Consider the following 72,089-nt stretch of genomic DNA (forward strand, 5'->3'; position numbering starts at 1 on the left):
TCCTATCTTACTTATTTACTAGTTGTGGGCCTGAGGCAAATTACATAATTTCTCTGAGGTTTACTTACCTCATTGGCTAAAAAAAGGTACAATCATATTAGCATTAGATCATTTCTCTAGTTTAATCTGAGGAAAAGACTATCTAAAATTTTAAATGTCTACATAAATGTTTTAGAAATCTTTAGATGTTTTAAATAGCTTAAGAATAATTACTTCCATTTTAAACTTATTTACTAATTATTCTTCACTAGAATTCCTGAAGTAATCTTTTTTTCTTTTTTTAAGATTTTTCAAGGCAATGGGGTTAAGTGGCTTGCCCAAGGCCACACGGCTAGGTAATTATTAAGTGTCTGAGGTCTGATTTGAACCCAGGTACTCCTGACTCCAAGGCCAGTGCTCTATCCACTGTGCCACCCAGCTGCCCAGCTGGGTGGCACAGTGGATAGAGCACCGGCCCTGGACTCAGTAGGACCTGAGTTCAAATTTCACACTTAATAATTGCTTAGTTGTGTAACCCTGGTCAAGAGTTACTTAATCTCATCGCCTTAAATAAATAAAAAAATTAAAAATGTAGAACCAAATTACATGGGGCACCTGCATTGCTATTAACATATTGGCTTATATTCAGAGAAAAATTGTTGGTGGGGTGATAGGGGTGAAGGTATGGGGGGCATATGAATTTCTTAACCAAAGAAGACTTTGTAGAAATCAAACTTTGAACAAGGTTTGAAAAAAAGGGGAGATAACCAGAATAGTGAAGGGAGTTGGTCTTGTAAGTTAGTTATGAGACCGGGAAGAGGAAAAAAGGATGGATGAAAGTGTCCTTTGTGAAAACTGAAGACATGGAAGAGATGGGAGCAGTGGGTGTGACACAGAAATTCTGTTATTACTAAATTCAGGCAGGCCCTTTCCTCCTAGAGTTTTCATTTCACAATTGACGCCCACATATCTATCTATAAAGGAAACATTCCCTGGGAAAGAACATCCATTGTTTGGTATGCCAATGGATACACAAGGACTCAGAGCAAGACCACATGGGTGGTTGAAATGAATAGTATAATGATTTAGAGAATTCTATGAATCCAGGGTCCTTTGGAAAGAGTTCCTTGAGCCCTTCTAATAATACTAGGCAAAACTGGCTGGGAACAATAATAGGTAGCTTTTCCTGATTAGCATAACCGGTTTGATCACTAATTTATAATTTATTGCAATTGTTTGTTGGGTAGAGTACTTAAGGTAGCTAGATCATGTAGTGAGCAATGCTGGCCCTGGACTCAGGAAGACCTTAGTTCAAAAGCTAACCATATAACCCTGGGCAATTCTTTTAACTTGTTTGCCTCCTGAACTTGTTTCCTTAACAGTAAAATCTTAGAAGGGTTGTTTTGGGAATCAAAGATAATATTTGTAAAGTACAATTCCATGTGACCTTAGGCAAGTCAGTTGGGCATCAATTTCCTAATCTGTAAAATGGAGAATTTAAACAGATGACCTCCAAGGTTCCCTTTCCAACTCTTATGTCTATGATCTTATATGTGGATTTCCTGTATTCCTTATCTCCCAGAGGAACTCCCAGGGGCATTGGATCTTCTTTCTCCCTGCTTTGGATCTCCCTCCAGTGGCCAGTGTAGAGCTCTTAGAAGTTTTCAATAATTCAAACAAAAAAACCATCCTGCCCCCCCCCCCCCCCCCATGTTTTGGTTTTGTCTAGCTAAGTCACTTCTCTCTGACTCATGCACAGCAAATTTTATTTTCTAACTTTTTTTATGTAAGGCAATGGGGTTAAGTGACTTACCCAAGGTCACACAGCTAGGCAATTACTAAGAGTCTGGGGTTGGATTTGAACTCAGGTCCCCCTGATTCTGATGCCAGTGCTCTATCCACTGTACAAGCTAGCTGCCCCCTTGTTTTCTGACTTGATGAAAGGTGCTGTCTATCTCCAGAGAAAGAACTGATGAAATCTGCTGATTGAAGCACATTTTTTTCATTATTTTTCTTGGGATTTTTTTTAATCTGTTTTTCTTTCACAGCATGACTTAAATGGAAAAGTGTTGTACCCGGCCACACATGCATAACCTATGTCATATAGCTTTGCCTTCTCTGGGGGGGGGTGAGGATAGGGGGAAAAAGAAAATTTAGAAGTTAAAATGTGAAAAAAGACATGGCAAAATTGTTTTTACATGGAATTGGGAAGATAATTAAATTAAAATTTAAAATTGATTAAATTAAAAATTAAGTTAAGCAAATTTAAGTTAATTAAATTAAATTAAAATTATCTTCTACTCTTTTGAAATAGAAAAAAAAAACTAGGTTGGCCAGAGGAATGGCAGTCTCCTTTTTCTACATTCTGATTACTAAAAATCTGAGCTCAAAGTTTTATATGGTCAGAGAAAAAGCTTACAGTTGGATCCTTCAGTTCCAGAGGCATGTCTCATAATTTTATCAGTGCTCCACGAATCTAATGGAAAATAAAAGTGCAGTCTCTGAGGTTAATTGTCCCTAACTAACCTTCTTGGGGAGCAGAGGTCTGATAGGAAACCCCTGACACTCACCACAGACTCTTTGGTGAAACCAAGGGGAGGTTATTCTAATTCATTGCTGTGATGAGGCTGTTGATACAGAAGAAATCAGCCCCATCACGCACAGGTCTGTATACACGTCCCATTTAAACTCTGACCAATTGGTCCAGAAGATGACTTAAGAAAGCAGATTTCTCTAACTAATAGACCATTAATATCTCGAGGTGACAGGTATATGATAGCTCTCTACTTTCCTATAACAGGTCAAAGATGAAATTTGATTGGCCTGGTGAGCCAAGGAGGGTGTGGGTCAGCTTGAGAATCCAGGCATCTTACTTTTCTGCCTAGGGCTAGAATTTGACGTGCTTTTATCTTATCAAAGGAGTCGGCTCAGGTCTTATATAGGGGCAGGACCAGAGTCGGGAGAGAGCAAACCAGTTCTGCACCATGGGGAAGAAGCTGGGCCAGGACGGGGCTGCGCCCAGCTGTGAGCTGAGTAAGTAGGCGAAGCCGGGCGGGCGGGCAGCCGGGCGGGCGGGCAGCCGGGCGGGCGGGCAGCCGGGCGGGCGGGCAGCCGGGCGGGCGGGCAGCCGGGCGGGCGGGCAGCCGGGCGGGCGGGCAGCCGGGCGGGCGGGCAGCCGGGCGGGCGGGCAGCCGGGCGGGCGTGCGGGTCTGCGGCCGGGGTGGGAGAAGCCCCCCAGCTCGTCTCTCCTACTTCCTCCACTTGGCTTTGGCTTCTCTCCCCACCACTTCCATTAGGCTTTTAAGCATCCTAGTCTTTGAAAAGCCTGTGGAATCGCAGATGATTGCAAAACGCCCCTGACATCTTTTTTCTGATTTACTTTTTTCTCCTCTGCAGGGAAAAAAAAAATCCTTTTGCGGGGTGATTGGCTTTAGTTTTTATTTGGCTCCCCATCCTTCCAGCTTCCCCTCCACCCTCTGCTAACTAAGCACCTCTCTTCCAGCGGATTGTATTAGCGTTTGTGTAAGACTTCCCAAGCGAGGAGCGCTTCGATTTTCCTGGGATGGGTATGCCTCCAAGTTTAATTTCCATTCTCCGACAAATAATGCTTTTTTTTAAAGTGCTTTGAGATTTATTAGGCACCTGCTGTGTGAACAAATAATACTTTTTAAAAAACTTGGAAGAGATCGTGTTGGTTTTTCATGTATTTTTCTTTTCCCCCAAAAAGGATCCGCACCCCCAAATCAGTTCTTGCTCATTCCTCAATACTTTTGGGTTCACTTCGGCTTTTTTTCACTCAGAACTAGAAACTGAGATCAGCTATCATGACTGAGTGGGCGCGGGCGCGGTGCCAGCAGGGCCCGCATTCCTCTCCCCGCCGGGCCCGGCCGCTGCCCCCGCAGCCGGCTGTGGCGCGGGACCGCTCTTCGCCTGCGCCTCGGTCCTCCGGACGCAGCGGGGCGCTACTCCGCCTGGAGCGCGTGCTTGCTTTTTGCGCTTCGCCACGCGGCACAGATCCGGCCAATGAGAACGCGCCATTCCGCCATCGCCGACCAATCCCAACGGGGCTCGGAGGGACTGGCGTGGGCCCGGGGCGGGCGGGAGCGCGTGATGGAGGCACCGGCCCGGGACAACTAGTAAGAAACAGCTGGCCTTGCAGGTGAGCTTCCGGGGCCGGCGCCAGGTCAGGGGTCAAGGCCAGACTGAGGGGCGCCTCCTCCCCCTCGTGAAGGTGGGGGTGGGGGTGCGTTTTTCTCCCCTTTGACCCGACCCCAGCCCCGGGCGTACCCCGCGATCCCCAGCCTGGCACCGCCACCGGGCATCGGGTCTCAGCAGCCTCCTCGCGGGCTGGGGGGCAGAGGAAGCGGTCTGGTCCCCCAGGAACGATCTCCATTGTGGGGGTACCTTTACAGACTAGGAAACTGAGGCTGGATTTAACCTGCACCACCTAGGGGAGCACGAGGCACAAAAAAGACCTCGTGCCTCAGTGTCCCCATCTGCTAAAATAGGGTAAGAAGGTGCCTGATTTGTAGCAGGGATTAGTGTTGGGTTTGGGGGTTTTTCCCGGCCCATGAGGCAGAGCCAGGGATGATTAAGGAAGTTTGAAGGAAGAAGCTTCTAAAAGGAAAAAATTAGTAATGCTTCAAGAATGCCCCAGGCTGCCCCAGGACATGTTTCCTTGTCTTTGAAGGCTTCCAGTGGAAGCTGGGGGAACTTCCTGGGGAAGAGGAGGGGTTGGAGGATCTTTCAGCCCCAAGGTCAGTCCTTTGGAGAGAATCTGGTTACAGTCTGCTCCCTCCTCTTCACACTTCCCCCTAACCATGCTTAGGAATTCTGGCCTTTCCTTTAAATCTACTAAATCTCTGAGTGAGATCTTGGAGCATGTGATTTTCCTGACTTTCACTTCCCTGAGCTTAGTGTGAATGGATTGAATTTCCTCTAGCTTTGTATGGTGATGGCCTTAGGTTTCTTTTCCCATGTCCTATTTTGCGTAACTAGCCCTAAAGCATTTCTTTAAATCAGATTTATGACATGGTTCTCTACCAAAGGCGACTTTTGAATATGGGAAGAGGAAATAACAGGATTGCAGTCTCATATCTCCCGTGTTCCTGGAACTACTGCAGGGAGTTGAGGAAGGGGATATCCAGGAGCTTCTTGAGACTCAGGGAAACTTGCAGCACTTTGGATATGCTGTTAGATAGGAGAATTCTTAGGTCAGTGGATAACTTGCACCCAGTGGGTGGTATCCTGGTATCCTCTTTCCAGTTTAAAGAATGCATTGACTTGTTTTTTGATTTTCATAGGGTGGGTAGTATCTTTTTAAAAATCATAGAAATAACTGCCTTTTAATATAGTCAAATTGCTTTGCATATATTATCTCACTTGATCCCTACACACTACTCAGTGATCATCAACCATTATCATTTTCTAAATGAAGAAATAGGCTTGAGAGCATCAGGAGTTGCATTTGAATTCAAGTTTTTCTGGACTTTCATGTCTGGGTTCTACATCAGGTGAGGGAACTCCGTAGAGCTGAGAGCTGGTGGACCATAGAGATGGGTCTGTTGATCATTGGTAGTGAGGTTCTTAGCTTGAGGATAGTTAAGAGCCATGGGCTAGTTGCTTCCTTTAATCCCTAAATGAGGAACTTAGAAATTGCAAAGAAAGAAAGCATTGCTTACTTCAGCTTTATACTGCCTAGTTTCATTATTCCACTCTAGTAAGGCAGACAGATTATATTCTTATGACTAAAAGTCTGTTGATAGTATGACAAGATTGGTGAGTAGTCTTTTCTGAAATATGGGTTGAAGAAAAGGGACTAGGCCTGCAAAAGGGTATACCCTAACTCAGGTACTCCTGACTCCCAAGGCCTGTGCTCTATCCACTGTGCACCCTAGCCACCCTGGAAGTTAATTTAAGGCTGCCTTTTTCCTTCAGACCTTTAGTTTCATAAAGGCATTTAGAAAAATGGCCAACAGAAGCCAAGAAACAAGGCCTATCCCTTGCAGTAAAGGACATGAGAGAAGGAATGGAGCTGCTATGTAACTTAGCTGCCTACTGGGAGAGAAGATAATATTTGAATCCTTTGTGCTCTGCATCAAGTTAAATCTTAGCATCTGTTTGATTGTATGATTTGATATAGTAGATGGAAGTACAGGAAGAAGACCCAAGTTCAATTCAGTCTCATACACTTATTAGCAGGGTGACCTTTGTTTGCTTTAGGTTCCTCATCTGTAAATGGAAATAATAACACCTGCTTTTGCAAGGCTATTGGGTTTCAAAATATTAAGGGCTTGATTATATATGAATTTAGGCCTCAGACTTCCAACCAAAGGAATCTGATTTGAAAGTTTTTAAAAATTTTTTTTTCCCTTCAATTTTGACCCCAGTGAAATTGACAAGATTAAGGCCCTGGCCCCCTTTCTGTCTCCTACCCTGGAAACCTGGCCCAGTGTCCATTAAAGGTAGAGTGGAATAGCTAAACTACTAATATTGTAGATGAAAACTACACATACCATGGAAAGACAAGTACAAGAGGAAATGCATGCTGTTAGAGCAGGGATGAACTGGGCTTTAACCAGAAAGAATTACTATTAATTAGACTAGAAAAGGAAGGTGTCAGGAAGGTTGTGTGGTCAAGGCTGAAATAATCCAGCAAAGACAATTGTAGTTTTTACAGGTCCTGAGCCTTTTAATTTGAGTACTTCTTGCTTAGTTGTTAGGTTATCTCCATTCTTTGCACTGACCCCCTTTCCCTGATAGAGCTAGAACCTTTGTTATAGCTGCCTTCTCCAGATACATTGCAGTTCACTCTCACTGGGTCAGAGTTTCCTTGTCCAGGCTCAAGAGGGTAGACTCAGATAAGAAACCAGCCCAATTAAAGGAAGGAGGTTGTTTACTAGGTAACATAAGCAATTAATGCAACTCATTTTTTTGTGGGTCAGACTAGTAAGTTCCTTCTTTGGATTGTTTTCAGAATAATTCTTGGCTATCTCCCCAGTAAGAGCATGGAATCTCTGGTTTCATTTAGCTATTTTATAGCAAACCTATAGGAAAACAAAAGAATGATAGCAGAATTTAACATTGGGTTTGCAACTGGGCATTTCATGTAGCTTTTTAAAGCAGTATTTGCAAGTGGGGTTTTTTTTTTTTTTTTTTTTGCTAAGGCAAATGGGGTTAAGTGGCTTGCCCAAGGCCACACAGCTATGTAATTATAAGTGTCTGAGGCCGGATTTGAACCCAGGTACTCCTGATTCCAGGGCCAGTGCTTTATCCACTGTTCCACCTAGCTGCCCCTAGGATCTGTTTTCTTATAGAATTAACATTTTAAAAGAGGAATGTTGAAAACTATTCTTCAAGGTCAGATGGATCTTAGAGTCATCTTCATGGACTTAATCATAAATTACATAAGTGTAACAAACATGTCATCATGCCTTATCCTAACAACCAGCTGCCTTGGATTTTTTTTAAGGTTTCAAGAGAGATAAATGAGGAAGGAGAGAACAAAAAAACATACAAAGGAAGAACAGGATTGTCAGAGTTGTTAAATCTTGATGCTGTACTCTCTAGATTTAAAAAGAGTAAGCCAAATTTTTTAATAGGATTCTGAGGTCTACAGTGATTTGGAATGATTTTGAATACCTTAAAATTTATCATGTAAAAAAATTCCTAGGCAACTTTTGAAATACAGCCATCCAAATTAGTCCTTCACATTTTTTTTAAACTCTTTTAAGAAAGCAAGTGGACATTCTGCATTGTTTCATACCACAATTAGTTTATGAACATTTCCTTGATTTCTTTGCTATTCAAAATATACCTTTCTTGGTTCCACATGGGATCTTTGAGGATGGTCATTTTAGCATTTTAGTCACATTCTTTTTTTTTTTTTTTGCAAGGCAAATGGGGTTAAGTTACTTTATCCACTAGGCCACCTAGCCGCCCCTCCTTAGTCACATTCTTACCACAATTCCAATTTGCTTTCTGGAAAGTTTGGACCAAGTCATCCATGACTTCCTGACATAGAAATTTCATTTTCTAGGTGTGATGCTAACCATTTACTAGTTTGGAGTAATTTTTATGTGGTAATATTTTGCAGTTCTTTTGAGAACTGTTGGTTCATTTCCATTGGTGGAGCTCATCTTTTCTATTTTATGTGATAGAAGTTGAAAATAATAGCTTTTTATTTTTAGATTTTTCTAAGGGAATGGGGTTAAGTGGGTTTGCCCAAGGCCACACTACCTTGTCAGAGGTCAAATTTGAACTCAGTACTCTATCCATTGCACTGCCCCTCCAGTGCCACCTAGCCTACCCAAAATATCTGAATTTCCCCCAGTATCATGTCCCCCTTTTCTTCCCCAGTGATCCAGCTCATTTTTTTTTTAAAGAAGAAAGAGGGTGACAGGTGGCTTAGTGGATAAAGCACTATGCTTTGTGGAGTCAGGAGTACCTGGGTTCAAATCTCAGTCTCAGACACTGAATAATTACCTATCTGTGTGGCCTTGGACAAGCCACTTAACCCATTTGCCTTGCAAAAAAAAGCCAAAAAAGGGGAAAGTCAATAAAATTAATCAAGGTATTGAAAAAGTATTTGCTGGAGTCCTGTGGAATTCTTTGCAAAGTAATAAAGCCATGCTTCTTATAGTCTTTAACTTTCCAATTATAATTTTGTGATGCTTTTATATTATGGATTCTGTTTTTCATGACTGCCTATTTCATTTTTGCATTAGATCATGAACATCTTTTCATGCTTCTCGTTTATTATTTCTTACCACATCCATAGACCATAATAATTCCTCAATCCATAGATCTTCACTTTGTTTCCAATTCATTATCCAGTTTTGTTTTAAATGACAAGACTTTTGGTTATATTTTAGACATGTTACAAAATCACCTATTTTTTTTGCCTGATTGGCTATCTGATTAATTACATATTTCTCTAGTAATTTATGGTGTACTATTGCTTTTATGGCAAGTTTTATTAGGAATACCACAAAGCAGGGACAATTCTTAAATCTATTCTAAATTTTCTTCAGAATTATCATAGGCTATATGAATAAATGACAAGTAATGATGTCTTGGGTGTCTTGAACTACAGATAAGAGAAATAGGCTTCTCTCACTCCCATAATCATGATGTGCAGTCAGATGCATAAGCCAATATTTGAGCAGAAGGTGGGTGGGTTATCCTTGAAAACTTCTTAATTCTGTTCAAGGAACATTCTTCTCCTCTGGCCCTCTTTGTCTTTCTAACTTACTTGTTTTTTATCTTTTATATAATATCCCATCTCCTAAACCCTATTCCTTACCTAACATTGTAATCATTTAAAAAGAATCAGTTGGGGGAAAGGGAGGGTGGTAATATGATGTGATGACCCAGATCTTGCCTAGGAATTTCAAGTGTTGAAAAATACCTGTAGGGTCATGGGCAAGTCACATGACCTCCCTAGGCCATGTTTTCCAGTTCTGTAAAAAGAGAACTTTGTGTTAGCATCTTGTCAGTTCCACATTTATGGGGGGGGTGTCTAGTGGTGGAACCCACCTTCATAACAGGACTCAACCTCAGTGATATAAAGAGGTTCGCTTTCTCCTGTCCATTTATTAAGGATAATATTTATTGGCAGTTGCATGTTCCAATTATGATGCCTTTTTCCCTTTTCTTCCTCTTTACTTAAAACTTTCCTTTCCTTTCACCCTCCCTTCTATTTAAATACATTTTTAAAAATGCAATTTGGGTCAAATCTTAGAGTCAAATCTGAGTGAGATTTTTTTCAGTAATTTTTCCAAGCTCTTAATGCTTTTCCTGTTCTTCAATAACTTCTTTTCATTTTCTTTCCTTCATCTCTTAGATTCATAGATGCCTTTTTTGATCTAAAGTTTTTCAGGGTTTGTGTCTTGAACATTCCTATATGGTGATATAGTAGGACTCTTTGAAGGTGGGGGAAGAAACAATAGAAGAGGAGTGAACATTTATGGCTGTGTAAATTAGTTGAACTTCATACCAAGGTATTTTTATCCTCATTTTATAGTGGAAGAAATTGAGACACAGAAAAGGCTAAATGACTTGCCTAGAGGTCTCACAGGTCTTCCTGACTCCAGGCCCAGCACATTGCCTTTATGATAAGATTCTTTTTTTGTTGTTGTTACAGCTAGGTAATTATTAAGGTCAGATTTGAACTCATCCTCCAGGCCTGGTGCACCGCCTTGCTTCCCCTATAAGATTCTTTGGTCATTTTCTAGCCCCCTTCCTAACTCTATACTTTGTTAGGGTCAGGCTCATGAAGTCACTTGACCCTTCTGTTGCTTTCTTGGGATTTGAAAGTTTTTCAGGATCTTGGCTACCTCAGATAGTAAAGCTTTGTAGTCTGATCCAGGGTGGTGGCCCAGCCTTGGGCTGAGTTCAGGAGTCTGGGCTTGCCTTTGGAGTTTGTTTTATTGTAACTAAGTTTATTCCCTGTATACAAAAAGTTACAAGGTGGTTTGTTCACTCTAGATAAAAAGGAAGGGGGAAAGAGGAATTATTAAATTATTAAAACTTTAATCCAAGATTGCAAAAGGTGAATGTTAAAACAGAAAGTTTTCTCTTAATCTCATGCATTCTCACTAAAGAACTGTTTCACTAAACAAAACTATGTAATATAGAATTACTATTTCCTTGTAACCAAATTTGGGAGATTTAGGTAGCATTACTAACTTTTACTATTACATAACTATTTACTGTTTACTATTACACAACTTTCTCCAGTGTCCAAAGGAAATCATTCAATAAACTTAAATGTGCTTTTTTTTCCTGGTTTTGGATATATGATTCCATATAGTTGAAGCAGTTACTTTTAACAGACTTATTGAATTAGTTCTTGTCATTCTTAATAACTTTTTAGAATTCAGATAAGTTAATTAGGAAATCAACCCTAAAAGAATTTATTCTTAAAAGGGGGCTGAATAGCACTCCCAGAGCAGGAAATTTAGTCATAACCAGAAGGAAGTGGAGATTTTAGCTGAAATAAGAACAGATGTAAAGACCTTGCTGAAGGAGGCAATTGAAGTGGGTTGTGAATTTTTGTTCCTGCAGAATAGGACATGCAACCATTTATTTTTAGAGGGATTTGGGCTTAGGAAAAGAGAACTTTTTCAGACCTATAATTTATATGTGATGAATTTTCTTTAAGTCTTTTTCTGTAGCACTGCAATTGCATAAATCTTGCATCTTTGCAATTATTCTCTTTGCCAGGTTGTGAATTCTTAGTAGCAGAAATAATTTCAGACTACCTCATGTTTTTTAACATGGTTCATGAAGTGGAAGGTAGGGGTCACAGCTATAATATTGACAAGTACTAGTCCTCTGCTTAATTCTTAATTTTCTTCCCCCTTCCTAGAATCCTATTCCTCGAATGTACCACCATCCACCATGACATTAAGTTCTAAAGAGAAGATGTCTGCTGGTAATTTAAACCTTTTTGTTATTTATTGATGTTTGTAAATCAACTCTTTCCAAAATTTCTTTTGCATATAATAATGATCCAATTTTTTCCTCATTTAGGTAGTAAGTTAAAATGGATTTCTGACCTGAAAAGGTAGAAGGGGGAACAATGAGGGTTGCTGGCTTAGAATGGAGCTGTAAGGCTAGTGAACAATTGCTACTGTGCTTTGTCCATTCTTCCACTCACAGAATTCTGTAAAATGCCTTTTTTCTACTTTCCCCAGAAAGAAAAAACCCAAAGATGAGGCTATATGGTCATTGTGGTGACTTGGGAACCTGGTGAATGGAGGGAGATATGTCCTCCTCCACCCTCTGACTCTGCTCCCTCCCTCTAAGATAATAACTGAAGGGGGAAGGAGTATATAGATAGTAGCCTGCTTTAAACTAGCCTATCCTGAGGCCTTGAGCAGCATGTGACTAGCTAATAGTGGTGACTAAGTCATTTTGCCCTGAGTGTCAGTTCTATAGATTTTATTTTTTAAATTTCTGGGAAGCACCTGGAACCTGAGACATGATCAAGAAACATATCCACAGTAAGTTCATTTTCCTGGCTTGATTTTATTTCTGATAATGGGAATTTTCTGCTGTGGTTGTGACCTTGATGGAGAGTTGAGGAAAAATTTTTTTTTTCCATTTTTGAATACTGGAGGGAGGACATTGTGTTACTTACATTGGTCTGGATGAGTTATAGGTCTCAAGTATCTTGTATCTTAACACAGAATTTTTATGCTAATGACATTGATATGATGCAGTTCTTGTTTTTTTGGTGGTGGGGATAGGGGTTATTGTAAATTTCTCCCCAAACTGATTATTTTCATGTTTTCAAATGAGTTTAGAAGATGGTTCTGGAGACCATGGGGACACCGCCAGCCTGGGTGCAGTTAACACCATCTATAGTAATCAATCCCCTTCACAAGCACCTGCATTTCAAGAAGAGCCCTTCAGCACCTACTTTAATGAGAAAATTTCGGTTCCTGATGAAGAGGTTAGTAGAGAGGACACAGGGAAAATCCAGCATTCTGAAACCCTCGAGTCAGTTAGGACTCAGGACACAGCCTTGGATCTCCCCTTTGCACCCCACCCCAACTTTGTCTAGTTAGAGGGTAAGCGTGCCTTAAAACTCATGAGGGTCTTTTTCTTGGGCATTTATGTGAGCTATCCACAATGAAGGTGTTTCTGTAAAGGGCAGGAGTAGGGGGAGGTTCCCCCCCAAGATGCCTCACTATTTAGTTAATAGTCATTGTACCTCCTTTTGCAGTTTTTTTAATTTGGAGCAAAACTTAATGTGTTTTGTTTTTTTTTTGTTTGTTTCTTTGTTTCTTTGTTTAGCATTCTTGTTTTAGCTTCCGCAAACTCTGGGCCTTTACAGGGCCAGGCTTCCTCATGAGCATTGCTTATCTGGACCCAGGGAACATTGAATCTGATTTGCAATCTGGTGCTGTGGCTGGGTTTAAGGTAAGTCTTCCCTTTTTTTGTTGAGGGTTGTCTTGAACCAAATGGGTGTGAGGTGCAGGGACCAGAGACCTGACTTCCACATCAGGAAACCCTGGGCTTCAGTCCTAGCTCTGACTCAGGTTGACTGTGAACCACTTATTGAAGGCTAAAAGTTGCAGGGAAAGTGTGTGATTTAATCATTTAGGAGTTCCCTGAACCAGTGCCATTTCAGGCCTAATGACTAGCCCTATCCTGATGCTCTAATGTTCCAGAATCCAGAATTGTAGGGGAGCCTGAAGAAATGTATTAACAATTTTCCTATCAGATCTTTCATTTTTATCTTTATTTCTCTAAAAAAGGGTAATGGGCTATGTTAGTTGGAAAAACTAACAAGGGATTTGCTCAGCCTGTTCCAGTAGGTTAGATTAAGAATCCTGGGTCTACTGGGGGCCACCCAAATAGATCAGCTCCTGGCAAAGGATATCCAATGAAACTTTGTTCCTGAAAGAAGACCTTTTTCAGTTGCTTAATTGAGTGTATCCTCTGTTTTTCCTAGTTGCTCTGGATACTCCTCATGGCTACTCTGGTGGGGCTCTTGCTGCAGCGCCTGGCAGCCAGACTGGGTGTTGTCACTGGTCTGCATCTGGCTGAAGTGTGTCACCGGCAGTATCCCAAGGTTAGTAAGGCTTATGCTGCCTCCCTCCCTTAACTTTTGACAGGCATTCTAGGAATTTAATTTTACAATAAATGGGGTTAAGTGCCTTGCCCAAAGTCACAACTTAGGTCTGAGACCTGATTTGAACTCAGATATATATTGAACCATCAAGCTACCCCTCAGTTTCTTTACATTAAATGGACTTGTGACCTCAACAGCAATTCTATAACATAACATGCAACAAAATTAACATGTAAATTTCCTTTCTCTCACCTACCTCCCAGGGGTGCCATTGAATAGAATGAGATGAACAGCAGCTTTCCCATTGCATCTCCCTTACCCCATCTTTTTGTCCCCTGGAGCCGAAAAGAAAGAAGTGCATTTACCTCTCCAGCTGATTCTGATTGAGAGATCTGAGTATGAGTTAGCTAGAGCAAAGATGACTTATGAGCCTGTGCTCCAAAAGTTTATTGCAACTTTAAAATTTTGACAGTTTTTAATAGTTTTAAACTTCACTAAGATTTTGGGGATGAACTATATGTGCAGAAATTCCAAGACTTCTAAGAAATGTTAAGTTAATTTTAAACTTGATCTCTTCACTGTGTTAAGGTCCCTCGAATTATTCTGTGGCTGATGGTGGAGACAGCCATCATAGGCTCTGATATGCAAGAAGTCATAGGGTCAGCTATTGCCATCAATCTTCTGTCTGCTGGGAGGTGAGTTTTTTTCCTCTCAGAATCATCCCCAATATTGCCAGCCCTTCACTGAGTCTTCTCAGGGGGGGAAAAAAGCATATGAAATAAATTGAGCCCTGTGAGGAAATATAACTGAGAATCTCTTACTAGTGAGATAATTGTGAGTAGACTCAAGATAGCTTTTGAGTGCACAGAGGAGGGATTTTGGAAGCTCTCCTTGCAAAGGATATCTTGGAGTAAGAGGCTGGCACTGTGCTAAAATTTACAGTTTTGAGAATATAACTCTTCCACCCTTTCCTTCTCCCCTCATCATCATTTCTGATCTCTGACCTAGGATTCCTTTGTGGGCTGGAGTTCTTATTACCATAGCAGATACCTTCGTATTTCTCTTTCTGGACAAATATGGTAAGGAGAAGTTGGGGAGAGGGAGTAGGGAGAAAAGATCAAGTTATACTTTAATAGCAATGTATCTTATTAAATTGTTTCTCTTTCCATTTTTCTTTCCTTAGGTTTGCGGAAACTTGAAGCATTTTTTGGCTTTCTTATCACCATCATGGCCTTGACCTTTGGATATGAAGTAAGTTTCAGATTGTTTATTACCTTTTAAAAACCAGTTACTTTTTAGAAATAGGAATTAAGTGTTGAATGACAAGGTCATCAGCTATCCATGCCCTTTTTAGAGTTGCTGTCTAGTAGAATTCTTTAGCTTCCTGGGTATCTGGTTGGCCCCCAAAATTTTGCAATCCTTTGTGAGATTTCTATAAATATTGCTTTTTATAAATATAAGCTTTTTTTGTGGGTATTTTTTAATGACACCATCTACCCATGGGTTCATAACATCCTGGAGAATAAAACCATGGAAAGCAAGGCAGTGGGGTTAAGATGCTTGTCCAAGGCCACACAATTATGCCAAACAATTATTAAGTGTCTTGAGTATCCACTGCGCCACCTAGCTGCCACAAAAACTTTCAAAGTAAATATGGTTAAATTATGGAAAGAGCAAAATTGCCCCTTCTGATTGGGGCTGGTTGACCTGAGTGAACTTGACTTTTTAGTTATTGTTAGTTCTTGATTACATATAGATTTAGGTCTCAATCCCAACCCAGTAATCTGATTTAAATGGGTTTTTTTTAATGACCTTTTGCCTTCAGTTCTAACCCCAATGAGGCTGATTAGATTAAGGCCCTGGGCCCCTTTCTGTCTCTACCCATTTTCAAGGCCTGAAGGGTGTGAAGCCCACTGCCCTGAGGAGCAGAAATTGATTCACATCAGGGTTGCCCAGGGCTGGGGCACTTGTTTTGTTTTGATGCCTGACTTTGACCAGGAGGAGTAGCTGCTAACTACTCTGGTGTACAGTATGTTACAGTGAAACCTAACCAGGCTGAGGTGCTGCGGGGCATGTTCGTCCCCTCTTGTTCAGGCTGTCGAACCCCACAGATTGAGCAGGCTGTGGGCATTGTGGGTGCTGTGATAATGCCACACAACATGTATCTGCACTCAGCACTAGTCAAGGTAAGTGAGTTCTTGTGAAGCAAAGTTAAACATAAATCCTTTGATATTCAAATTTTCCAGATCCTCAAACTGGGCTTTTTAGGGCCTTTGTAAAAAGATTGTATGAGAACTGAGTGACCTGAGGGAAAAGACAAGCCCTTAGGGACACCTCATGTCTCTTGCCACCTTTCCTCCAAAAACACCTTAGCAATCACAATCCAGGGTTTCTGGTCCTCTTTTGTTAGAGTCAATGGAAGGTGCAGAATACCTTGTTGAACATCCAGAAAAGTTTCCTCCCTTTGTCGGGGGTGGGGGGGTGGGGGGGTGGTGATGGTAGAGAGGACAGGTTTGTCTGAATGGTATGGAGGAGAGATGTGAGAAGTCTGATAGAAAAGAAAGTGAGCTGGGATGCCTATTGGCCTTTCTTAATAGTCAACCAGAGACTTTTCTTTTCTTGAGCCATCACATAACAAAGAAGAAGGGAATGTTACCTTCCTGATGCACAGTAATTCCTCAAGGGTATTTTATTTCCTTTCTTCAGTCTTGGAACATAGTAGTCTTAGAGGTAGGAAGAGATAAATTCATATATAGCCTTTGGCATTCAGTCACTTCACCTCTAATGGCCTCATTTTCCTCTGTTTAAAGGGGGATAGTAACAGCACTTCCTCAGTTGTTTTGAAGATTTGAGAGTAAGCCCAGAACCTGACACTGAAGGCTCTATGAAGGCTCTGCTCCTCCCCTCCCTTCACCTGCTCTTTCCTTCCCTCCTCCAGGACCTTGTGTTAGAGAAAGTCCATATCTGTCTTCCTCCCTTTCTTTCTTTTCCTACTTTTCTTTTATCAGAGTAAAGTCTACTACTAATTAACATCATCTGTCTTTATTATTTTATTAAACACTTCCCTATTTTTATTTTAGATTTTTTGCAAGGCAATGGGGTTAAGTGGCTTGCCCAAGGCCACACAGCTAGGTAATAAGTGTCTGAGCCCGGATTTGAACCCAGGTACTCCTGACTCCACAAAGCTTAGTGCTTTATCCACTAAGCCACCTAGCCGCCCTCATTTGATTTTTCAAAGTCTTTTTTGAGTTCTGTCATAGCCTGAGCCCAATTTCTGTTTTTCTTGGAGTCTTAGATGCAGGAGCTTGTGCTTCTTCATCTTCAGACTGAGTATTTTGATCCTTCTTGGGCTCATAAGCAAAATATTTCTCAATGGATGTTTCTTTGTTCTTTTTCCTCTGCTTGCTCACTTTCCCAGCCTAAGCCTAGTTTTGGGATACTCTTGCAAGGATCTCAGTGTGTGAGGCTCTCTGGTCTGTAAATGACCATAAGTGCCCCCCTCTGCCACGGGGCTGAGGTAGGGGGCCCTAGACTGCTATCAGGATCTGAATGTGATCAGAACCCCAGAGTCCTGTTCCAGGGACAGAGCTAGTCAGTCACTCCCCTAGGTTCAGTGGGCTCATGCCCTGGGGGCTCCTGCTTACTGGCTCCACCTGCTTCTGTTTCCTGGATCTAGGCTGCAGTGGCCATGCTGCTCTCCTTGTGCTCTGAGGGCTGGGCTTTATGTGCTGGCTCTGGCAGAGGTCCCCCTGCTGATATCCCCCAAGTTGTGCCCAGTGCTCCCTGGGGCGTAGGTCAGGAAACTCCCCAGCTGCTGTGAGTGGGGCTCTGGGGCTGCCTCCAGGAGGCTGAAGCTCTGGTGGGCCCCCCCTCTGGCAGGCCCTCCAACCCCAGGGAGCAGAGCCTTTCTGTTCTTTTCCAGGTTACCTGCCTCACTGGGTCCCTCTATGGGTTCTATCTCAAATTTTAGAGTCCTTAGTTTATAAGTTTATGAGAGAGCCATCTTGGCTCCTCCCTGACACATGTTTTTCTTCTGGTGAAACTCAGGACAGGAATTTTGTCTTTGTGCCCCTAGGGTAGGTACATGTTACATTTTGGATTGTGTTGCATATGATAAATGTCTAAGGTCATTCACCTGGTGCATCACTAGACCCCTCATGTCATTGCTTAAGCTCATGGTCACCTCTGTCCTCTAGTCCAGGCAGGTGAACAGGTCCAGCAAACGGGAGGTCCGAGAAGCCAACAAGTACTTCTTTATTGAGTCCTGCATCGCCCTTTTCGTCTCCTTCATCATCAATGTCTTTGTCGTCTCAGTCTTTGCCGAGGCCTTTTTTAATCAAACGGACAGGCAAGTGGTAAGTGAGTCATAGATAATAGGTAATGGGCCAAGTGCTGAGGAAGGGTCACCTCTGGGGAGCAATTTAGGGAGAGAGCAGTAGGAAGAACCAGCATTAGTCAGGAACCATTGGAGCTAAACAGAAAGGGGAAAGAGGTGAAGAAGGCCACATAGCTAGGTAATACATTTAATATAGTGTCTGAGGCCAGATTTGCTCTGTCCACTGTATCACCTTGGTGCCCCTACCTGTATTATTTGTAATAATTTGTACAACCTGCAGTAGGGGTCTGCCCTTGTTTCTCTATTTTCATCTCTATGTTTTGAATTCCAGCATGAGATCTGTGTCAACAATAGCAGTCCTCACAGTGACCTTTTCCCTCAAAATGACACTCTGTTGAGTGTAGACCTCTACAAAGGGGTGAGTATCTGCACAATGTTATAAACAGTTATAAATACTTTTAATTACATAAAAATAGGGCAAAAAAGTGGGAAGTAGGAGGAAACATAGTGGAGATCTGTTTTCAAATCAAAGCTATGGGAAAGGAAGACTTCTTTGTGTGGGTGGGGTAAATAAGGATGACCATACAGAGAAGAAAACTCTTGGAAAGATAATTGTTATGGAAGTGGGACTGTACAGTATATAACTGCCTTTCTTACCTCTTTCTCCAGGGAGTAGTCTTGGGATGTTACTTTGGGCCTGCTGCACTCTACATCTGGGCTGTTGGCATCCTAGCTGCAGGGCAGAGCTCCACCATGACCGGAACCTATTCTGGCCAGTTTGTCATGGAGGTATATGCTATTTCTGCTGAATCAGGAGGGAGTGAGGGAGGAGGGAGGTTTTCATCTAATAACAGGCTAATAGACTTTTTATTCTCATCTCCCCCCCCAAATTCTCATCTGTTCCTGATTCAGCTGTGATTTAGCTTGGCCTGTTGTTCCTCTTCCCCAGGGATTCCTGAACCTAAAATGGTCACGGTTTGCTCGAGTGATCTTGACACGCTCTATTGCTATCATCCCAACACTGTTGATTGCAGTCTTCAAGGATGTGGAGCATCTGACAGGAATGAATGACTTCCTGAATGTATTGCAGAGTTTACAGGTGAAGAAGAGCCTTGTGCTCATCCTCCCTTAGGGCAGGCAGTACCATGGTTAGGGCACCTCTGGGCCTCAGACTATTTGCAATACCAGGGGATGATTGTGGAGGAGACCCAGTTTCCTACCTTGTCAGGCTAATCGCAACAGTGGAAAGAATGAAACTGCTACTTTTTTTTTTTTACTACCTTTTACTGCCTATGAGTAGGCAACGAACCTTCTGAACATTGTTCATCTAGCCTTCAGTTTCTCACATGCTTCATAGGTTTCTCTTTAAAAGCCATCCCTTGTACTAAAGAAAAACAAACAAAAAAGATCAGTTTATTAAATCAGTCTGACCATGTTCCATACTTAAATAAGGCCATCCTTCTCTAGGATTGATACCGATCTCACTCCTTTTCACATTCCCTGGGTTCTTTAGGGTGTCAAGCTACTTTTGCTTTTTCCCCTGAGCCTCCCAGAACCCCTGGAAGTGTTGCCACCTGCAAGAGACTTGGCCTGCTTAGAGACTGAGAAAATTATTTTGTCTTTCATTTTTAGTAAAATATAATTAAAAGATTAGTGCTAATCTAAAGAACTAAAGCAGCACTGGGAAGGGAGTCTGCCAGAGGCAGTAGATTTGATTAGTATCAAGTAGAGGAGACAAAGAGGGCCAGTAGATGGGGAGGACTTGAACTACTTTTCATCAGTGTCTTGTCACTTCTTTGGAATGATTCAGATGCTCAGGGTTCTTCTCTAAAAGAGTTCTCCTTTTTCAGCTTCCCTTTGCCCTCATCCCTGTCCTCACATTTACCAGTTTGCGTCCAGTGATGAATGATTTCGCCAATGGACTGTGAGTATTTCCTTCTGACATGCCAATATCCTTAGGAATATAGAATTTTAACCCAGTGACTTTAATGGAAGGAATCATTCTGGGACACCTTTTTGGGGGGCTAGCTCTCATGCTTCCCTCTTTCTGCACTCCAGTATTGCTATTCCTCCCCATACATGTTAGATTGGGAAGGTCCTTAGGCATCAGATTATTTTTATGTAGGATCCCGCTGTAGTAGTATGTGGCAGAGAGAACCAGGCCTGACTGGTTTTTGATTTGATTCCCAAGTTCAGGGTAAACACTCCAGGTTTGGTTGTGACTTCTGGTTTCTACATAATATTCTTTATCCAAGGAATCTCAGTATCTAGCCTAGGAAAGGAGCTTAGGTTACATGTAATTTGAAAAAAATAAATATTTAAGCTTAAAAGAATTCCTGGATAAGAACCCAGACTAATATTTCAAATAGTCTTTCAAGTGGAAGGGACTGTACTCATCATTTTCTTCAGTGGAGAGTCTCACTTGCTGTGATTAGCTCTTAGATCTTGGTTACTTGGAAAGCAATAGCACTTTGGTCTTGGGATAATGGTTACAAGTTACAGAAAGAGAACTGGCAAGTCCAGAGTAAAGTGATTTTAGTTTTTGCAAGGCAATGGGGTTAAGTGGCTTGCCCATGGCCACAGCTAGGTAAGTGTCTGAGGCCAGATTTGAACTTGGGTACTATTGACTCCAGCCCAGTGCACTATCCACTGTGCCACCTAGCTACCCCTGATTTTTCTCTTAAGATTTGTTATGTGAGATCTTGTGAGATACACCTCTTTAATCAAGTTTAGATTGAGATTGAAAGAAAAGTATTAATCCCAAGGGTAATTTGGGGGACCTTGACTTTTAGTTTAGTCATATTTTTATGACAAACACTTAGGGCATCCTCCAATCTAGGTAATTTTGACCATAACTAAAACTTGTTTCATAATATTATACATATTATATCCTTTTGTTCTCTGAGCCCTTGTCCATTGTGCAGATCCAATGACTTTAATTTTGAGTATGAAATATTTTCATAAGCTTCATTTATTTTATTGACCATGTAAATTTGATTTATAACTAAAATTTCCCCCCATTTCTCCAGTGACATTAACCACCTCTTTTTTTTTACAGCATTTGGAGAATATTAGGTGGGATCCTCGTTTTTCTTATCTGTGGCATCAATATGTACTTTGTGACTGTCTATGTTCAAGACCTGGGCGACTTGACATTTTATGTGGTGGCTGCTGTAATCTCTGTGGCCTATCTCTGTTTTGTGTTTTATCTGGTGAGTGATTTCCAAGGAGTATTTGGGGAAGGAGCCAGGGTCATGGAGGCTCCCATTGTATGTTGCTAGATGGGTTTTAAAACCCATGAGAATGACACCCAAATGCATGTTGCCCAGTCTCCTAATCCCTTAGCAAGATACACAGGATCAAAAATGTAAAGATTTTGCACGAAAATTTTATCTTGCAAGATCTCTTGTAAGTTTCCTTTCTGTTCCCATCAAAGACTAACTGCCCCCAAGGTGTTTTATGGATTATGTCTGCCTTGGGAAGCACCAGAATAACTTGCATCAAAGTAAGAATAGTTCTTATTAGACAGTTCTAAAAATCTTCTAGGGAAGAATGTCCTTGAATTGAGTCCTTGGGAAGATAAGGAGCTGCATATGTAACTATGTATGAGTTAGATATTAAATAAATGAGGCGGCTTGTCTAAATCCCACTAGCTTCATCAGAAAGCTGGACCATTCCATTTAATGGGCTAGTGGCCTGCTTTTCATCTTTTGTCTAGTTTTTAAAGGTCAGTTTTAAAAGTAACTTTTCATCCTCTCTTCTCCTCCCCCCCACCCCTGCCCCACCATTCTAAGCACCCTGCTTTGTGCAGGTCTTATTTGATTGGAGAGACCTGGCATTCAAGGCAGAGACAGATGGTCACTACTCCATTCTAGACCAGAAGTAGACTGAGGAAGCCTAGAGAAAACCAGGAGCCAGCTGTGCCTGGCTGGGGTGTATTAGAGCTAGAAATCAATAGGAAAATGAGCTGTGTGGGCAGGACTGGAGTCAGTGACTGAGTGACTGTTCTATTCTCTTTCAGGGTTGGCAGTGTTTGATTGCTTTGGGCTTGTCCTTCTTGGACTGTGGACGGACGGTAAGCGTCACTAAGGCCCTGCTACCTGAAGACACTGCTGGCGGGGGCTACAATTTCTAAGCACTGGGTTAGCCTGTATGCCCTTCCGCAGGTAGCCATCAGAGCCAGTGCGTTTCTATGGTTTACTGTGTGAACTTAGCCAAATGTATGTGCCATTGCACAAAGCTCCGGGTCCCTCTTGGTTTTATCTATAATCTACTGTGTTTTTGGGATGATTGTCCTGAAAAGATGTTTTTTTTTGACCTTTCCCTTTTGAACTGTTAGAATCTGGGTGGGGGAAGTTTAAATGTGTGCTTTAAAATACTGACTTTTGCTGCTATTATAGAAATATTAAACATTAAGCTACAGAATAGTCACCTTGAGTAGAACCAGTTCCCTTGTCCTTCCTATTGAGGTCTATGTACCCCTTACTGTGAAGCCCTCCCATTTTCTGATTTTTAATTTAAAAAAAATAGAAAACCAGTCAGAACTGCTTAAAGATGTGAAGGTTGTAAAAATGTTTCTCCTTGCTTTCTGTTCACACTTGCTGACTGTTCACACTTCTTCATAGGAAACAGGAGGATCAAACTTCTTATTCTTTCCATCACTCTTAATAGATGGGTAGGAATTAGGAAACATTTGCACATTTCTTTGTATTTATAAGCTTAAGAGGAGGATTGTGATTCTCATTTACTCTTTGGCACCTGTGGGGTGGTGGGGCAGTATTCTCAGCTGTTGCTGGTGTGGTGATGATGGATATTAGCCATGGTCTCAGCAACTTGGCAGACAAAGTAATGCTCTTTTTTTTCAATGAATAAAAATAAACTTTCCTTCACAAAAATAAACTCCCGCCCCCAAAAACTGTCCTCCCAAAAAACTCAACCTTTGCAATGAATTTTTAAGACAAAATATTCCCACATTGGCTGTTCCAAAAAATTAGTTATTTCTGGAAAGAACATAAGACATTCTGCCATTAGCCTTAGACCTTTGCACTCTAGCACTCTACTTGTGCTGATTTTCTTCCTTTGTGAGCTCTGTCTCTAATGAGATTTGCAATTGCAATACAGGTCTTTAATTTGTCCAGAGAGCATCATTCTGATATGTGACACTAACACAACACTAAGGGAAACAGACTTATTGATGTGTACAGGCTTCTGAGCACAGCTCAAGCTTACCAGTCACTTATACCACTCACTTATATTCACACACACTCATTCATCCTCCCAAATGCTTGGTGATTGCTTGGAGGACAATCCTAGTGGAGAGGTGTTTTCTCAAGATGGTACAGTAAGCATCCTCTCCAGTTCTGCCTCAGCTCCTTAATTTCAATCCTAGTTACAGCAGACATTCAGGAGCTCAAATCAAAGCTGCTGGAAATGAAATAAAAACTAAAACTCAGATTTTTTGATGGGTGGACAACTCACTCTCAACTCCATGAGGAGCTCATCCTAAACTAGTCAAACCTTCCAAAAACCATTCATATGTATTTTGGATTGAATAGTTGTGATGTATGTATTTGAACCAACTGTATAAGAAGACTGATACTGTTTGATTTTTGTCTTTGTACCTTCTCAGCACCTTGTATTGTGCCTGGCTCTTAGCAGACACTTAATAAATGCTCTTGTGTTCAATAATGATCCCCTCCAATGTATCTGAACATGCTTGCCCAATGGTCAAGGGGGAGTATTTAAGAACAGTTCTGTGGGATTTCTGAGATGTCCCTGGCATTCAGCAGTTCTTTGTGAAACTTTCAGTGATTTTATTGACCATGCAACACTATGTAAATTTGATTTGTGATTAAATTTTTTTTCCAGTTTGGTTTCTTGGGTGTTTCTTTCCCACCATGATAGTCTATTAAGAAACCTTAGTGGCTCTACCCCAGTGGACATAAAAAAACCTGATCCATTCAATCCACACAGAATGAGTCAGCACCTGCAAGTCATTAGTTAGAGCACTCCAATAGGGCCGCTAGGTGGTGCAGTGAATAGGAATCTGCAGGATTACAGGAGTCAAACCTAGCTATAATTACCTTGGGCAAGTCATTGTATTCCAAAAAAGCCAAAACACTCAACACACCCCCATAACACAGTCAATATGAAGAACTACATTTCCAAAAGATGTGTTTTCTGGGGCAGCTAGGTGGCACAGTCCCTGGAGTCAGGTGTACTTGGCTTCTCAAGACACTTAATAATTACCTAGCTATGTGGCCTTGGGCAAGCCAGTGAATCCCATTTGCCTTCCAAAAACCTGCAATTTGCTATTTCCACTTAGGAGTTCTTACCTTTGCCTTTCTTACCCTACATTGTGTTTGTGTGAAAATTGGCTGATGTTCATAAGAGCCCAGGATAAATCCTCTGCTTTTTATGTCTCCTACCTTTGTGATCTAATTCTGTGATTACCTAACAGGAAATTTAAAATACCTTTAGGTCAAGTCAAAACCCCCAGGAAAATGCATTCTTTACTACTAAGTCTTAAGAAATCTTTTCTGTGGTGCTACCTTGTCTTACCTCTTGCTTGCAAAGGATAAGGTTTGATAAGATTGATTCAACATAAACTGACTTTGCATAGCATTTCCTTATACTTTGAGAATGTGATATTTAAGATAAGGTTATCAAAGTGGCATAGTTCTGATTACCTGGGATTTGATACTGGATCTCAAAATAAATTTGTTCCATTACACTATTAAGGTATAAGATACAGTACTGGTTGCTTTGTGATGTGACTAATGGGAAGCAGACATTGACAGCAGAAAGACAGCTAAAATCCTCCACTACAAGGGTTCCTCATAGATAAAGTAGATTATCCTCATAAATGTGAGATAACAGATGTGTTTGGAATACTCTGCAAACTTGAAAGCATTATAGACTGTCTTGGCAATTCTCCCTACTTCATGTCAGGGGTACTTACTTTCCAATACTGAGCAATGTCCCCCTTAACTATCAGGGGATAGTTAAATGAGTATCTGACAAAGTTTCCTTCCCCATACACTCGCCAATCCATCCTTGAAAACACTGAATTTGAAAATTTTTTTAAAAAGAAAGAATTCCATTTCATACTTATGGAACTACACTAGCACATCTATGAAAAAGATCATTCCATATACAAATGAATTCATATTGAACTCAAAACTTATTTCAAGCCAGTATCATGCTCACCAACATTGGAAAATCCCAGCACATCCATTAACTTGTTATAAGTTCACATCTTAGCTTTTGGCAATAACTGATACCATCAATAAGGATGGAAAAAAGAGAAGGGGGAGATAGAAGAGGAAAGAATTTGATAGTACTTACTCAAACCAATGGTTACACCTTTCTTTGTGACCATGAGCTCTCTCACACTTGGTGTCCCTTGTGGGTTACTCAAATGATCCATTGAGTGTCCACCTTAAAAAAGTGATGGATGAGACCAGCAGGATTCAAGATTTAACCTTTGTAAATTATAGTTTCTTAGAATATATCTGCACAGTAACAGGACTACAACCACAGCACATCATGAGAGTACTTCAGATATTTATTCTGCCAATAGCATTACCTAACTCAATATTAGAGGCTGTGGAATGCTACTCCATAGAGGGCTGGACTTGAAGTTAGGGAGATCCAAGTCTTGTTTCTTACAGCTAGGCAAAGTCATCTTCCTCATCTGTAAAATGGGAAGGGAGGGACTAAAACCATTTCTAACTCGCACCTTTCATTCATTTCTGCTGTTATCTATGTTTACACATCAGAAACTTTCCCATCTTCAAAACATTTTTTATATAATATATATTTTGTTTTCTAATTATATATAAAAGTAGTTTCTCCTAATCATTTTTGTAAGATTTTGATATTTACAATTTCCCCTCTCCCTAATAAAAGACAATCTGATAATCTTTTCATTGTTTCCATGATATACACTGATCAAAATTGAGAGAAAAAGCATATCCTTGAGGAAGAAATAAAAATATTAGAGATAGCAAAATTACATAGTACATAAGATACCTTCAAAACATTTTTCTTTGTAGATATTAGGGATATACACCGTGTACCAGTCCTAGAAAAGGACTAGGCTGATTTCTTGATTACTCTCATTTTAGTAAGCTTCATAATTAGGGTGACATCTGACTCTGGAAAATGTCTCCAACTCATCTATTGTCTCTTTGCTTTTAGTACCACCTGGGACTGAGCTCTCAACCTGAACTCTTCCTCCTGAACAACGTTGATGCTGATTCCATTCTCTCTAGATGACTGCTTCAAGAGACTATCTATTTTCAAAAACCCTTTTGCCAAGTGACCTGTTATGTAATAACTTTGTTAGTTCAAGAGGTGAGTTTTGTTCAAAGAACAAAAATCTGAGATTTCCTTATGGGAAGGCTATGAAAAGCTGACCTGCTGTAAGTGGAGGTCAGAACCAACCCACCTTGTAAAGGTGTAAACAGTCATGGGAGAACCATAGTCAAATGACTGGCTGATTTTTGGCCCCAGGCCCCATGGGCTTGTGTTGTGATTGCTGGCATTTTTTTTTTGAAGTTGTAATTTATATAATTATATATGAAGATATAAATATTTGTTAGGGGGGATTTTTAAATTAAATGACTTTAAATTAATGACTTTAGTTTTTAAAAACCTTATTAGAACTCAGAGAAGTCAGATTACAGTATACTCTCTGGATCAAAAAGGAGAAAGAAGAATTAATGGGACATTTTATTTTATTTGATTTTAGATTTTTCAAGGAAAATGGGGTTAAGTGGCTTGCCCAAGGCCACCCAGCTAGGTCATTATTAAGTGTCTGAGGCCAGATTTGTACTCAGGTCCTCCTGACTCCAGGGCCGGCTCTCTATCCACTGTGCCACCTAGCAGCCCCTTAATGGGACATTTTAAAGCTGAATTGGTAGAACCAAATCTCTTTTAAAATAATGCTTCATATAAGAAGTTAAAAAATGGACTGGTTGAGGGGTGGCTAGGTGGTGCAGTGGATAGAGAACACCAGCCTTGTAGTCAGGAGGACCTGAGTTCAAATCTGGCCTCAGACACTTAATAATGACCCAGCTGTGTGGCCTTGGGTAAGCCACTGAACCCCATTGCCTTGCAAAAAAAAAAAAAGAAAAAAAAAAAGAAAGAAAAATTGACTGTTTGAAAACCAGATCATCTACTAGGTGTTTGAAAAAACATTGTGCCTAATAAGCAGCATTTCTTTTTCCTAAAGAATGTCTGCTACTTCTTGCCTGTGAAATTTAGGCTTTAAAGTGGAAGAGAACAAAGTGTACTACTACTAAATGTCACATTCTAGGTGACTATCAGCTTATCATCAGTCTTTTTTTGTTTCTGGTCCAAAGTCAAAAATCTTCAATTTTTAAAAAAATTTTTGTTTGGGGTGGCTAGGTGGCATAGTGGATAAAGCACCGGCCCTGGAGTCAGGAGTACCTGGGTTCAAATCTGGTCTCAGACACTTAATAATGACCTAGCTGTGTGGCCTTAGGCAAGCCACTTAACCCCGTTTGCCTTACAAAAAAAAACTAAAAAAAAATTTTTTTGTTTGTTTTTAAAAATTTAAATTTTTTAACCTACAAAGGAAATTTCTGTTGATTTTGGACCTGCCTACTCTTTCAAATATTGTCATGTCTTCAAGTAAATACTTCATACAGGCCTAAAGATCTGCTTCTTGTGATAACTGGTATTTATTTTACCAAGTCCTTGGTATGATCTTAATTGTAATTTTGCAGGAGTAAAGTTTCTGGGAATTGTGGCATGGACATGATAATATCTAGGGACATTTCAGGTTAGCCACAATTTATTTTTGTGATCTTTACTCCTCTGACTCAATTTCTTCATATATAAAATGAGAGACTTGAATTAGATAATCTTTAAAACTCCTCTCAACTCTCACATTCTCTTATTCTGTGATTATCACTCCAGCCACCATGAAACTCCAGATCTATCTCTTGATATAGAAACCCCATTCAAAAATATATTACATTTCAAGTCAATGTGTTTTTAAAGCATTATTTAAATTTATTTATAATTTACTTTGTTATTTAACTTAGAGCCTTGGCTCCCCTTGTCAGGATGTAATTTAATTTTGTTTTAACCTTGAACATTCCTTTACCTAATAGGAATTCTAGAAATTCTTGAGTGTTTGTAGCATACTGGTTGTTTTTCAACAGTAGAATTGGGGTGAAGGAATGAGATTGAAATTTATTGTGTTTGAATTAAGTTAAGAAATCTTCTTTCCTGTAAAACATTTATTAAATGCCTGTTGTGTTTCCAGAGGATGAGTCATAAGATGGAATCTCTGCCCTCAAGGAGTTTACAGTCTAGTAAATCATAATGTAAAATTGATTCTGAATTGGTCTATTTGAAGTCAGAGTTCCTTTATGACAATTTTTGATCCAAGATCATTTTTATAAATGTTAATGTTTCCTTTGTTAAGTTGGTCTTTAGGTCATTTCACTACTTATCCAAAGAGTGGTCAGAAAGAAGTATAAGAAGGGGAACATCAAAACAACCAGGCTTCCTATTTGAGGCTCTTATAATTGGTTTTCCAATATAAGATTTAGGGAGTTCCTGCCCCCCTGTTTTCTATGAATAAGTATGCTTCAGTGGTCTACCTCTTATTTTACACAATGACTGAATTGTGCTCTGGAGTCGTAGAAGCAGAAGGGTCCTTCCACCCCTTGCTGAACTTCTACAACATGTCATAGGACTGGCATCCTGCAATAAATTTACAGCTACCAAAGATATCTTGTTTCATTTTTTGGGCAGCCCTAATTGTTAAGGTCTTCTTCATTGACTACTAAAGGCAAATCTTACTCTTCTTTCATCTGACAGTCTCTTAAATACAACCATGGATTAACAGATATTTAAATGTTTGCTATCACAAAGTCACAGTTGTAAAGACCAAAAAGGAACAGCACCTGCTCTCCAGGAGCTTACATTCTAAGTGCATGATAAACTGTGGACGCATTCTAACCCTAATTCCATCTCCAATTTAGCCTAACTCTAACCTTAATTCTATTGTTTTTGGGGGGCAGTACACTAATGGCCAATGGGACCAGGAAAGAATTCATGAAGAAAGGGCCTCTTGAGCTGAGGCTTTAAGGACACCAAGGATTCTCAGAGGCAGAGATGAGAAGCAAATGAATTTTAGGGTTTTTTTTCGGGGGGTTACACTAATGGCCCATGGGACCAGGAAAGACTTCATCAAGAAGGGGCCTCTTGAGCTAAGGCTTTAAGGACACCAAAGGGAGCAAATGCATTTTGGTTATGGGAGAAAACTAGTGCAAAAGTATGGTTCTGGGAAAGAAAAATATCATGTGACTTTCAATCAGCTAACTATTTATCTACTATGTACTAGGTCCTATGTACTGAGAATACCAGAAAAGTCAAAGACAAGCCCTGCCCTCAAGTAGCTCACAGTCTAATGGAGAAGACAACATACAAACAACTGTGCACAAACTAGCTATTGATAGGATAAATGGGAGGTAAAACAACAGCGGATCTTAGCTGAGACTTGAAGGAAACCTGGTAAGTCAGGAGGTGGAGATGAGGAGAAAGAGAGTTCCAAGCATGGGGGACAGCCAGTGAGAATGCCCAGAGTTGGCCATAGGAGCAGGGGACAGCCACACCCATAGAATGCAGATAGTCTAGAGGCCACTCTGGCTGAAATGCAAGCAATTTAGAAAGATAAGAAGGGATCAGCTTGCTTGGAATGTCCAACAGAGGAGCTTAAGTAGGATCCTCAAGGCAAAAGGGAGTCTTTGGAATTTGTTGAGGAGGGCAAGAATCATGCCAGGGATTTAAATATAATCATTTTCTTATTTATGATACATGTAACTAAAAGTTTTCAAAAGTTAAATTTTCTTAAAGTGCAGGGTACAGCCTACATCTAATGTGAACATTTTTCAACTGACTGTCAGTAGCCAGGATGTACTCAACAATATATTAAAGGGCAATGGATATCATTCATATCCTTTCTGAGAACTTGCCAGGGTCAAAGAAGGGCACAGTAAAGTTTAATTAAACAATCATATGTTGATTAAAAAATCACAATCTCATTAGTTGTGCCTGGGAAGTAATATTAAAGATTTTATTTATTTTGAGTTTTACAATTTTTCCCCTAATCTTTCTGACCTCCCCCCCACCCCCCACAGAAGGCAATTTGCCAGTCTTTACATTGTTTCCATGGAATACATTAATCCAAATTGAATGTGATAGAGAGAAATCATATCCTTAAGGAAGAAACATAAAGTATAAGAGATAGCAAGATCAGACAATAAGATATCAGGTTATTTTTTCTAAATTAAAGTCTTTGTTCAAACTCCACAGTTCTTTCCCTGGATACAGATGGTATTCTCCATTGCAGACAGCCCCAAATTGTCCCAAGTCCATCAAGGTTGATCATCACCCCCATGTTGCTGTTAGGGTGTACAATGTTTTTCTGGTTCTGCTCATCTCACTCAGCATCAGTTCATGCAAATCCCTCCAGGCTTCCCTGAATTCCCATCCCTCCTAGTTTCTAATAGAACATAGTGTTCTATGACATACATATACCACAGTTTGTTAAGCCATTCTCCAATTGAAGGACATTTACTTGATTTCCAATTCTTTGCCACCACAAACAGGGCTGCTATGAATATTTTTGTACAAGTGATGTTTTTAGCTTTTTTCATCATCTCTTCAGGGTATAGGGCCCAGTAGTGGTATTGCTGGCTCAAAGGGTGTGCACATTTTTGTTGCCCTTTGGGTGTAGTTCCAGACTGCTCTCCAGAAAGGTTGGGTGAGTTCCCAGCTCCACCAACCCCAAAGGACAATGATCATTGTTGGACTGTATCAGTGTTCCAGATTTCCCACAACCCCTCCAACAATGATCATTGTCCTTTCTGGTCATATTGGCCAGTTCGAGAGGTGTGAGGTGGTACCTCAGAGATGTTTTAATTTGCATTTCTCTAATAAGTAATGATTTAGAGCAATTTTTCATATGACTGTGGACTGCTTTGATTTCCTCATCTGTAAATTGCCTTTGCATATCCTTTGACCATTTGTCAATTGGGGAGTGGCTTTTTTAAAAAAAGATTTGACTAAGTTTTTTTGTATATTTTAGAAATGAGTCTTTTGTCAGAAGTACTAGTTGTAAAGATTGTTTCCCAATTTACTACATTTCTTTTGATCTTGGTTACAGTAGGTTTTGTCTGTGCAAAAACTTTTTAATTTAATGTAATCAAAATCCTCTAGTTTGCCTATAGATATGACAGGTAAACTACTCCTTCATCTTCTAGTTTGCTTATGATATTTTTTTATGTCTAAATCCTGTATCCATTTTGATCTTATCTTCATATAGGGTGTGAACTGTTGGTCTAATCTAAGTTTCTTCCATACTAACTTCCAATTTTCACACTTGGAAATAATAAATAAAAAAGTCACCACCAGCATACTGTATCAAGTGTAAAAGGATTATTCAGATATTTTTGACTTTCAAAAACAATGCATAAAAAAGGATCAACCAAGTGATTAGGAAATATTTTTCAATTTCACAAATATCACCTGTTCTCCAGGAACCTTATAGCCGAATTTTAATAGTTTGCCAGTTCTTGGGCACATTCAATATCTTCTATTGAAACAACTTGCTGTTTAGTCATGTCTGACTTCATAACCTCATTTGTAGCTTTCTTGGCAAAGACACTGCAGTGGTTGTCATTTCCTTCTTTACCTCATTTTAGATCTGAGGAAGCTGCTACAAACAGGGTTAAGTGATTTACCCAGGATCACAAAGCTAGTAAGTGTCTTGAGTCTAGATTTGAACTCAGGAAAATGAGCCTTCCAATAAGAAGCCCAGCTCAGTACACCACCTAGCAACTTTAAATGACCTAAAAAAGAGTCCAGAAAGAAATTACATTTGCTCCTCTTAGAACCTGGGATCCATAAACTTATTTTTAAAATCTATTTTTAGAAAATATTTTGATAATTGATTTCAATATAATTGACTTTCTTCGTAACCCAATATTTTTTATTTTAGACTTGGCGTAAGATTAGGAAGAAATTCTGGAACCTTTCTAGATATACTATGCCAAAAATAAATACAAAATCTTAGTAATCTATTCATCCATCTCTGTTGTCTGTCTGCCAGCCTGCCTGCCTGCCTATCTATCTATCTATCTATCTATCTATCTATCTATCTATCTATAAGATACTGAGCCTCTACTGAAGGAGTGGAATTTCCATGGCAGTTGTTTGTGATCTGTCATCTTTATTTGTACCTTTTTTCCTTGAAGATTCTGGAAGAAAGAAAGAGTTTATTTCTGCATGCCACATAGGCTCATACACACACTATACACACCTGTGGCAAACATGAGCTGGGGCTTGGTGTGTTTACCCTTAGAGAAATCAAGTGTTTAGTTACATCCCTGGCTATTAGAAGTAGATGTTGGTGACCTTGGACCACTCACATAACCCTGATTGCCTGGAATTCTGGGTCATTTCTAGTTGTCCTATTGGGCCCTGATGGCTTTGGAGGAGAAAATGAGACTGGTGACTTAGCTCAGCACCCCCTCAGTCACATCCAACTCATGTGCTTATCATGACTTCACCTCCCTGGGGTCATGGTCTTCCAGAAAGGACAAGTATCATCATCACTATTAGGGACTTGTAAGGGTGATTGCATTACAAAACTAATATGCAGTGTATGGAGACTCTATTTCTCTAGTGATGTCTTAGCTGTGTTTGATACAGATGGGAATAGCTTTGTGCAGATAACTCTTTGGGGGGGGGAGAAATGGCAGAAAGATTTATTTATACTGTGGTTACAGAAGCTAAGGGACAGAGAGAGTATGCCTATGGGGATTAGCAGCAACAGCAGCTGCAATCGGGATATAAGCAGTAAGGAAAAGCATAAGGTTATGAGAGTTTATTAGGGGGATCATGCTGCCCAAGAGTGGGATAGCCTCTTAAAGGGAGGCTGCCCAGTTAACTCTTGATTAGCTGGAATAATGAAGGGAAGGAACATAAAATATGGACCAAAACCATAGGTGTGACTTTGGAATGTAGAACACCAGATATATACGCTCATTTAGCTTCTCCTTCCTGCCTTTCCTTTATTTCTTTCCTTCCTTCTGGGGAAGCTGTAAGACCTGGGTCTTATAGCTAGTATTTATAAAGACCTTTAAGGTTTGCAGAGTCCATTACATATGTTAACTCATTTGATCCTCATAACCACTCTGATGTAAGTGCTTAGCCATTTTCAGATATGAAAACTGAGGCATAAAAGGGTAATTCTTTCTTGGCCCTTTTAGGCTAGACTCTATGCATCATCTGATTCCCTTTCCTTCCCTCCCTTCACACTTATCCCTCCTGTTTCTTCTAATCAATGCTACCATCTTAAAAAAGAACGATGAATGGCTGAAAAAATATTTATTGAGCTTCTACTGTGCCCAGAGCTGGTGGAAAAAAGAAGGAAAAAAAGAAAAAGAAAAAAAGACAGTCCTTACTATCAAGGAGCTCACATTCAAATAGAGACTTCCAAGTTCCAACTTCTAGTCAGATCAAAAGGTCATGTGGCTCTTGGAGTATAGGGACAAAATAATAGTAATATATCTTATTTTGTGTCTTTATTATGTAGTGTTATTGATGTGTTTTGTTTGTATAAGACAAACATTTACTTCTTGAAAGACCTTTTTTTAAAAGTTTATTGGGTTTTATTTTTTAATTGATATTTTATTTTTCCAGATACATTATGATAGTTTTTCAAAATTCATTCATATGTATATGTATATATTTTTTTAGGTTTTTTTTTTTGCAAGGCAAATGGGGTTAAATGGCTTGCCCAAGGCCACACAACTAGGTAATTATTAAGTGTCTGAGACCGGATTTGAACCCAGGTACTCCTGACTCCAGGGCCGGTGCTTTATCCACTACACCGCCTAGCCATCCCCATATATGTATATTTTTAAATTACATAATTTCCTTTCACCCTCCCTTCCCATCCCCTCCCCCTCAGCAGCGAACAGTCAGGTGAATACTATACACTGGTGTTAAACATTTTTATAGATTAGTCCTTTTCAGTATGAGAAATTAGGATTAATTGAAAAGAGGAAAAAACCATGAGATAGGAAAGAAATACATAGGACAAATTTTTAAAAAGTGAATACGGGGGTGGCTGGGTGGCTAAATGGATAAAGCACCGGCCCTGGAGTCAGGAGTACCTGGGTTCAAATCCGGTCTCAGATACTTAATAATTACCTAGCTGTGTGGCCTTGGGCAAGCCACTTAACCTCATTTGCCTTGCCAAAATCTTTAAAAAAAAAAGTGAATATAGTATTCATCAGATTCTGAAGAGTTTTTGTTTGTCTTATTTTTGTTTTGTTTTGTTTTTCTTCCTCTGGATGGGAATGGCATTGTCCCTAGCAGGTCTAATAGGGTTGTCCTAACTTTCTGAACTGCTGAGAGGAGCTGCATCCATCAAGGTTGATCAACTCAGGGGGGTGTTGTTGTTAATGTGTAGAATGTTGTTGTGGTTCTGTTCCCTTCGCTCAGCATCAGATCCTGTAATTCATTCTATGCTTGAATGGCCTTTTTAATAAAATAGATAAAACAGTTATAGAAAACTAACAAGACATTGGCTTCATCTGAAAGTGCATACAACATTCCACCTCTGTAGCATCCTCTCACACATACCTTTCTTTTTTTTTTTTGGTTATTTTTTTCTTTTAAATTTATTTTTTTATTCTCATTTTGTACAAATGTTTTTTTTACATTAATAAAATATTCTTGTTTACAAGTAAACAAAATACCCCTCCTCCTCCCCCATGAATATAGATAGACTTGTTTGGGCGAAAAAAGTAAAGGGGAGAGGAAAAAAATTAAAATTAAAAAAAATAATAGTAATAATTGTAGGTATGGCCAGGTGGCACAATGGACGAAGCAACAGCCCTGGAGCCACGAGCACCCCAGTCCACATCCAGCCTCGTAAACCCAACAATCACACAGCCGTGTGACATGCAAGCCACCCCATCCCCATTGCCCTGCAAAAACCAAAAAGAAGAAAAAAAAAAGACCCAAAATAAAATAAAATAGTAATGATAGTAGGGGTGGCTGGGTGGCAGACAGAGCATTGGCCCTTGAGCCAGGAGCACCTGGGTCCAAATCCAGCTCCAGACACCCAAAGATCACCCTGCTATGTGGCCCCAGGCAGGCCATCCAGCCCTACTTGCCCTGTACCCTCCCCCAAATAATCATAACAAAAAATGTGCTTGAGTCTTTGTTCCAACACCATCAACTCTGTCATGGGTGGATCTCATTCTTTATGATAAGTCCATCACAAAAGTTATTTCCATATTTTTCCACCATTGCCATTGCTGATCTCAACTCCCTCCTTTCTTATTTCTCCACTACCAAGTACTCTATTTTCTCTCTCCTTTCACTATGACTCTGCTGTAGGGTAGCTGAGTGGTGCAGCAGACAGATCCCTGGACCCCGGGGCCAAGAAGCCCTGAGCCCTCATACCACCCCTTAGGCCCAGAATCCACCTGGCCCTGTGGTCCTGGGCAGGCCTTCCATCATACCTTTCTTTTAATGAAAAGAAATCTATTTTCTCTTCATCCTTTTCCCTCCATTCCATTGGGTATAACAAATATGCCTAATCAAGTGAAATAAATTACCTCAGTGTCTGCATACAAAAATATTCACATCTAATTCTGCACCTGAAATCTATCCTCTCATTGTTATGGATAACGTTTCAAAATCAGTTCTCCGGAATTATGAAGAGTTGTTGTATTGATCATAGTTTTTACAACTTTCAAAGTTATTTGTTTTTACATTATTATACAAATTGTTCCTCTCAATCTGCTCATTTCATTCTTCATCAGTTTATAAATGAATTCAAAATATTTAATCCTTATAAAATTGAAGTTCTGCTGGTTCTGCTCATTTTACCTTGTATCAGTTCATATACATTTTTATTTGAATTTAATTGAAAAAAAATTTAATTAAAAAATTTCTTTTGGAAATCATCTATTTTCTCATTTCTTAGGGTAGCTAGATGGCACAGTGATCAGAGTGCTGGGCCTGGAATCAAAAAGACTCATCTTTGGGAGCAGCTAGGTGACGCAGTGGATAGAGTACCCGCCCTGGAGTCAGTAGGACCTGAGTTCAAATCTAGCGTCAAACCATTAATAATTACTTAGCTGTGTGACCTTGGGCAAGCCACTTAACCCCATTGCCTTGCAAAAACAAAACAAAAAAAAGACTCATCTTCCTGAGTTCAAATTTGGTCATTTGACCCTGGGCAACTCACTTAACCCTGTTTGCCTCAGTTTCCTTATCTATAGAGTGAATGGGAGTAAGAAATGGCAAATCATCCCAATATCTTTGCCAAGAAAACCCCAAATGGGGTTACAAAAAGTCAAACTTAATTCAAAGAAAATATTAATGAAAGTCTACCTTCCAAGGTATGTCACGGGGGTGGAGCCAAGATGGCAACAAGAGTGGATCCCCTCTTAGCCTCTCTCATAAAACTTATAAGCTAAGGACTCTAACTAAACTTTCAAGAGACAGAACCCACAGAGGGCCCCAGTAAGGCAGTTTTCCTACTCAAGGTAATGTGGAAAAGAGCAGAAAGGCTCTGCTCCCCGGGGTCGGAGGGGCGGCCTGCCAGAGGGGTGGCCTGCCAGAGAGAAAGAACTTCAGCCTCCCGGAGGCAGCCCCAGGGTGCTGGGAGCCGCAGCTCACAGCAGTGGGGGAGTTTCCTGAGCTGCACCCCGGGGAGCACCTGGCACAAAGTGGGGGAACAGCAGGGGACCTCTGCCAGAGTGAGCACATGGAACCCAGCCCTCAGGGTACACAGAGAGCTGTGTGGCCAGCTCAGCTGAGTTCCAGGAAACAAAAGCAGGTGGAGCCAGTAAGCAGGAGCCCCAGGGCATGAGCCCATTGAACCTAGGGAGGGGAGTGAAGAGAAAGACTGCTGAACTCTGCCCCTGGAACAGGACTCTGGGGTTCTGACCACATTCAGATCCTGATTGCAGTCTAGGACCCCCCCATAGAACAGCAGGGGCCCCCTCCACCTCAGCCCCATGGTAAAGGGGGGTGCATATGGTCATTCACAGACCAGGAGGGAGGACAGAGCCTCACACACTGAGATCTTTGTGGGAGTGTCCCAAAAGCTCAGGAAGCACCCCAAAACCAGGGTCAGGCTGGGAAAATGAGCAAGTAGAGAAACAAGAAGAACACCATTTAGAAATATTTTGCATATGAGCCCAAGAAGGACCAAAATACTCAGTCTGAAGATAAGGAAGCACAAGCTCCTGCATCTAAAGACTGCAAGAAAAACAGAAATTGGGCCCAGGCTATGACAGAGCTCAAAAAAGACTTTGAAAATCAAATGAGGGAGTTGGAAGAAAAACTGGGAAAACAAAAGAGAGAGATGCAGGAAAGACATGAAAATGAAGTCAGCAGCCTAGTCAAGGAAATCCAAAAAATGCTGAAGAAAATAGCATGCTAAAAACCAGCTTAGGTCAAATGGATAAAACAGTTCAAAAAGTTATTGAGGACAAGAATGCTTTAAAAAGCAAAATTGGCCAGATGGAAAAAGAGATAAGAAAACTCTCTGAGGAGAACAAATCCTTCCGACAAAGAATAGAACTCAGGGAGATTGATGAATTTACCAGAAATCAAGAATCAATACTTCAAAACCAAAAAAAAAATGAAAAATTAGAAGAAAATGTGAAATATCTCATTGAAAAAAACAACTGATATGGAAAACAGACTTAGGAAAGATAATTTAAAAATTATTGGAATACCTGAAAGTCATGATCAGGAAAAGAGCCTTGACATCATTTTCAAAGAATTACTACAGGAAAATTGCCCTGATATTCTAGAAGCAGAGGGCAAAATAGAAATGGAGAGAATCCACTGATCCCCCAAGAAAGAGATCCCAAAAAACCAACTCCTAGGAATATTATAGCCAAGTTCCAGAACTCCCAAGTCAAAGAGAAAATATTACAAGCAGCCAGAAGGACAGTTCAAATATCGTGGAGCTGCAGTCAGGATCACATAAGACTTAGCAGCAACTACATTAAAAGCTCGTAGGGCTTGGAATATACTATACCAGAAGGCAAAAGAGCTTAGAATGCAGCCAAGAATGAACTACCCAGCAAGGCTGAATGTCCTCTTCCAGTGAAAAAGATGGACTTTCAATGAACCAGGGGAATTTCAAATGTTCCTGTTGGAATGGCCAGAGCTGAACAGAAGGTTTGATCTTCAGATACAGGACTCAGGTGAAGCATGGAATTGGAAGAGAAGGGGAAAATATGAGGGACTTAATGATGATGAACTGCATGTATTCCTGCATAGAAAAATTACACTGATAATACTCATATGAACCTTCTTAGTTAATAGAGCAGGTAGAGGGAGCTTTTATAGTTGAAGCACAAGAGAAAGCTGAATTTGAATATAAAATATAGTGTAAAAATAGAGTCAATAGAAAAAAAGGGAAATGTAATGGGAGAAAGGAAAAGAGAGGGGGGAATAGGCCAAGATATTTCATATAATAAGATTTTTCTTTATAACAATGAGCTATTGCAATGATATAGAAGGGGAGAGGCAAGGGGGAATGAGGGAATCTTCGCTCTCATCAGAGGTGGTTAGGAGAGGAAACAGCATATATAGTCAAGGCGGTATAGGAATCTGCAGTAAGAAGGAGAGAGTGGGGACAGGGGGGAAGGGAGGTGATATGAGGATGGAGGAAAGGATGGACCATGGGGGGAGAGTGGTCAGATATAACACATTTTCTTTTTTACTTCTTACAAGCGGCTGGGATTAGAAGGCCTGTTCGGGACCATAGGGCCGGGTAGATGCTGGGCCTAAGGGGTAGTATGGGGGCTCAGGGCCTTTTGGCCCCAGAACTAGGGATCTGTCTGCTGTGGCACTCAGCTACCCTACAGCAGAGTCAGAGTGAAAGGAGAGAGAAAATATCGTACATGGTAGTGGAGAAATACAAAAGGAGGGAGTTGTGATCAGCAATGGCAATGGTGGAAAAATATGGAAGTAACTTTTGTGATGGACTTATAAAGAATGTGATCCACCCGCGACAGAGTTGTTGGTGTTGGAACAAAGACTCAAGCACATTTATTATTTTGGGGCGGGGGTTCAGGGCAGATGGGGCTGGGTGGCCTGCCTGGAGCCACATAGCAGGGTGATCATTGGGTGTCTGAGGCCAGATTTGGACCCGGGTGCTCCTGGCTCAAGGGTCAATGCTCTGTCCGCTACCCAGCCACCCCTACTATTATTACTATTTTATTTTATTTTGGGTCTTTTTTTTCTTTTTTTGTTTTTTTTCAGGGCAATGGGGTTGGGGTGGCTTGCATGTCACATGGCTAGGTGATTGTTGGGTGTATGGGGCTGGATGTGGGCTTGGATGCTCATGGCTCCAGGGCTGTTGCTCTGTCCATTGCACAACCTGGCCATACCTATAATTATTACTGTTATATTTTTAAAAATTTTAATTTTCTTTCTCTCCCCTTTACTTTATCGCTCAAGCAAGTCTATATTTATTGGGGGGGTATTTCATTTACTCCAAGTTATGTCACACAAGAATTATATAAATATAACTATTAAAAACTCTACACAAATGAAGAACTGAATAAATGGGAAAGCATTAATTGTTCATGGGTAGGATGAACTGACATATTAAGAATGATTTAGAATTGCTATTTAAAATTATTCTTTGTTGTCATAAAGTATATCTTTATAGAACTGGTTATAGAACTACTAAAGGATAACTTTATAGAACTAGAAAAATATGAGAAAGTTATGGAGGAAAAAAGAAGTCAAGAATCTCAAGGGAAATAATGAAAAGAAATAGAAACAAAGGGGATTTAGTTGTCCCTGATCTCAAATAACTCAACAAACTAATTTATTGTTGAAACAGTTTGGTTTCTGCTTAAAAAACTTTTATCAGTGGAACAATCCTAGTATTGACTTTTTGACAAAAACTAATAGGAAAATTAGTAATTTGGAAGAAATTAGATTTAAACCAGCATTATATCTAAGATAAACTCCAAATGGGTATATGACCTATATATAAAAGTCACATCATAAATTAGATAAATGGAGACAAATTACTTATTATTACTTATTATTTTTATAATAGAAAAGAAATTCAAGACTAAACAAAAGATGGAAAGAATTATAGAAGATAAAATGGATAATTTTGATTATATGAAATCAAAAAGTTTTGGCACAAAACCATTAAAGCTAAGATAAAAATGGAAACAACTAACTGGGAGTAAATCTTTGCAGTGAATTTCTCTGATAAAAGGTCTCATTTATATATAAGTCATATAAAGAACTGATTCAAATGTATAAGAATGAGCCATTCCCCAATTAGCAAATGATCTAAGGATTTAATGTAATTTCTATTGATAAAACTATATCTATTTCTAATGTGGAACCATTTGACCATGAGAACTTCAATAAGAACTTTTTTAGTGGCTTCCAGGAAAGGAGCTGTAGCATCTACAGAAGTAGTAGTCAGGTCACATCTCTACAAGAGTTGTTCTCTGTATGATGACAGGGACCCGGGTGAGGAAGAGGTTAGAGAGGGCGAGGAAGGAAGGAAAAGAGGAAGTAATGCTATTGTTCTGGGACAGTGATAGTCCTAGGACTCTTGGACTCAGGTTCTTGACTGTTTCCCCCAAAGTCTCAAGGGGAGAGGGGTGATAGTCAAGGTGGTGGTTTGGCCTGCCTGACCCATGCTGCCTCCTATCTCTTCATGAGAGGGTTCTTGTTTTGTTAGCAATGATAACTCATTTTCCTCTTTTGTAAAATGTAGGGACAAATGTGCCTTTTACTTAGCATATAGACTATTGAATCACTTTTCTTGCATAATTCCAAATTGAAATTCAGAACACTTGGTCCATTTCACAACCTTGCTAACAGTATATGTTCAATTCTGGTTGGGGCAAGTAGAGATTTAGCTGGGTAAAGAGATGTTAGAGGAAGGTTACAAACTATGCTGCCTTTACTTGGTAGCAAATGGCAGAAGATGGCTACTAGACCAAGACAAAAGAAAGGAAAAGAGGTGGCTAGGTGGCGCAATGGATAGAGCACCGGCCCTGGAGTCAGGAGTTCCTGAGTTCAAATCCGGGCTCAGACACATAATAATTACCTAGCTGTGTGGCCTTGGGCAAGCTACTTAACCCCGACTGCCTTGCAAAAACTAAAAAAAAAAAAAAAAAAAAGGAAAATACCTTATCTGCACACATTATAACTTTAATATAGATAACATAGTAACCTCATTCAGTATTCCAATGAATATAATTCAACTTTGTACTTTTAGGTTTATTTAATAAATTTATTTATTTAATAAATTCCACACATTTATAGGTCAGCTACAAAGGACTACTATTCTATCAAGTTCTGATTTCTGCTTTAATTTGTATAGTATCAATAAATTTCCTCTTTATTCACAAGGCCTGAGGGTGGGGATGGAGGGGGGGGTGGAGTCTACCACCAAAAAATGGTAAAAATAGGTTGTTGGTTAATAAATCTCACCAGAGTGGAGTGGCATAAGGAAATAGTGAGAGGCAATTAGTAAGGACAACATTTTTTTGGGTTGATCCTGATTCTACCTCTACTTAGTCTAGATGTATTCATAGCTATAATACTTCTCATTAGAGATTTCTTCTCTTATCTCCTGTTCTACTAAGACTGCTGTTATAATCTGTGTGGGCTCCTTCTATCACATCCCTAGAAGTATTCTTGTGGGAACTGATGAAGTAAAGTTAACAGCAGTACACTTTTGGTATTCATTTCTCATAATAAACATTTCTAAAAGCCTTTCTTACTTTTGGCGTGGGTGGGGAGACTTGGGGGGATCATACAGGAATTTTTTTCATCACACTGAAGAATTGAGGTTTAACAAACCTAAGATGTCCGCTCATAGAACAATAGTACTTTGATCACATTTATAAACCAAAATTTGTTCAACATTTCTCAATTGATGGGCATCTCCTCAATTTTTATTTCTTTGTCACTACCAAAAGTGCTATGAATATTTTTGTACATGTGGGTCTTTTTCTCTTTTTTTTATGATCTCTTGAGGATACATATGCAGTATCCTGGATCAAAGGATATTGCTGCATTTCTCTTGCCTGATGCCCCCATATAAGAGGAACCATAGAGTCCACAAAATCTCTAAGACTGTCAAGAATAGAATTCAGTCAACTTTGTCACAGTGACAATGTGGGAAAGAGGACAAGAGAATTTAGAAAGGCATCCTATATAGACCACCTGTAGACTCAAGAAGAGCTCCATTCCTATCTTCCAACAGGACAAGGGACTGCCCCAGTGGCTAGAGCTCAGGGTCTGAAGTTCAGAAATATAACCCCAGGCCCTTACTAACTGTGTGGCCCTGGGCAATTCACTTAACCTGTTTGCCTCAGCTAATCTTTAAAATGAATTGGATGGTAATGTTTTACACAACTGCACATATATAACCTTCATCTGATTGCTTACTATCTCAGGGAGGAATAGAGGGGAGGGATGGAAGGAGAGATAGAATTTGGAACTCAAGCCTTTTTAAAAATTGTTTTAATATTCAATCAGGGAAAAATTATATATGTATATTTGTACATATAATAATATACATATATTCATATACACACATATATTTATATGTAAAATAAAATGAGTTGGAGAAAGAAATTGCAAAGCACTTCTAGGACCCTTTCCAAGAAAACCCCAAATTAGATCACAGAGTCTGACTCAACTAAAATTACTCAACAACATACATGCATAGTGTAAAAACAAAAAGCAGGTATAATAGATTGGACTCTAATTTTTCTTAGGTTTAATCTTTTGTTTCTTATCTCTCATCTGGTCCAGTTGATATTAAATCATTGATATAGCAATGGCTATTAAAGCTTTCAGAAGTGGGGACCTTTTTTTCACATCTCTTTCTCCTCCCCTGCCTTTCATTCATCTTCATTTGAATCCCTCCCCAGTGATGACCAAATTGCTACCACAGAGCTCCTGATCTTAAATAGGAATTGACTACACTTTTGGAGGATCACCTGGTCTCCTCTGGCCCCCCTCCCCTAGTAACTCTTCTAGTGATCTTGGAGAAACTGACCATCAGCAAGAGGATGGTCCAATTCCTAGTGTGACTTGTTATTTGAACCATGCAGAGTCAAGATGAAGGTTAAATTTGGATTCAGCAGTACCACAAATACCTTGTATTTTAGTATCTTTGATAGCAAACTTCTGGGAGTGTAATTACAGTAGTGTTACTGATGCTTGTTGAAGTTATGCATTTTCATTAACTTTTTGTCTATTAACATTTATTTTGTGTGAATGAAATAAATTTCTGTCCTATACTAGATCTAAGTTTATACATTAAGTACCTTTCTATTTATCCTTTCTTTCTGTGGGGAGACCTTAGATAAATCAGACAAATCTAAGAATTCTCTAAGTGATTTTCCCCAGGACTTGGGGAAGGAGGGGATAAACTTTTGCTCCAGAGTCTGAACAGAAAGGGGGCTAACCCCTCTCTGTAAGGGCCAGGTGCCCCCAGGATTGGAGCTGGTCTTGTACAGGAGTCCATAGTTAGAGGGAGGGGGAGTGAAGAGCACCCAGGATGCAGCAACCATTCTTTACATGGTAATATAGGAAAGGTTTAGAAAGAAAAAATAGCTTAAATTTGGCTTGACAAACTAAAGCCTGGCAAGGAGATAATGAATTAAATGAAAATAAATATTTTTAAGTGCTTCTGATGTGCTATGCTTGGCTGTGGGAATAACAAAGAAAAAAAGTAAACAGTCTGCTCTCAAGACTTAATATATATATATATATATGGAATGGGGGAAGGAGTTGGATTAGAGATAATAGAAGATAGCATTATGGAATAATAAATCTATAGCTGGAAGGGACTTCACAGAAAAATCTAGTTCAATCTCTTTGTTTTATGTGCACACAAATAAGCAAATTCAAAACATATACAAAATAATATTAAGAAGCAGAGTAGGTCATAACAACTGAGTCGCTGGGGGGTGGTGGTGGGGGAAATCAGGTAAAAACAAATGGAGGAAGGGGCACCTGAGCTGTATCTTGACAGAAGCTAGGGGTTTTCTGAGGGGAAGACCAGGAAGGAGTGTCTTTTAAACAGGGAGGACCACTTGAGCTAAGAGAGGGAGATAGAGATGAAAGATGGAATGTTACTTGGAAGAAATAGTTAACAGGCCAGTTTGACTGGATCAGAGAGAGCAGGAAGAGAAATAATATGAAATAAGAGTGGAAAAGTGGGTGGGAACGAGATTGTGAAAGACATTGTATGCTAGGCTGAGTAGTTGGTATGTGATGCTGTTCACAAAATGAGGAAGCTGGGGGGTAGGGAATGTGGGAATGTGGGAAAATTAGTTTGAATGTATTTTCCATGGTGTTGACAGAAACACAGAAAGAAGAAAATACATAGAATTGTCTTTAATAGGGAGAGAGCTGGTCCTTTGTCTTGTAGCTACTTATTGTGAAAAGACTGATGATCTTGAGGTAGAAACAGGCCCAGACTTGAGTTGCATTTTAGGACAGAAAGGCTAGAACTTGGCCACAGCCAGACCATCAGGGAGCAATTGGTAGCATCATCAAATAGGATTTTTTTTTCAAATAATATTTTATTTTATTCTTCCAATTATATGTTATGAAAGTTTTTCAACATTCATCCATATGCATATACATATATTTGTTACATGATTTTGTTCCCCCCCTTCCCATCCTCCTCCTCTCAGTGGCAAACAGGTGAATATTGTACATACTCATTTATGTTTCACATGTTTACAGATTAGTCATTTTCAGTTATGAAGTGTTAGGATTAAAGGAAAAGAAAGAGATCCATGAGATAGGAAAGAAATACATAAGAGAAATTTTTTAAAAAAGTGAATGTAGTGTTCATTCAGATTGTAGAGTTTTTTTGTTTTGTTTTATTTTTCTTCCTCTGGATGTGGATAGAATTGTCCATAACAGGTCTCCTAGATCTCTGAACTGAGAGGAACTGCATCCATAAAGGTTGATTAACTCACCTTGTTGTTGTTAATGTGTACAATGTTCTCTTGGTTCTGCTCCCTTCACTCAGGATCAGTTCCTGTAATTCATTCCATGCTTCTCTAGAGTCTGCCCATTCAAGGTTTCTTATAGAACAATAGTATTCCATAACATTCATATATCATAACTTATTCAGTCATTCCCCCAACTGATGAGCATTTCCTCAATTTCTAATTCTGTGCCACTACAAAAGCAGTTGCTATGAATATTTTGGCACATGTGGGACCTTTCCCATTTTTTATGATATCTTCTGGATATAGGCCTAGTATTGGAATTGCTGGTCAAAGAATATGCCCTTTGGGCATATTCCATATTGCTCTCCAGAATGGATGAATCAGTTCACAACTCCACCAACAATGCATTAATGTCCCAATCCTCCCACCACCTCTCCAACATTGATCATTTCCCCTTTTTGCCATCTTACCCAATATGATAGGTGTGAGGTGGAACCTCATAGTTGTTTTAATTTTCATTTCTCTAATTGTTCATAATTTGGAGCATTTTTCATATGATTATATATGGCTTTAATTTCATTTGAAAATTATCTGTTCATATCATTTGACCTTTATCAATTGGGGAATGTCTAGTAGCCTTATAAATTTGCTGCAATTCTCTATGTGTTTTAGAAATGAGATTTTTATCAGAACACCTAGCCATGAAAATTGTTTTCCAGCTTTCTGTTTTTCCTTCTAAATTTTGTAGCATTAGTTTTATTAGTGCAAAATCTTTTAAATATAATATAGTCAAAATCATCCATTTTGTAATTTATAATGTACTCCATTTCTTGTTTGGTCATAAATTTCTCCTCTTTCCATAGATCTGACAGATAGAATATTTCTTGATCTGTTAATTGGTTTATAATATTGCACTTTATGTCTAAATCCCATACCCATTTTAATTTTATTTTGGCATAGGGTTTGAGATGTGGGTCTAAGCCTAATTTTTACCACACTATTTTCCAGTTTTTCCCAAGAATTTCTGCAGAAACTGAGTTCTTATCTTGAAAGTTAATGTCTTTGGGTCTGTCAAACTCACTGTAGTTTAATCCACTGATTCATTACTCTTTTTCTTAACCAGATTCATTACTCTTTTTCTTAACCAGTACCAGGCAGTTTTGATGACTGCTGCTTCATAGTATAGTTTTAGATTTGGTAGAGCTAGGCTACCTTCCTTTACATTTTTTTTCTTCAGTTCTTGCAAAGTCATCAGCTTCCTTTAGTTCCATTTGAAGGAGCTATTTTCTTCAGAGAGCTTTTTTATCTCCTTTTCCAGCTGGCCAATTCTGCTTTTTAAAGCATTCTTCTCCTCATTTGCCTTTTGTTTTGCTTTTTCCATTAGGCCTAAACTGGTTTTTAACATATTATTTTCTCCAGCATTTTTTTTTTGGATATCTTTCAACAAACTTTTGATTTGGTTTTCATGATTTTTCTGCATTACTTTCATTTCTCCTTCCAATTTTTTCTCCATCTCCCTTAATTGTTTTTCAAAGTCTTTTTTGACCTCATCCATAGTCTGAGCACATTTTCTATTTCTCTTGGAGGTTTTGGATATGAAAGCTTTGATTTTGTCATTATCTGAGTATGTGTTTTGATCTTCTATGGGACTAAAGTAATTCTCCATGGTCAGATTCTTCTTTTTCTATTGTTTACTCATTTCCTCAGCCCAAGACTAATTTACAGCACTTCCAAGGCTTTGGGCTTGTTTTTTTGGGGGGGGGACACTCCACTGGGATCTTTATTCCTCCAAGGTCTTATGCTCTCTAGCCTATGCTTTGATATGTAGCTGGCCCCTGTACTTCCCTCTGCCCTAGGGCTATAGGAATGGAGCCTTCTATCTAAGTATGGAAGCCCAAACTGTAATATCTGAGTGTAGGCAAACAGCAGAGTCCTACTGCGAGGGAAAGCAGAGAAATCTCTGCAGACATCCCTCACCATCTCTGGGCGTGCAGGCCGCTTTCTCCAGATTCTCCCTGCAGCTTCTGCAGCTTGTGCTCCTCACTCCACACTCACCCAGCAGAGTTCTCTCCCCACCCCTTCAAGCTGTTGCTGGTGATCTCTGGGCTGTGCTGGGCTGTGCTGGGCTGTGCTGGGCTACACCTTGGCTTTTTTTCTAGCCCCTGGTCCTGATGAAACACACCTTTTCTGTGGAACTTCTAAGTTATCTTGGCCTGGGAAAATATATCACTCAGTCTTTCTGTGGGTTCTGCCCCTCTAAATTTTGGCTAGAGCCATCCTTTGTTTGTTTTTGACGTTTTGGGGGAAGGAGTTCCCAGGAAATCTGCCTTCACGCTGCCATCTTGGCTCTGCCTCCCTTGATATTCTTGGTCTTTTGTTGCTCCAGATGAATTTTGTTTCTATTTTCTAGCTCAGTAAAATAGTTCTTTGGTAGTTTGATTAGTATGACACTGAATAAGTAATTTAATTAGGGTAGAATTGTCATTTTTATTATATTAGCTCCACCTAACCATGAGTAATTGACATTTTCCCAATAGTTCAGATCTGACTTTATTTAGCTAAGAAGTGCTTTGTAATTGTGTTCATGCAGTTTCTTGGCTTGCCTTGGGAGGTAGATTCCCAAGTGTTTAATGTTGTCTACAATTACTTTAAATGGAATTTCTCTTTCTAGATCTTGTTCTTGGACTTTGTTGTTCATATGTAGAATTGCTGATGATTTATGTGGTTTTATTTTGTATTCTGCTATTTAGTTGAATTTGTTTCTAGTAGTTTTTAGATGATTTTCTTGGGTTCTCTAAATATACTATCATATCATCTGTAAAGAGTGAAAGCTGTTTCCTCATTGCCAATTCTGTTTCCTTCAATTTCTTTTTCTTCTCTTATTGCTAAAGCTAACCTTTCTAATACTATATTGAATAGTAATAGTGATAATGGGCATACCTATGATCTTATTGCAAATACTCCCAGTTTATCCTCATTACATGTAATATATGTTGATGGTTTTACATAGACACTGCTTTTTATTTTAAGGAAAACTCCATTTATTGCTATACTTTCTGGTGTTTTAAATAGGAATAGATGTATTTTATCAAATGCTTTTTCAGTATCAATTGAAAAAATCATATGATTTTTGTTGATTTTGTAATTGATATATTCATGATCTGAGAAGTGTGCATTTATTATTTCTGCCTTTCTGCATTTGATTATAAGGTTTTTATGCCCTAGTATGTGGTCAATGTACAGTACAAGGTGCCACGTACTGCAGAGAAAAAGGTATATTCTTTTCCATCCCCATTGTTTTCTCCAGAGGTCTATCATGTCTAAGTTTTCTAAGATTCTATTCATTTTCTCAAGTTCCTTCTTGATTATTTAGTGGTTAGATTTATCTAGTTCTGAAAGAGGGAGGTTGAGATCCCCCATTATTAAAGTTTTGCTGTCTGTGTCTCCTTATAATTCACTCAGCTTTTCCTCTAGGAATTTGGATGCTATATCACTAAGTGCAAAAGTATTTAATAATAATAATATAGCCTCATTGCCTATTGTGCCTTTTTTTTTCAGGTTTTTGCAAGACAAATGGGGTTAAGTGGCTTGCCTAAGGCCACACAGCTAGGTAATTATTAAGTGTCTGAGACCAGATTTGAACCCAGGTACTCCTGACTCCAGGGCCAGTGCTTTATCCACTATGCCACCTAGCTGCCCCCCTATTGTGCCTTTTAAGAAGATGGAGTTTCCTTCCTTATCCCTTTTAATGAAATTGATTTTTGCTTTTGCTTTATCTGAGATCAGGATTGCTACTCCTGATTTTTTTAATTTCAGCTGAAGCATAAAGTATTTTGCTCTAGCATTTTATCTTTTCTCTGTGTGTATCTCTCTGCTTCAGGTGTATTTCCTGTAAACAATATATTGTAAGGATTCTGGTTGTTAATCCATTCTGCTATCTGCTTCCCATTTTATGAAATAGTTCATCTCATTCATATTTAAAATTAAGATTGTTAATTCTGTATTTTCCTCCATGCTGTCTTTCCCCATTTATATTTTTCTCTCTCCTTTCTTCTTATTCCTTCTCACCAAAGGTTTACTGTCTTTCCCCTTTAACTTTTCTTTTAAATTTAAATTTTCAGTTTATTTTCACTTATACCTTCACCTTCTCTTTTATCAGTCCCTTCTTCCCTTTTCTTTCCCTTCCCCCCCATCCCTGTAGAAGAGGATAGTGAGAATAAGATATTATTCCCTCTCTAGGACAAATCTATTTAATAGAATTTACTCAATGTTCACATCCTCCCTTGTTTTCCCCTACTATAATAACTCTTTGTGCCTCTTCACCTGGTGTTATTTATCAATAGAGGTACAATCAATCAAAAACTATCAATAAAAGTACCATCAATCCAAGGTTGATTAATTGATTGCTTGATTGTTGATATATGTCAAAGTACAATCACAAATTGACTGATTGATTACTTGATTGTTTGATATACAGCACTGCCACATAATTACTAAATACCCTCCTCTCTTCTGTCTCATTAGAAATACACTTCTCAAGAGTCATGAATCACATCAAATTATAATCATCTTATATCTTATCCCCTTTTCAGTTACCCTCCAAGGACATACCATCCTCATGAGCCAAAGCATCATGCAAAGCCAAATCATTTCATGGACCATTTGTACCTCCCCCCTCCCAAAGCATACTCTCTCCCACACTTTCCCCCTTTAGTTCCTTAACCATGATACTTAAACCCATGTTAGCTGAAATATGGATTTGATTGTAACATAGGGGAGATACTGACACTGGACCACCCAGCATAGTATATTCTTATTAGATAAAGTGCTAATTTGGTCAAAGGAAGCTGAGACACATAAGTTTAGAGCATATGCCCTAGTTTTTCATCTGGGCTTTTTGTCTCATAGTTATGTCCTCTTGTTCAATGGAAAGACAACAACCAACCATACCTATATACTCTAAATTCAATCTTTTCAATTACATTCAACCCTTTAATGATCCTTAGAGAAATACAATTTTCAGGAGTTACAAATATTATACCTTCCCTTACAGGGTTGTATACAATTTGATGTTCTTGACCAATATTTGTTTTTGTTTTTGTTTTCTCCCTTCTTTACCTTTTTATACATCTCTTAGTCTTGTATTTGGAGACTGAATTCTCTGTTCATTTCTGGTCTTTTAACAGGAAATTTCAGAAGTCCTCTATTTTGTTGAACATCCATCTTTTCCCCTGACATAATATGCTGAACTTTGCAGGGTAGTAAATTCTTGGCTGTAAGTCAAGGTCCCTTGCATTCTGATATATGATATTCCAGGTCCTTCATTGTTGAAGCTGATAAGTCCTGTGTAAGTCTGATTGTTTCCTTTGTATTTAAATTGCTTCTTTTTTTGCTACTTGCAATATTTTCTCCTTTATTTGAGCATTTTGGAATTTGGCTATGATAGCCCTTGGAGTTTGTATCCTGGGGTCTCTTTCTAGAAGAGTTCTGTGTATTCTTTCAACTGCTATTTTGTCTTCTTGCTCTTGCAGATTTGGACAGTTTTCCCTGACAATTTCCTGAAAGATATTTTCCAGGTTCTTATTTTGATTTAGCTTTCTGGTAGTCCAATATCAGATCTCCTGGATTTATTTGTCAGGTTGTTTGTTTTTTCTAAAAGGTTTTCTTCAATTTTTTTTCCTAGCCTTTTTACTTTGTTTGGTAGAATCTGATTTTCATAGATTCATTGATTTCTTTTTATCTAATTCTAATTTATAGGGTTTTATTTTCTTCAGTTAGCCTTTGTATTTCCTTTTCTAGTTGATTAATTTTGTTCTTTGTTGAATTGCATTCCTTTTACAGTTGGTTATTTTTACTTTTAAAGGAATTCTTAAGTCTTTGAAAGTTGTTTTTTTCTTTCCCACGTTGATATTATAGAATTCTCCTGGTTCCTGTCACTTGTCACTTCATTCTACATTAGTCACAAACGCTATTTATTCAACCATTTCCCCATTGATGGGCACTCCCTCTGATCCAATTTCTTTGTTTTTTTTTTCTTTTCTCCTTTTAATCCCCATCTTCAGAATCAGGAAGTTTATTTGGCTTATGACAATTCCTTCCCTTTTAACTCACTGTTCCCTATCTCCTCTTATTTACCAGTTGAGTTTGATGTTCTTTCTACAGTAAATAGGCAAATTAAATTTGTGTGTGTGTGTGTGTGTGTGTGTGTGTGTGTGTGTGTGTGTGTGTGTGTGTGTGTGTAGAGAAATGGTCGGAAAGAGAATAGTGGGAAAGATAGAGAAAGAAAGTCAGAAAAGGACAGAGTGGGAAGAGAGGGTCAAAGAGTGAGAGAAACGGGAGAGGGAAAGGGGAGAGACATACAGAGGGAGAGAGAGAAACCCATGTTTCAGGTGAGACTGATGTTCTTTTGAAGCTTGTTTTTTCCTGTCCCTTCCTCTATTTGTATATGTTTCTTCTCATGCACCCCAATTATGAAAAATAGCAAGCCCCACTCCTTTCTTCCTCTTTTATTGCTTTCCTTCTTCCATTTTTACCTTTACCTTTTTAACTTTTACCTGTTTCCCTTTCCTTCTCTTTTCCCTTTGTCAAGTTCTCAAAACAGTCAATTCCCTGGGGTCTTCTGTTTTTCTCATTTAATTCCCTCAAGACTCTTTGAAGACACATTAAGGTTCTAATCAACTACTTGTTTCTCCTCCTCTTAGAAGGTTAGCAATACTCTTCATAAAGTCTTTCTAATTGCTTAAATAAATTTAATATTTTCATTTCTCTTGATTCTTTTGATTCAGAATTCCACTCAATCTCTGGTCTTTTCTTTAGAAATGTTTCAAAGTTCCCTATAGCATTAAAGATCCACTTTTTCCTCCTCTGTAGCATATACTCAGCTTTTCAGGATAAAGAAAAAGAAAGTCATATATTCATTAAAATGCAGCTTACCCTTCAAAGAAAAATAGCATACTTGTTGAAGGAGTAATAATTTTTACTCGAGAAAAGCAATAAGATTAGACTGTTTCCCTTTGAGAACAATATGTAATTGGCTTCCAAATATTTTTCTATTAAAAATGATAAAAGATCAAGGAAACATGATGGTCCTGGATGATATTTTTAGAAATTTGATCATGGAGGCAATCAAAAACAAGATTGAAAAAAACATAGATCCAAATACTGAACATTCTAAAGATCCTTTTGAATAATATACAGAATAATTTTAATTTTTTTAATTACTTAAACTACACAGACTTTAATTATATTTTTAGTAATTGTCTATTAATTCTCAAATTGGATTAAGTATTGCATGGTTTACCTGCAACAATATCTTCCTTTTCCTTTTCCACACATGTAGAAGCAGTAAAGCATGGGACATATAGGAGGTGCAGGGAGAGAGTGTTGGGTCTGAAATCAGTTTCCTGAGTTCCTAGGTTCAAATTCAGCCTCAGATACTATCTGTGTGACACTGTGAAAGTTTGCCTCAGTTTCCTCATCTGTAAAATGAGCTGAAGAAAGAAATGACAAACTACTCCAATCTCTGCCTAGAAAACGCCAAATGGAGATATAAAGATTAGGAACCAACTGAACCAACAAGAGTTTACATATAAAATTACTTTGAAAGTAAAGAAACTTTAAATCATGGTAGGGTTTTTTTTTCTGTTTAAGTTTCTGATAATATTAAAAAAAAAGATGGGTGCATCTTATAAGGCAGGCAGGCCCTCAAGGAATGTTTTCAAATTTTTTTCTGTAGCATTACATACACACACACACACACACACACACACACGCACACATAGACATTATATAAATTGCATTACCTATGCCACATACTGGGTTTGAGCAAGGTGGAAAGAACAAATAATATTTGATTTTTAAAAATGCTCAACTTTCAGATGAGTTACAGGTAACCTAATCAGATGATTTCCCTATAGCCCAGATTTAGAACCTGAGGAATTGTTAAAAATGAGGGTGCCATTTTGAGGAGGGATGGGAAATAAAATACGTTTTGGATATGCTAAGTTGGAGATGCCCAGCAGATACTCAGGCACAACTATCCAGCTCAAGGTTGAAGATATGGGTCTGGTATTTAGAAAAAAATTCGGAACATGCAGATGTAGAAGTTATTTTCATCTAGGTGATCCTTGAACCAAATTAGAAAGAGGGACAAGGAGAGAGAGCCTTAGGATGTGCCATACTTAAGGAAGGGAGGGAGGAGGAAGGATGAATGGATTAACTATCTTCTAAGGTGTAGCTAATTCTACTTTTTGAAACATTTTGTTTACAAGCAACAATTTTTTTTAGGTCACTCATTCAACTTGTTTCAGTCTTTTTAGACTACTTTGAATTTGTGAGTTATTCTGGGCAAGCCTAACTCAAACTGGGATCTTATGATTCAGGATTGGAATTGGAATAAAACAAGATATTTAGAAAACATCTAATGCTTAGTAAAATAAATTTACCTAACAATAATATGAAAAAGATACTCAGAAAGTAGGTAGCATGTACCACTACCATGAAAATCAACATTCTCTTGGCCCAACACATCTAAGTAGATTCAGTGACTCCTCACCTCCAAATGTCTCTCTCCAAATGTAAAAAGATGTATGTAGTTAGACTAATAGTTCACTTGCACAAGTCTGAGTTGTCCCTTATATCAATTTAACTTATAAGTTACCTTGAAAGTAATTTCCTCTTTTTATTTATTTTTAATTTAATTTTTAAAATTTAAATTAAAAAACCCACAAAAATCCACTATCTCTCCCTTCCACTCCCTGTCACTCAATTAAGAAAAAAAAAGCTTCCCTAAATTTTGGAGGAAATAGGAGCCAAGCTGATGTGGTATACATAGACTCTACTAGATAATGATCCTACTAAATCCTGGCCCTGTCTAGTAAGGCACTAAAGGTCTTCAAAAGAACCTTTTACATAAATATTCTTAGAGCCAGGAATGCAAGAGACTTGACATAGGAAGCACCTTAAATGTGTCTTCAAATGGTGTTGGGAATTAAATAAGAAAAACTGAAAACCTGGAGGATTGGCTCTGTTCTGAGGACTTGACAAAGGGAAGGGAAAGTAAACAGAGGTTAAAGGTAAAGGTAAAAATGGAAGAAAGAAAACCCCTGAAATAGGAGGAGAAAGAAAGAGAGATAGAGGGAGAGATTCAAAGAGGGAGGGGGAAAAGGGAGAGACAGAAAGATCGACAGACAGAGGAAGAGAAACCTTTGTCTGTTTCAGGCAAGACTAACATTCTTTGGATGCTTGATTTTTCCTGTCCCTTCCTCTACTTGAATATGCTTCTTCTCATGCACCCCAATTATGAAAATTAGCAAGTCCCACTCTTTTCTTCCTCTTTTCTAATGTTAGGCATCCATCTATTCCTATTTGTTTTCCAGTCTGATTGTCCTTCTCATCTCCATCTCTGTTTTTTCTGATGTTTCACCTAAAATGCCCCCTTCTGAAAAAAAAGCTTTTAAGAGTCTCTTTTTTTCCCCTTTTTTTTTTTAATAGTCTCTCCTAATACAGGTAGGTGGCACTATAGTGGATAGAGCACAGGACTTGGAATCAGGAAGATCATCTCCCTAAGTTCAAATCTGGTCTCAGACATTTACTAGATGGATGACAAGTCACTTAATGCAATTTGCCTCAGTTTCCTCATTTGTCAAATGAGCTGGAGAAGGAAATGGCAAACCACTCCAGTATCTTTGCCCAGAAAATCCTAAATGGGATCAGTACAGGTAAAAAAACAAAACAGGAGAAAAAGGAGTCAATATTATGATTCCTTGAAGAATTACAGAAACAAGATACAAATATGAAGGAGAAAGAAAGATTAGAAATCTTAGGCTTAATCTCCCCATTTTGTAAGGACTGAATCTCTAATCTTCCATGTGGTAGCTGATGTTGGGGGGGGGGGGTTAGCTGGCAATGTTTCACTTGTAGCTCCCTTATAAGTTGTTTTTTGGGACAGCTAGGTGGTACAGTGACTCCTGGAGTCAGGAGAACCTAAGTTCAAATCCAGCCTCAGACATTTAATAATTGCATACTTGTGCAAGTCACTTAATTCCATTGCAATTATTTTTTAGACTTTTTCAAGGCAATGGGGTTAAATGGCTTGCCCAAGGCCACACGGCTAGGTAATTATTAAGTGTCTGAGGTTGGATTGGAACCCAGGTACTACTGACTCCAAGGCTGGTGCTCTATTCACTGTGCCACCTAGCTGCCCCACTGAACCACCTAGCCGCCCCTACAATTTTTTTTAAAAAAGTTGTTTACCAAGTTATTTTTTATGGCAAGTTCATAGTTATGACATGGTATGTGAATCATTGAAAATATCCATATTTTGGACCCATTAAACTCAAACAAGATGTTGTCCAACATTTCTACCTTAATACAGTCTGATGGAATATAAATACATTCACTCAAAACCAGAAAAGTACTGATTATAACTAATCTAGATGGTTTAATGTATCAAACCCTAAGATAATCAGTCAACCATCATTTCATCATTTATTATGTGGTGATAGACACTATACTAGCTACTGGGGATACAATGAAAGGTCAAAATAGGAATTAATGGGGGAGCCAACAGCCAACCAACTATCTTGTGTCTCTGAGTGATATCATTATGGATGAAGAGATCAGTGTAAATAGGAATTGATCTCAAAAGGAAAGCCTTTGAGCTGGGGGGGGGAGACCTGCACTCCTGAAGAAGATAAAATTTAAGCTGAGTCTGGAAGGAAGCCAGCAGGGGGAGGTTAGGAGGAAGAGCATTGTAGACAGAGGGACAGCTCACAGAGCAAAGAATCAGGAGACAGAGTATCACATGTGAAATGCAGTGAGAGATAGTATTGCAACCTGAGGCAGGAACAAGGAGGAAAAGAAAAGAGATAGAAGAAAGAAGAGTGGGGACTGAGGTAGCTTATAATCTTCAGAAGAAAGGTAGAATTCTGGAGCAACTAATTTAAGGAGCCAGCCCCTGAGGGAATAATAAATAAACAAAGTGGATGAAACTCCCATTTTGGGGAGGTTTTGTGTTTTTTTTTCTGTCTTGGGGACAAAGATATTGCTTAATAGTTCAAATTCTCTCAGGGCCAAAGGTCTTTTGTGGCTCAGAAATAACAAAACCAGCTCACATGATTAGAGTTTGGCGAAGCTTCAGTTGGGATTTCAAAGCTTTATGTTCCAAACAGGCAAGAAAATAACAGAGAAACAAAGATACCAGGACAACCTTTGACACACATTAGCTATGAGGACTTTGCCTACATATTACAAAGTGACAGACTTCTCTATATCAACTAAAAAAAATCTTTTATATCCTGATAACACTTGTCTGCCTTTGGAAGCTGGTTCAGGTCAGATCAAGTCAAGTCTATAAGTACCTGTTAGGTGACAGGCACCAATATAAATATTGGGGTATAAAACAAACCCTTTATTCCCTCCAGAGAAGAGGCAGCTGTGTTCAGAGCACTGGGCCAGGAGTCAAGAGGACTGGAGTCCAAATCTGATGATTATGTTTGTCCTTCATTCTCAAAGAAGACCTTGACATCAGGGAGGTGATGCTATAACAAGCACATGAACTGGATTTGAGTCGAGGGATGCTGTGCAAAGTCACCAACCTCACTTTCTCCTCCAGAGTCATATGAATCCAGTGGTCAGATATGAATCAGGATGACTGAAGATGACCCTGGATGTGAAGTAATCAGGGTTAAATGACTTGCCCAAGGTCACACAACTAGTGAGTATCTTCTGTCCTCCTGACTCTTAACTCTGAACTTTATAATGCTCTGAACACTATACTATCTCCACTGCACCATCCATTAAATCTCTGTTTGTCTCAGTTTTCTCTTCCATAGATTGTTGTGAGGATCAAATGACATAACTGTAAAGTCACTACATAAATGATTATTTCCCAAGGAACTCATAATCAATGGAGAAATCAACTGTAAACAGTCATGTACCAAAAAAATACAGACAGGACAGATTGGAGATAATCACAAGGGGATGGCACAACTCTTTGTGACTTTTGGGGGGGTTTTCTTGGTAAAGAATCTGGAGTGGTTTGCCATTTCTTTCTCCAATTCATTTTTCAGATGAGGAACTGAGGCAGGTAAGGTTAAGAGACTTGCCCAGGGTCATGCAACTAATAAATTCAGATTTGAATTTAGGGAGATGGATCTTCCTAATTCCAAGCCCGGTGCTTTATTCACTATAGTGCCATCTACCTGCATTGAGAGGCTATTAAAAGCTTTTTTCAGAAGGGGGCATTTTAGGTGAAATGTCAGAAAACCCAGAGAGGGAGATGAAGAGGACATCAGACTGGAAAGAAAATAGGAATGGATTGGGTAGACTGAACATGGATGGGGGGAGTAGGGTGGATGGAAACCATTAATGAGATCCAAGTATATAAAATATTTCATAGCTGGAGAAATATTAGAACAAATAGAGGCTAGACTGGGTTCAGCAGGATGATCAAAAACAAACCCCCAAAACATATTTACTGAAATGCACAAATTCAGGACACCAGTTAACTTGCTTTCCTAAGTTTTACTAATAGTAAGTTGGAGTGTTACATGGAGATCTAGTTGGTTCAAGGAGGCTTTTAATTCTAACAGCATTAATAGCAAATTTTGATGTTTTCCACTATTTGGTTAACAGATGGTAGGGAAATCCCAAGATTTTTACCTTGAAAGAAACAGAGTTTGGAATTTTTTCCCCTCTAAAAGGCATGAATCTGGCAGTCCTTTTGATGCAGAGAACCATGGGCATTGGGAATACTGAAATTAATTGGAAACAAAATTTTGTAAATCTTCACTTTCTTTCACTTTACTTGACCTTGGTCACATTCTCACTGGTAAAGCAAGCTAGATTAAGCAGGCGCTGAAACAATATCTGAGACCACCCAGGCCAGAATCAGAGACACTCAACCCCTCCCCAAAGGACAATCTCTTCAGTCACCACCTCTTCCTATGGATCCTGAGGGGGGATTTGCTTTCAGATTTCTGCTTAATCTGGCAGCTGGCCTGCTTACATTAATTAGCAATCCATGTGGTTTTTCTTTAATCTCTTCTTAGCTTCTCCATCACTTCTTTTGTGTTATAGCTTCTTCTTAATAAATCTCTATTTTCTTTTTTACACCTGCATTCCTGGGTCGAGTAGTGGTTCTCCAATGGAAATCGCCATTCCCACTGCAATACTTTTGCCCAGGAAAACTTTAGGGCATGACTCAGCTGCTCTTGTGTTAGGAATTCAGTAACCTTCCCACCCTGCTAAAAAAGGAGTCCTCCTATCCTGTCAAAGTAAGACTAATGTGGCAGCTATTGTGACCCTGGACAAATCACTTAATTCTTTCTACTTCAGTTTTCTCATCTGTAAAATGAACTGGAGAAAGAAATGGCAAATCACTCTAATATCTCTGCTAAGAAAACCTCAAATGGGATCATGAAGACAGACAAGAATAAAACAACCTTAAGAACAATAAAAATTCATGAAAACCCCTTTCCTACTGATTGGGGAGTTCAAATATGAACTAGCTGCCAATTCGCCAAAAGTTTATCACCCCCTTCCCAGTTCTTTCCTGCTACCCTCACCCTTCCCCAAAGAAGCACTTGTCACCAGGTCTAGGCTCTTCATGCCAATCCTGTTCAACCCAGATGATAACCCTACAAAACCCAAAATTCACCAGATTCTGTGTCCCCTTCCACAGGATACCTGTGGATCTTAACCTCTTTCTTCCTCCTCCCCACCCCTTCCTCTTCCTCTCCTCTCCTCCTCCTCCCCCTGCTCCTCCTTCCTCCTCCCTCCTCCTCCTCTTCCCTCCCCCCCCCACAACATTTTGGGTTCTCTGTTTTTCACAGGCTTAGAAATTGATTCCTGCAATGCTTTCCCTCCTCTGATAATAGACTATTGACCTTCCAGGAATCTTTTAAATCCCAATTAAAATTCCAACTTCTTTAAAAAATCTTCCCTAACCTCTCTTAATTCCTGTGCTTTTCCTCTCTTAATTATCTCCTATTTATTATAGCTTTATTTACATATATTCTTTTGCAAGGTGTCTCTCCCTTTAGATTGTAAACACTTTGAGAGTAGGGACTGGCTTTTGCCTCTTTTTGTATCCTCAACTCTTACCACAGAACCTAGTACATTGTAAGAGTTTTAAAAAATGTTTATTGATTGATTAATTTGTAGAACCCAAAGTTTGACTTGAACAGGAATTTCTTTTTTTTTTTTTTTGAACAGGAATTTCTGCTGTTTGCTTGCTTGAATATTGTACTGTTTACTTTTTTCCCCCTGCTGGAAAAGAACTGGAAACTGAGAGTACCTTTCAATATACAAAAGTTGAACAAATGATATGTGAATGATATGGGATATTATTGTGTCACAAGGAACGATGAAAAAGATATTATTGAATTAAAGAAACCTAGGAAGAATTACATGAACTAGTGCAGAGTGAAGAGGGCAGAACCAAGATGACAATTTAAGATGCCAAGAAGAGCAACATTATATAATTTTGTGTGCTTGTGCTTGCACACACCTATTTGTGTCTAGTGGTAGCCATCCCTAGGGCAAAGAAGAAGCAAAAAGAAATTTATTTACATGATAATCATGTTGTGATGATGTTTGTCCTTCATTCTCAAAGAGGACTATGACATAAGGGAGATGATGCCATGACAAGCATGTGAATATTATTTGTGTGAAGGAGGGACTGTGCTAAGTCACCAGCCTCACTTTTTCCTCCAGAGACATCTGGATACAGTGACCAGATATGAATCAGGATGACTGGAAATGGCCCTGAATGTGAGGCAGTCAGGGTTATGTGATTTATCCAAGGTCACAGCTAGTTAAGTGGCAAGAATATTGGTTATGTTGTGTATTCAAATGTGTATTTGAAAAGTATAGAAAATTTTACATAGTAGACTTACTGTTGCATATGCAATTATCATTTTTATCTTACTGTTATGGAAATTCTTGTTTTATTCCATAAATTAAAAAGAAAATTGTTTTAAAAGGAAAAAGAAAAATATTTTTTGAACATAGTTAATGAAATTTGTCTTGCCTCATAATGCATATTTGTTCCTTTTTTCTTTTCAAGGCAGGGGAAGAGTAGATGGGAAGAAGAGAAAGTAGATTTTTGTTAATTCAAAATATAAAATAATTTTTTACAAAAAAGTGTTTCTGGGGGGCAGCTAGGTGGATAAAACACCAGCCCTGGAATCAGGAGGACCTAAGTTCAAATCAGACCTCAGACCCTTAATACTTACTTAGCTGTGTGATCTTGGGCAAGTCACTTAACACCTTATCTTGCGAAAAAAAACCAAGTGCATTGTTGCTTTCAATCATCGATTTTGCTTCCCAATTTGTGGTTGTTTGTTCTTAGTTCTCAGAGGACCATGACTAATCTGTAATAATGATCTGAACAGCCTGGGAGAGCATCTCTCTGGGCAAAGAGTGAAAGAGTTTTATAACATAATTGGTTGTGATAAGTTTTTGAGGTCTGGGATGACAGAATACTTATTTGAAAAAACTCTACATGGGCTATAATCTGCTACAATGTCCCCAAACTGCCTTGGCTAGGTTTTTGTCTGAAGGCTATTAACCTAGCTTTTATCAGTTGGGGAAAGCTTGCTCAAAGCACTACATAGAGGAGACTGCAGATATTCTGGAGGTTCAGATCAATGTGGGCTGAAATATTTGAACAATTTGTAAATTATCCTTAGGGTAGAACATTGTTCACTGATAGTTTTGTGGCTTTAGTGGTGTGATATACTGCAAAAATTTGTTCTAGCCCAGGGGTTCTTTTTTTTAAGAATTTATTTATTTTCATCCATTTGTACATACATATTTCCAAGTTACAAAATTTCCCTCCACCCTCCCTTTCCACCCACCCTACTCTAAGCAAAGAGAACACTAAGGCTAGCATTTTACACACACACACACACACACACACACACACACACACACACATAGTTAAACATATTTACAAATTAGTAATTTCTGGCATGAAGAATTAGGATTAAGGGGAAAACATACATAAGAGATAATTTTTATAAAGTGTTCATCAGATTTGCAAGGGTTAATTTTGATTTTTTTACTGTCTGTTTTGTTTTGTTTTGTTTTTCTTCCTCTGGTTCGGGATAATATAACCAGTCAAATACAGTCGTTCTAGCTCTCTGGCCTGTTGAGAGGAGCTGCTTCTATCAAGGTTGTTTATCTCATAAAGTTCTTGATGTGCACTTTGCTCTCTTGGCTCTACTTCCTTTGCACAGAATCAGATCCTGTAAATCATTCCATGTTTATCTAGAGTATGACCATTTTTGGTTTATATAAAACAATAATATTCCATTAGTATTTAGCCATTCCCCAATTTTAGCATCCCCTCAATTTCCAATTCTTTGCCACTACAAAAAGAATTGCTATGAATATTTTGGAACATGTAGGACTTTTCTCATTTTTTACAATTTCTTCTGGATATAGACCTAGAATTGGAATTTCTGGGTCAAAGGTATGAACAGTTTTAGTGTTCTTTGGACATAGTTCCATATTGCTCCAGAAAGTTTGGATCTGTTCACAGCTCCACCAGCAATGCATCCACCTCTACCAATCCTCCACCAGCAATCCCAATCTTCCTATAACCTCTCCAACACTGATCATCTTTCCTTTTTCTCATCCAGTCTAATCTAATAGGTGTGAGATGATACCTTTGGGGTTTTTGTTTTTGTTTGTTTGTTTGGTTTTGGTTTTTGCAAGGCAATGGGGTTAAGTGACTTTCCCAAGGTCACACAGTTAAGCAATTATTAAGTGTCTGAAGCCGTATTTGAACTCAAGTACTCCTGACTCTGGGGCCCATGCTCTATCCGCTATGCTACCTAGCCATCACTCACTGTTGTTCTAATTTGTATTTCTCTAATCAATAGTGATTTGGAGCATTTTTTCACATGATTATATATGGCTTTAATTTCTTCATTTGAAAATGTTCATATCTTTTGAACATTTATCAATTGGGGAATGACTTGTGATCTTATAAATTTGATGTAATTCTCTATATATTTTAGAAATGAGACCTTTATCAGAACTCCTGGTTATGAAGATTGTTTCCCAGCTTTCTGCTGTTCTTCTGATGTTGGCAGCATTGATTTTATTAGTACAGAAACTGTTTATTTTCATATAGTCAAAATCATTCATTTTGCATTTTATAATGTGCTCTAATTCTTGTTTGATCATAAATTTATCCTTTTTCCATAGATCAGATAGATAGAGTATTTTTTAGTCTATTAATTTATCTAATGGTATCACTCTTTATGTCTAAACCCTATAACCATTTTGACCTTATTTTGGTATAGCGTGTGAGATGTGGATCTATGCTTAGTTTTTGCCATACTATTTTCTGGTTTTCCCCCGCAATTTTTGTCAAATAGTAAGTTCTTATCCCAGAGGCTGTTGTCTTTGGGTTTGTTAAATAGTAGATTTCTATAGTCATTTACTGCAGTTTCTTTTAAACCTATCCTAATCCACTCATCCATTACTCTATTTCTTAATCAGTACCAGGCAGTTTTGATGACTGCTGCTTTATAGTATAGTTTTATATCTGGTAGAGCTAGGCCATCTTCCTTTACATTTTTTGTCATCAGTTCCCTTGCTATTCTTGCCCTTTTGTTCCTCCAGATGAATTTTATTACTATTTTTTCTAGCTTGATAAAGTAGTTATTTGGTAGTTTGATTGGTATGGCATTGAATAAGTAATTTAATTTGGGTAGAATTGTCATTTTTATTATATTAGCTCAACCTAACCATGAGTATTTGATATTTTTCCAATTATTTAGATCTGACTATATTTGGGTGAGAAGAGCTTTATAACTGTGTTCATACAATTTCTGGGTTTGTCTTGAGAAGTAGATTCCCAAGTATTTAATGTTATCTACAGTCATTTTAAATGGTATTTTTCTTTCTATCTCTTGTTTTTGGGCTTTATTGTTTATTTTATATCCTGCTACTTTGCTGAATTTGTTAATTGTTTCAAGGAGCTTTTTAGATGATTTTCTCAGGTTCTCTAGTTATACCATCATATCATCTGCAAAGAATGAAAGCTTTCCTTTCTCATTGCCAATTCTGATTCCTTCAATTTCCTTTTCTTTTCTTACTGCTACTGCTAACATTTCTAATATCATATTGAATAATAATGGTGATAATGGGCATCCTTGTTTCACTCCTGAAGCTTATTAGAAATGTTCTGAGTTTATTCCCATTAAATATAATATTTGTTGATGTTTTAGATAATTACTATTTATTATTATTTTAAAGAAAACTATTTATTCCTAAACTTTCTGGTGTTTTTAATAGGAATGGATGTTGTATGTCATCATAGGCTTTTTCAGCACCTATTGAGATAATATATTTCTGTTGGTTTTACTACTGATATGTGTAATTATGTTGAGTATTTTCCTAATATTGAACCATTCATGCCAACCTGGCATATATTCTACCTGGTGTATTATTCTACCATGGTGTATTATCCTGGTAATAACTTGCTATAGTCTGACTGCTAAAATTTTATTTGAGATTTTTTGCATCAATGTTCATTAGGGAGATTGATCTATAATTTTCTTTTTTTTTTTGCTTTGTTTTTTATGTTTTTTTGAAAGGCAAATGGGTGGGCAGAGCCAAGATGCTGACAAGAAGGGGTCCAGTCTTAGGTGCTCTCTCATAAAACTTATAAACTAAAGACTCTAACTAAACTTTCGAGAGACAGAACCCACAAAGGGACCCAGTGAGGCAGTTCTCCTAATCAAGGTAACCTGGAAAAGAGCAGAAAGGCTCTGCTCCCTGGGGTCGGAGGGGCGGCCTGCCAGAGGGGTGGCCCACCAGAGTGAAAGAACTTCAGCCTCCTAGAGGCAGCCCCCAGGGCGCTGGGAGCCGTGGCTCACAGCATCGGGGGAGTCTCCTGAGCTGCACCCCTGAGAGCACCGGGCACAAAGTGGGGGAACAGCAGGGGACCTCTGCCCTCAGGGCACACAGAGAGCAAATTGGCCAGCACAGCTGAGTTCCAGGAAACAGAAGCAGGCAGAGCCAGTAAGCAGGAGCCCCCAGGGCATGAGCCCATTGAGGGGAGTGAAGAGAGAGAGACTGCTGAGCTCTGTCCTCTGCCCCTGGAACAGGACTCTGGGGCTCTGATCACATTCAGATCCTGATCGCAGTCTAGCCCCCCCCCCCAATAGAACAGCAGGGGCCCCCACCTCAGCCCTGTGGCAGAGGGGGGCGCTTATGGCCATTCACAGACCAGGAGGGAGGACAGAGCCTCACACACTGAGACCCTTGTGGGAGTGTCCCAAAAGCTCAGGAAGCACCCCAAAACCAGGCCCAGCCTGGGAAAATGAGCAAGCAGAGAAACAAGAGGAAGACCATTGAGAAATATTTTGCATATGAGCCCAAGAAGGATCAAAATACTCAGTCTGAAGATGAGGAAGCACAAGCTCCTGCATCTAAAGACTCCAAGAAAAACAGAAATTGGGCTCAGGCTATGACAGAGTGCAAAAAAAGACGTTGAAAATCAAATGAGGGAGTTGGAAGAAAAAACTGGGAAAAGAAAGGAAAGAGTTGCAGGAAAAACATGAAAATGAAGTTAGCAGCTTAGTCAAGGAAATCCATAAAAATGCTGAAGAAAATAGCATGCTAAAAACCAGCTTAGGTCAAATGGATAAAACAGTTCAAAAAGTTATTGAGAAGAAGAATGCTTTAAAAAGCAAAACTGGCCAGATGGAAAAAGAAATAAGAAAACTCTCTGAGGAGAACAAATCCTTCAGACAAAGAATAGAATTCAGCGAGATTGATAAATTTACCAGGAATCAGGAATCAATACTTCAAAACCAAAAAAAAATTAAAAATTAGAAAATGTGAAATGTCTCATTGAAAAAAACAAATGATATGGAAAACAGACTTAGGAAAGATAATTTGAAAATTATTGGAATACTTGAAAGTCATGATCAGGAAAAGAGCCTTGACATCATTTTCAAAGAATTACTACAGGAAAATTGCCCTGTTATCCTAGAAGCATAGGGCAAAATAGAAATGGAGAGAATCCACTGATCCCCCCCCCCCGAGAAAGAGATCCCAAAAAACCAACCCCTAGGAATATTATAGCCAAGTTCTAGAATTCCCAAGTCAAAGAGAAAATATTAGAAGCAGCCAGAAGGACACAGTTCAAATATTGTGGAGCTGCAGTCAGGATCACACAAGACTTAGCAGCAACCACATTGGAAGCTCTTAGGGCTTGGAATATAGTATACCAGAAGGCAAAAGAGCTTAGAATGCAGCCAAGAATGAACTACCCAGCAAGGCTGAATGTCCTCTTCCAGTGAAAAAGATGGACTTTCAGTGAACCAGGGAAATTTCAAATGTTCCTTTTGGAATGGCCAGAGCTGAACAGAAGGTTTGATCTTCAGGTACAGGACTCAGGTGAAGCATGGAGAGTGGAGCAAAGGGGGAAAATATGAGGGACTTAATGATGACAAACTGCATGTATTCCTGCATAGAAAAATGACATTGATAATATTCATATGAACCTTCTCAGTTAATATAGCAGGTAGAGGGAGCTTTTTATCGTTGAAGCACAGGAAAAAGCTGAATTCGAAGATAAAATATGGTGTAAAAATGGAGTGAATAGATAAAAGGGAAATGTAATGGGAGAAAGAAAAAGGAGAGGGGGAATAGGCCAAGATATTTCATATAATACGATTTTTTTTATTACAATGAGCTATTGCAATGATATGGAAGGGGGGAGGCAAGGGAGAATGAGGGAACCTTTGCTCTCATCAGAGGTGGCTAGGAGAGGAATCAGCATATGTACTCAATGGGTTATAGGCATCTGGAGTAAGAAGGAGCGGGGAGCAGGGGGAAGGGATGGGGATGTGAATAAAGGAGGAGAGGATGGACCATGGGGGGAGAGTGGTCAGATATAACACATTTTCTTTTTTACTTTTTGCAAGGGGCTGGGATTGGATGGCCTGCCCAGGACCATAGGGCCAGGTGGATTCTGGGCCTAAGGGGTGGTATGGGGGCTCAGGGCTTCTTGGCCCCAGGACGAGGGATCTGTCTGCTGAGCCACTCAGTGACCCTACAGCAGAGTCAGAGTGAAAGGAGAGAGAAAATATAGTACATGGTAGTGGAGAAATAAGAAAGGAGGGAGTTGCGATCAGCAATGGCAACGTTGGAAAAATATGGAAGTAACTTTTGTGATGGACTTACCATAAAGAATGCAATCCACCCATGACAGAGTTGTTGGTGTTGGAAGGAAGACGGAAGCACATTTTTTATTACTATTATTTGGGGGAGGGTGCAGGGCAAATGGGGTGGGGTGACCTGCCTGGGGCCACATAGCAGGGTGATCTTTGGGTGTCTGAGGCCAGATTTGGACCCAGGTGCTCCTGGCTCAAGGGCCAATGCTCTGTCTGCCAACCAGCCACCCCTACTATTATTACTATTTTATTTTATTTTGGGTCTTTTTTGTTCTTCTTTTTGGTTTTTGCAGGGCAATGGGGATGGGGTGGCTTGCATGTCACACGGCTGTGTGATTGTTGGGTCTATGGGGCTGGATGTGGGCTTGGGTGCTCGTGGCTCCAGGGCTGTTGCTTTGTCCATTGCGCCACCTGGCCATACCTACAATTATTACTTTTATTTTTTTAATTTTAATTTTTTTTCTCTCCCCTTTACTTTATTGCCCAAGCAAGTTTATATTCATGGGGGGAGGGGTATTTTGTTTACTCTTAAACAAGAATATTTTATTTATGTAAAAAAAACCATTTGTACAAAATGAAAATAAAAAAAAGGAAAAAAATAAAGGCAAATGGAGTTAAGTGTCTTGCCCAAGGCCACACAGCTAGGTAATTATTGAGTGTCTGAGACCGGATTTGAACCCAGGTACTCCTGACTCCAGGGTCGGTGCTTTATCCACTGCGCCACCTAGTTGCCCCGATCTATAATTTTCTATGTCTGTTTTGGGTCTTCCTGATTTAGCTATCAGCACCATGTTGGTGTCATAAAATGAATTTGGTCGAATTCCCTTTTCTCCTATTTTTTTAAAAATAGTTTATGTAGAATAGGAATTAATTGTTCTTTAAATGTTTAGTAGAATTCAGTTGGAAATCCATCTGGACCCAGACAGTTTTTTCTTAGAGAGTTTATTGATGGTTTCTTCAATTTCTTTTTTCTGAAATGGGGTTATTAAGTAATTCATTTCCTCTTTTTAATCTGGGCAGTTTGTATCTCTGTAAATATTCATCCATTTCACTCAGGTCGTCCAATTTATAGGAATATAGTTTGGCAAAGTAGCTCCAAATTATCTCTTTAATTTCCTCCTCATTGGTGGTTAGTTCACCTTTTCATTTTTGATACTAGTAATTCGACTGTTTTCTTTCTTTTTTAAAATCAGATTGGGGCGGCTAGGTGGCACATAGATAGGTGGATAGAGCACCGACCCTGCAGTCAGGAGTACCTGAGTTCAAATCCAGCCTCAGACACTTAATAATTACCTAGCTGTGTGGCCTTGGGCAAGCCACTCAATCCCATTGCCTTGCAAAAAAACTAAAAAAAAACCTTAAAAAAAATCAGATTAAACAGAGGTTTGCCTATTTATTGGCTTTTTCATAAAAACCAACTCTTAGTTTTATTTATGAGATCAATGGTTTCTTGCTTTCTATTTTATCAATCTCTTGCTTGATTTTCAGAATTTCTAATTTGGTATTTAATTGGGGTGTTTAATTTGTTCTTTTTCTGGCTTTTTTAGTTGCACACCCAATTCATTGATCTCGTCTATCTCTGTTTTATTCATATAGGCATTTAGAGATATAGAGTTTTAGGGGTGGCTAGGTGGCGCAATGGATAGAGAACCAGCCCTGGAGTCAAGAGTACCTGAGTTCAAATGTGGCCTCAGACAATTAATAATTACCTTAGCTGTATGGCCTTGGGCAAGCCACTTAACCCCACTGCCTTGCAAAAAACCTAAAAAAGAAAAAAAGAAATTAGAGATATAAAGTTTCCCCTCAAAACTGCCTTGGCAGCATCCCATAAATTTTGGTATGATGTCTCATATTATCATTTTCTTGGATATAATTATTGATTATTTCTACTATTTGCTGTTTGATCTACCCATTATTTAAGATTAAGTTATTTAATTTTCAATTAGTTCTTGGCTTATCCTTCCCTGACCCTTTATTACATGCAATATTTATTGCATCATGGTCTGAAAAGTATTTATTTATTCATTTACTTTTCTTTTTTTTAAATTTTACTTTCAGTTTATTTTCACTTATACCTTCTCTTCTCTATTTTTCCTCCAATTCTTTGCCACCACAAACAAGGCTACTATGAATGTTTTTGTACAAGGGATGTTTTTACCCTTTTCCATAATCTCTTCAGGGTATAGACCCAGTAGTGATATTGCTGGATCAAAGGGTATGCACATTTTTGTTGCCCTTTGGGAATAATTCTAAATTGTTCTCCAGAAAGGTTGAATGAGTTCACAGCTCCACCAACAATGCATTAGTGTCCCAGATTTCCCACATCCCTTCTAACATTGATCATCGTCCTATCTGGTCATAATGGCCAGTCTGAGAGGTATGAGGTGGTCTTCCTTTTTTTTTAATGGTAGTATTTAACTAATCAGTTTTTTAAAATTTTATTTTGATTTTTGCAAGGCAATGAGGTTAAGTGACTTGCCCAAGGCCACACAACTAGGTAATTACTAAGTGTCTGAGACTGGATTTGAGCTCAGGTCCTTCTTACTCCAAAGTCAGTGCTCTATCCACTGTACCACCTAGCTACCCCGAAATGTGTATTTATTATTTCTGCCATTCTGCATTTGATTTCAATGTTTTTGTGTCCTAGTACAGGGGTCAATTTTGGTGATGGTGCCATGTACTGTGGAGAAAAAGTATATTCTTTCCTATCCCCATTAAGTTTTTTCCAGAGGTCTATCCTATCTAAGTTTTCTAAGATTTCATTCTCCTTTTTAACTTGCTTCTTGTTTATTTTATTGTTAGAATTATCTAGTTCTGAGAAAGGGAGGTTGAGGCCTCCCATTATCAAAGTTTTGCTGTCTATTTCTCCTTGTAATTCACTCAGCTTTTCCTCTAGGAATCTAGATGCTATTCCACTAGGTGCATACATGTTTAGTAATGATATAGGTTCATTTCCAACGGTGGCTTTTAAGAAGATGTAGTTTACTTCCTTATCCCTTTTAATGAGATTGATTTTTGCTTTTACTCTGTCTAAGATTAGGACCACTACCTCAGATTTTTTTACCTTCACTGAGGTGGATTCTTAATCTGGTTTCTGCAAATTTGCTTTTTTTAAAAAAATATTTTTATAATTGTATTTTAATATAATTGATTATCTCTATAATCCTATATATTTTATTTTATGCATATATTAACATTATTCTGAAGAGTCTATAGGTTTGACACACAAAAAGCCCTCCTTCAATTTGATTCTAAACTCACCTGAAAATACAAGATACTAAAAGATTTTGACCAGCTGATAACATTGGAAGATGAGCAAACAAGGCACATGGACTAGATTGCCACTGCCATTTCCTTGGGGACAATATTGCCAGAAAGGCACCTGAATTTCAGAGATGCATCCTGGTTAGAGGAGGTGCTGAAAGAACCATTTTGCTTCCTTCAATTTGTTTCCTCAGAATTAATTTTGAAGGGCTTTCATATTTGTTTGACCAAATTCTGTACTTCTTCAACTTATTTTGACTCCTTAGGATTTAGTCAGTAGTAAAGAATTCACTCTTCTAAGAGTTTGGCTGGACAGCTGCTAGAGGAACCAGAATGCTGGGGATAGGAGCTTGTCCTAGGAGTAACTGAAGCTGAAGGGAAAGATGGAAGAGGTAGGACTTTAGGAGAAATGTTCATGAGACTCTGTCTCAAACAGGTGGAATGACCAGTAAGAGTCCTTATGCACATGATCTGCAGACTCTGCCTAGTGAAGTTTTCATCATGGATTCCAGGGAATGTATAGGGAGTATGACTATTTTCCATTCACTTTTTACATAATATGCCAAAAAAAAAACTTTCCTTCCTGTGCATTTGACTGAGGAGGATGAACTGCTTTAGGCCTCTTTGGGTAGGTAGGACAGGCACCATGAGTATTCTCTCATCATTTTTCAAGGAAGTCTTCAGAGCCCTGTTTCCTTGCAGAAACTGAAGCAAAGATTGTTCTAAGGTTTCAGGTGAGGAGAGGTGGTAGCAAAGATTGTTCTAAGGTTTCAGGTGAGGAGAGGTGGTAGCAATGATAGCAGCAGCCTCCAGCTGCCTAACTTCCCTCTTTTTTTTCTTTTTCTTTTTTTTAGGTTTTTGCAAGACAAATGGGGTTAAGTGGGTTGCCCAAGGCCACACAGCTAGGTCATTATTAAGTATTTGAGACCGGATTTGAACCCAGGTACTCCTGACTCCAGGGCCTGTGCTTTATCCACTGCGCCACCTAGCTGCCCCCTAACTTCCCTCTTGACCTTTTCTTTGCATTTTTTCCCCTGCTCTTAGGAGTATTGAGGTAATTGCAACCATGTGAGTTTCAAATGATCAGAAGAGTGAGCTGCCAGAGAGGTTTGTTGGCAGTGGAACCCAATGAGAAGAAATCTGGGGGATACAACCTAGCAGGAAATCAGACCTAGCTACCAGCTAAAATGCTGCCTTTTGTGGGGAATCTTTTGCCAAGTAGAAGCCTGCCAACCAAGCTTTTGAGAAGGAACCAGTGAGGGAAGAGAGGCAGAAAGGAAAAAGAGAGTGAGAGAGTGCCTCAGTCTTGGTCTTGTCCTTTTCTCTCCTTTCTTTCTTCTGGAGGGGAGGACTTGTGAAAATAGGAGAACTAAGAAATTTGAACTTTTTTTTATTGGCAAATTGGCAGCAGTATCTGCATTAGGACAGACTGGAGAAAGTGAGAAGAAAAGATTCAAGGCTCTACAAAAAAGCTCAGCAGAAAAGTCACACCATACTTAGAGAGAACAATTATCTCTTTGTCACTTGTGCACTCCTAGTTTGAGATCACTTTCTCCTGGAATTTTTGGGTGCTGATGGGGAGTCACAGACTTTTGGGGAGATTTTTTTATAATAAGCAATAATTTTATAATAATAACTAATATTTACTTATAATTCATAATATTTTATAAATATCATATAAAAATATAATTTAAATGTATAATAATACAATAGGAATATGAATATATGATAATATATTATATATAAATTCTAAATATATAATAATATGTAATATTATATATAATATATAATATTTAATTTATAATAAGTAATAATTAACAGTTTCTAAAAGCTAATCAAATCTGGCTAATTAAAATTACTGGATAATATTAGGGGACAAACATTAGTAGGGGCTCTTAAACTATAGCATTGAATATTCACCCCTGATTCCTTGGAGCCATGCTTAGATTAAGGGACTGGTAGTAGCAGAGCTCTGGGAACCAACCCTGCCCATGGGAATAGGAGTTGAATGAGTAGCCCCAGTATATGCACTACCTACTAAAAGAAACTGATCTGATAAACTAAGCATAGGAAAGAATGGGAAAATCAGCTGGAATTATACTCATCAGTAGTCTATGTATTTGGAGTCCTTGGCCATATATCATTATCCCACATGTTGGGATGTTATGTTATGTTGGGATGATTATGTTATTGCATAGCACAATTAATTATACTTAAGAACAAAGCATTTTTATTGAAACTTTAGAGGCTGAAATTTAGAATTTTCTTCTTAAAGAGTAAATTTCTATACCTCCACAAAAGCCAAGGAAGATGTTAACATAATTTAACCTGCAGAGCCTTTAAATGAAAGAAACATCTCTGGAACTATTTTCATTTTTCAAAAATCAACATGACCATGAATATTGTTGATTTATGATCTTTATGATATGTGTAATGAAGTTAATAATAATAATTTAGTTTCCAAAGGTCTCTTTTCATAGACAGGCTCTGGGCCTGGGAAAACAAAATAACAGAAGTTATTCATCAATACTGACAAGTCCTGCATTTTTTTCCTGATCTGCACTTGCCTGTGTTAAGTGAAGCATATCTATATAAAGTGTAATGTATCCAAGTCCTGTTCTATTCTGTCCTGTACAATAATGTTACCACCCCCC

General features: G+C 38.9%; 1 protein-coding gene across 5 annotated transcripts; it reads left to right on the plus strand.

Moving 5' to 3' along the window:
* The first annotated feature begins 2,925 nt into the window (after nucleotides 1-2,925).
* SLC11A2 (solute carrier family 11 member 2) lies at nucleotides 2,926-27,041 on the plus strand. Of its 5 annotated transcripts, none has more exons than XM_074225915.1 (17): nucleotides 2,926-3,012; nucleotides 11,351-11,416; nucleotides 12,291-12,439; nucleotides 12,784-12,909; nucleotides 13,445-13,564; nucleotides 14,153-14,259; nucleotides 14,573-14,643; nucleotides 14,748-14,815; nucleotides 15,595-15,750; nucleotides 17,761-17,919; nucleotides 18,232-18,318; nucleotides 18,570-18,689; nucleotides 18,850-18,999; nucleotides 19,751-19,824; nucleotides 20,959-21,112; nucleotides 21,922-21,975; nucleotides 26,103-27,041. In XM_074225915.1, the coding sequence occupies exons 1-17, from the start codon at nucleotides 2,964-2,966 to the stop codon at nucleotides 26,178-26,180; spliced, it is 1,788 nt and encodes a 595-aa protein (XP_074082016.1). In that variant the 5' UTR covers nucleotides 2,926-2,963; the 3' UTR covers nucleotides 26,181-27,041. The 5 variants fall into 5 exon arrangements, with proteins under 5 accessions (XP_074082016.1, XP_074082017.1, XP_074082018.1 ...); XM_074225916.1 differs by lacking the exon at nucleotides 2,926-3,012 and adding an exon at nucleotides 4,056-4,138; XM_074225917.1 differs by lacking the exon at nucleotides 2,926-3,012 and adding an exon at nucleotides 4,294-4,488.
* Nucleotides 27,042-72,089: the final 45,048 nt, after the last annotated feature.

Source organism: Macrotis lagotis, chromosome 2 (genome assembly GCF_037893015.1).
Source record: "Macrotis lagotis isolate mMagLag1 chromosome 2, bilby.v1.9.chrom.fasta, whole genome shotgun sequence".
In the NCBI taxonomy this organism is placed as follows: Eukaryota; Metazoa; Chordata; class Mammalia; order Peramelemorphia; family Peramelidae; genus Macrotis; species Macrotis lagotis.

Bases quoted from the DNA above. Each gene is read 5' to 3' on its own strand.
- SLC11A2 (XM_074225915.1), top strand. From the start codon at position 2,964: ATGGGGAAGAAGCTGGGCCAGGACGGGGCTGCGCCCAGCTGTGAGCTG. The intron at 12,910-13,444 runs GTAAGTCTTCCC...TGTTTTTCCTAG, and splicing joins GTGCTGTGGCTGGGTTTAAG to TTGCTCTGGATACTCCTCAT. The intron at 18,690-18,849 runs GTATATGCTATT...CCTCTTCCCCAG, and splicing joins CTGGCCAGTTTGTCATGGAG to GGATTCCTGAACCTAAAATG.